The 72,089-nt window shown below is 40.7% G+C and overlaps 1 protein-coding gene across 2 annotated transcripts; it reads right to left on the bottom strand.

Annotated features, from left to right (window-relative positions):
• Positions 1 to 25,215: 25,215 nt before the first annotated feature.
• On the bottom strand, positions 25,216 to 51,732 carry LOC308305285 (serine/threonine-protein phosphatase 2A 56 kDa regulatory subunit gamma isoform). Of its 2 annotated transcripts, none has more exons than XM_080750050.1 (14): positions 51,556 to 51,732; positions 43,792 to 43,991; positions 41,149 to 41,259; positions 40,683 to 40,775; positions 40,093 to 40,223; positions 39,920 to 39,979; positions 39,520 to 39,628; positions 38,162 to 38,215; positions 37,567 to 37,737; positions 35,138 to 35,265; positions 32,235 to 32,336; positions 31,268 to 31,340; positions 29,739 to 29,855; positions 25,216 to 28,774 (listed from the first exon to the last, which is right to left on the bottom strand). In XM_080750050.1, the coding sequence occupies exons 1-14, from the start codon at positions 51,647 to 51,649 to the stop codon at positions 28,640 to 28,642; spliced, it is 1,578 nt and encodes a 525-aa protein (XP_080606176.1). In that variant the 5' UTR covers positions 51,650 to 51,732; the 3' UTR covers positions 25,216 to 28,639. The 2 variants fall into 2 exon arrangements, with proteins under 2 accessions (XP_080606176.1, XP_080606175.1); XM_080750049.1 differs by having other exon boundaries at positions 28,635 to 28,774; positions 29,739 to 29,820.
• Positions 51,733 to 72,089: the final 20,357 nt, after the last annotated feature.

Genomic DNA, 72,089 nt, shown 5'->3' with positions numbered 1-72,089 from the left:
TGCCAGAAGACAGTAAGGTTCGATTGAAAAGGGACATGCTTTTGCGGTTTGTTCTTGCTCAACTCGGGTATTAGCCATGGTTCAACTTACATTTTACAAGAAATGATGCATTTCCAGTAGAGTCTTGGGACTGTTCAAGATTTTACTGGAAAAAGTCAAACAATGAGCGACAGCAGGGTGACTCACACCCAAGTTGAGCTGAAGACTGAGGTTGGTGTAACATAGAGACGACAGATGCCTAAATGTGCATTTGTGTAAAAGGTGAGGCGTGTGAAGACATTTATTGCATTTCTACCTTTCGATCAGTGTGTTAACTCTGATTCCACAGGTTCAGTTCTGGACTGTTAACATTTCTGTGCTCACAGGTTTTATTCCTCATTGGTGAAAGTTCTATTCATGCTCTGATGTCACTGTGATGTCAGGGGAACCACTCTAACAGAATGGGTTTCCCGCTCTGACATCACACTCTGGCTTCACTGTGATGTCACACTAACAGAATCCCTTTTATGCCAATATACGGAGTTCCCTGATGTCATCAATATTAAGCCCATATCTAACAGGACTTCATATGGGAATGCCCATATATGGAGGCCACATCGGCCACATACCACACTAACAGAATCCATATATGGCCAAGACAGCCCATATCTTTGTGGCTGGTTCTACAGACAGGGATCTCCTTGTATGGGCATAACAGGGTAGGATGTCAGATGTCATAGACATCATAGGACTTTCACATAATGAATAACTGAGTAAGCATGTTTGGGCTCTCACATACCTCCATATACCATGGATCTCCATATATGGTTCCAGGGGTCTCCATATGGTCCGATATACATCACTGCCAGATGGATGTCACCCTGAGGCGTCTTACTAGTTCTATTTTTGTTAAAAATCTCATTTATGTTCCTTTTAGGAGAGTAAGTCTCCTAGTCAATTGTCTTCATAAACGTTATATTTGAGCGGTGCTAACCGCTCCTACATCTGGCTTTGTGTATACAGTTGGTCCCTATGTCTGTATGAGTGTCCGTATGAGCACGGGACTAACGTCATAGAAAGTACGGAGAGACCGACATCACCACAGCTGATGTCACGGACAGAACGGCTTACAGGTATACAAGGAGAAATGCACGTGTGTCGTGTTTGATACCATGTGAAGTGAGCACCGCTCACCTCGCACATGTGCTATTATTTTCTTAATGTTAGTCACCATATTCCTCCACACTGCACAAATGCATCTCACTACTACTTTTTACACTCTGGGACTGGGTTAAATCAACACTGGTGCTTTTACAGTGTAAGCAGTAAAACCCTAAACGGTTTGGGGGCTGGTTTGCGGTGCAATTACAAAGAACTTCACTTTTCACGCTGTTTTGTTGGTGTTGTTTTTTCTTCTTAAAATGCAACAAAAAAAGACCAGAGGAGAAAAACACAAATATAGAAATTCTAATGATTGCAATGATTTATTTTTCATCTCTATGCAAACAGTTTGCATAATGGACAAAAATATTGCTGCTTTTATTAGAAAAGAAATGTACATTTACATTGCCAGACACTCAAACTTTTTTTAAACTTTTAAACTTGCACATACCCCTTTCGCAGATATGTTTCTTTTCATATATTCAAAATGCAGTCACAGGATCGACGCCTGAAGTGACAATTTAATCATCTAAGTTTAGTACCTTAGTGCAGCATGCAACAGTATTTGATTCCGTTCTTTACTACTAAATACTTGCCAGCATGGGAAAAGCATGCCCGCCCGCGCGCGCACGGACACGCACACACGCACGCATACACACACACGCAGGTGACTGTCACATTGATCTCTACTCCTCATCACTGAAATTGATTTTCTTAGAAACCAGGAAAACATTTTAGTGGAGCAAGGATGAGCTATGGTTGTCTACACATGAAAGGTTTGTGAAGATGAAAAACAAGACAAAGGCCCATCTTCGGGTTAAATTACACTGAGCCCGATTGAGGATATGCCCCTTCTAGCATGCCAGGCTTGAGGTTGGGTGACTGGAGAGTACATGTGGTGAGAGACAAGCTACGCTAAATGACAACTTGATGAGGACGTGTTTACATTATGCACTGACAATAAAGCAGAGCGAGCTCGAAAGCGAGGGAAAAACAGACAGAAAGACAGACAGACAGACAGACAGACAGACAGACAGACAGACAGACATAGACAAAGAATAAGGGGCAAAGAGACACAGAAGGAGATATGTACTGTGACTGAGACAAGGCTGAAAATAAGTCAAGGTTGTTCACAAAGGCTGTTTTGTTCCGTTCTTCATCTGACTCAACTCAATTTAATAATTGCTAGTCATGCTGATTTAAACATCCGAACCATGACATTACATGAGTCAACCACCATCCAAAAATAAATAGATAAATAAATCACTTTCGTCACAGAAGATCCGTAATGACTCCACCTCCTCCTCCTCATACCCATTCAACCCCAGCCGTGGGTGTAGCCTCAGGATCTAGCCATCACATCTGATTTTCTATGCAATGTGTAAAATCTATAGCCAACCGAGTTAACAAGTGTGCGAGGTATGCAAAATTCTGCTGCAAATATTACAGTCCATGTGCACGCTGCGGACCAGGTTCCTAGTAAGGTCTTAATTCTCTGACACAACAGGATTTGTATCAGTACCAGGGTTAAGAGCCTTTAAGTAGTGTAGTGTTTAAATCCTTCCTAAGCTCAGCCGCCCCAATGTTAAGGCCCCCCGTCGCCATTCTGGACTCACATCACCTTAAGAGTGGGCTAGACACAGTCAGAAAGGCACAGGGGGCGGTTCGCGCCATATGCATGTGCACACACACATACACACTGTGTGTGTGTGTGTGTGTGCGTGCGTGCGTGCGTGCGTGCGTGCGTGTGTGCGCGTGTACTCAATTACAGTACATGACAAAATGCTTACAGTCTGAGTTTGCTCCAGTGCCTTCCTTCTACATGACAAAAACCTCTGTCCATCAGTGTCCTCATCAAAATCAAGTACATTTTATGACTGGATGTTTTATTTTAATTTTTGGAGCTGTGTGGAACACAAGCTCCCTATACGTGGCCGTGTGTGTGTCCGTCCGTCCGTCCGTCCGTCCGTCCGTCCGTCCGTGTCTGTCTGTCTGTATGTAGCCTCAAAGTTTGGCACGCTACTCCTCCCACATTTGCACCACACACTCGCGCCATATGTCAAATCGACCGGCTTACTCGGGAATCGTGTGCTAGTAACTTGCTAAGAGAAAGGTTCTATAGTTTAATTGATATTAATTTATTAGTGAATTAATTTTCCCCATTGACTTATAATGGGAATTGCAAAAACTCACATTCAAGTATTTTTCTCTCGTAAACCATAGGAGCTACAGTTTCAAACCTCGGAGAGGAGATTCATAATGATTTTAAGAATGAATCCAAAAATAATTACATCACTCGGCCTCATGGTGGCGCTATACCGGCCCACTTTGCGTTTTGCCCCGTAACTCTTGAACCGTAGATCGGAAAATTAAAATTCTTTTTTCCCTGGATTCCACGCCCATTTGCACCAGGATAGATTTTCCGCCATCTTGAATTTTCTCCAAAACACACTTTTTGCACCTTTTCCTACATATTTTCTTCAAATGTCACAAAAAACGGTACACATGATCCTGGGTGACCAGAGAGGTGCTACACACACACACACACACACACACACACACACACACACACACACACACACACACACACACACACACACACACACACACACACACACACACAGCTCCACTTCGAACAGAGGTTCGATTTTTTTATTTTACCATTGGCAATGGCGATGTGGCAGAGTTGCAAAGTGACTTGCTCATCTCTTGTGTTATCCTTTTATATTGTTATCCTAATCAGTGTTACCTTACTACATATTCTGTAGTGTCATATGGCAACTCCGGATCTGTCTTTCCAAAGCTTGCCATAGTTTCTAACACACAGGTATAAATACATGTGTTTTAAATGAGTTACTTCAAGTAATCATGAACTGCTGACATTATTTTGTCGCACCAATATGCAACTTTGTAGGCACATTTCATGGGACAATGACTTCAGTCAGCTACGGTCATTGTGCATGATGAGGGTTGTGACCTTGGTAGTCAACTGAATCTACAGTTATAAGAGAACAAGGGGTCACCAAGCATTAGTGGAAATCCTTAGAGGGGGCATATGAATGTTCCTCTTATACACATTACAACAAGAAGATGGTATGGATGAAATCAAAGTGAGTTGCGGATAAAACTTTCGGTCACTAGACTATTAATGCATATTGACACATTAGAACCTATAGCGGATCAGATACCGGTAGATTAATTTTTCAGACCAGCACTACTTTATCACACACACAAACACATTGTTGCATGCATTTTTACTTTACTTTTGTGAATACATCTATACTATAATTTTGCGAATGTCTGAGTGAGTGTCTGTCTGAAACAGCGTTTCTCCTCAGTGGCTGGAGCAATTGATCTGAAATCGCATCACCATTAGCATATGAACACACCTGACATAACTGTGAAGCCCGTTTGTCACTTTCACAAATCGTATGCTGTATATTAGCATTTTTATGGTGTATCTACTATCTATTCTGCATCTAGCATGAGGCACATCTATTCTGCATCTAGCATGAGGCAAAATGTTTAACCAGCTCTGTGTGTGTGTGTGTGTGTGTGTGTGTGTGTGTGTGTGTGTGTGTGTGTGTGTGTGTGTGTGTGTGTGTGTGTGTGTGTGTGCAGGCAGGCGGGTGTGTGTGCAGGCGGGCGGGCGGGCTTGGGGGGGGGCGGGACAGTATCTCTGTAGCCATTAAACGAAACGGGTTTCTTACATTGATGCTCCTACATCATGCAAGCACCAGTTAAAGTTACTTTCCATCCCTCATATACTGTGTGCACAGTGCACATCCCATAACCCACACACTGCACATCATTTTGGAGCTCATATCTGTGAACGGGTAAGGGCTAGTTACAGTAATGCATGGATTGAGATGGTCAGAAAACATGCACGTATAGAGACGCGCGTGCGCGCACACACACACACACACACACACACACACACACACACACACACACACACACACACACACACACACACACACACACACACACACACACACACACACACACACTTTTCAACCTCTCATAACACTGCCTCGCACCGCGAGACGTTGTGTGCTTGTAGATTGGCTGTTTTCACTAGTTTAGTTCATTTTTTAAATGATAAATAATACAAAACAAACGGTTTTGGACTACAAGGTTCCCACACGACAACGACAATATATAATCACAGCACCTTTAAATGTGGGACTTTAGTCTTTACGGAGTCCTCTTCTAAATGGTATCCCCTGCGGTGGTGATTGTTTATCCGGCTCCCATTTACCTCGGATGAACCAAAGTATTTGGCTGCGGGTAGACGTGGGCGAGAGACGGAGAGAGAGAGAGAGAGAGAGAGAGAGAGAGAGAGAGAGAGAGAGAGAGAGAGAGAGAGAGAGAGAGAGAGAATGGCAAACAGAGGAAGAGAGAGGTGTGTGTGTGTGTGTGTGTGTGTGTGTGTGTGTGTGTGTGTGTGTGTGTGTGCGCGCGCACATCTGTGCACGTGTCTGTGTGTGCATGTGTGAGTGTGAGAGAGAGAAAGAGGGAGAAACAGAGAGACAGACAGACAGACAGACAGAGAGAGAGAGAGAGAAAGAGGGAGAGAGAGAGAGAGAGAGAGAGAGAGAGAGAGAGAGAGCGAGCGAGCGCAATGTGAGGTTGATTTCTAATTAGAGTGAATGTCTGTTCAATACCCCTGCTGTTCTAGTGATAGCTCCATTGCATAGAGGTTACTTTGAAATCAAAATGAACTTTCAGCCAATGCAACATCTAACGTTTTGGATGATTGAGACACGAATAAAGATTTTGACTTTTACGTAATGAACAATTCACTGATCCTGACAGATAGGCTACTGCTTTTGTTTCTTAAAACAGCAGTAACACATGATTTGAATTGAAAAATGTGGGACTCCACATGTCCCTATAAAATCGATGAATGAACTGTAATACAAACGCATACGGTACATCAGGAAATGATTAAAGAACTACACAAGCAGCAGCATGAACTTGCAGCATCTACAAACCAGTTACCCTAAATGACCTTTTGCTTCTGAATACATTGTGCCACATTACACCCCAACAACCATTAATAACAAAGAGGCAAGGTGGTTATATGCCCCTTGCTATGACTCAGCATTATTCTCTGAGTATTTGTATCATGGGTTTATTGTGGTTTTAGTCCAACAATTGTGTGAGCGGTAACTGCCAAGGTCTGTACTGAGAGCTGCGGTTACTGTATACAGCCGTGCTTTTCTAAATCGGTCTAGTGCTGTACAAAGCTGTCAGAAGGTCCTCAAGTAACAGCTTCTTCAAATAATTTTGATAACATTCAATGAATGATTAAAATGGCAGTACGTAAAAAATACAAATTTGACTTGATAAAGAAGCAAAGATATAAATTAAGCAAAATCATCCTTGAGCATCTTTAAGCAGACAACATTTTACCAACTGACAGTGACACATGAGGACACGACCTCACATTACCCCAACCCATGGGGCGTGAGAGCATGAAATAGAGTTTTTGGCGCCTGACATTCCGAATGTTCAAAGTAAAAACCAGAGAGAACATGTGGTTTATGCAAGAATAGGCGAGTATACGTTCACTTTGATATCTGCCTTTATTCCAGAAATACTGCAAAATAAGCAAAAAAACGATTAAAGATTTTTGACCAAAAACTGAAGATTCACTTACTATTCTCTTAAGCCTAAAATGTACTCATACTTGTGTGACAATTGCTGGAAACCTCAAGCTGGTAACTGCCCTGCCCATCTGATATCCAAAATAGAAAATAGCCACCCAAAGTCAATTGTTTCACTCCGTTAGAAATCTAAATCCCCAGTAATTTAGTCAAGAGAGTCTTCTCTAAACTGACCTGATTTGAACTTTATTATTCAGGAGCATATGACTCACTTCACCTCACCTAACCCATGGTGGAATCATTGTCATGCCGCCACCACCAATAAAAGCAAAGTGAGTGATTCTCACTGTGTTATTTCTCTGCAACTATCAGCACCTAGGATTCAACATTTGTAGCTTGGCAGACGCTCCAAGTTTACAATTGAGAAAAAGCCTGTCTGTCTTTGCTTCACCATTGATCCCCGGAAGGCATTCCTGCATTTACCGTATTTTCCGGACTATAAGGCGCACTTAAAAGCCTTTAATTTTCTCAAAAAACTACAGTGCGCCTTATAGTCCAGTGCGCCTTATATATGGATCATTCATTGACATTGACATTCCGTTTAGCACAGCTCCATCTGTTGGATGCATAACGCAACGGTAGCGTCTATTATGTGCGCCTTATAGTCAGGTGCGCCTTATGAAAACAGTTTGAAAATAGACCATTCATTGACAGTGCGCCTTATAGTCAGGTGCGCCTTATAGTGCAGAAAATACTGTAAATCAAAATGTGTCTTTTCTAATTGCCTTGTGATTCTCAAGTGTGCTATTATGAAGTTAGCAGCTTGTTATAATTCGATGTTACCACCTATCTGTAATTGTAGCGTGTGACTATCAGACAGACTATAAAAACAACTGATCACAAGAGAAGATGTTGTAGTTTTTTCTGAACATATTCCAAAAAAGCAGCCAGGCATAGTTTGTCATTGGCCATAGAGTCCAATCTTTTACTGATCATAGTCAAATGTTAATTTGTTAGCAACAACTTAGTCACTACTTTAAGGGCTTTAATTGACATTTTATGATCATCATTATTCATGTAATCAAATAATGGAATCCTTGTAGTCTTTTCTTTTCGGGGGTCATTTTCATGCTTTATTCAGACAGTCATGCAGTGAAGATAGACAAAGCGTATAAGCACTGACATTTCAGTGCAGGATTACAAAATGCACATTAAATGTATAGAGCAAGGGTCTTCAACAGGGGGTCCAGGACCCCTAGGGGGTCCTCGGAGTTACTACAGGGGGTCCTCCAAATCTTTGTGTGATATAAACTTTTTTTCTCCTTTTTTTTTATATGAACGGCTTGAACCCTAGTGTCAATATTTGGAGAACTTAAGCCAAAAATAGCCGATTAAACCTAAGCCAAAAATAGCCGATCGGCTATTTTTGGTGTAGAGGGGAAAAGAGCAGACTAAGTAGAGGGTGAAAGGTAAAGTTTATTAAGTATTCATGACGGTTCAAGTGGTTAAATGTCTGAAAACACAAATTGACATGAATCCAAATTACACTGATGATTGTGCTGTCAAACAATGAAATGATATGGAATCTATGAGAAGGTTATGGGGGTCCCTGCTTGGCTGCTTCATCTCTCTCTCAACTAAGGGGTTCTTGTCCTGAAAACGTTGAAGACCCCTAGTATAGAGTGAAAATGCCCATTCATAGCAACGCTGTGCTTCCGTGTCAAACCTGGAAAAGAAAGTAATCAATACGCAAGGACGGCACAAGGTTACGCATTTGATGTGTTACCTTGTGCTGCCCTTGCGTATTGTAAATCGCTCTGGATTAAGAGCGTCTGCTAAGTGCCTAAATTGTAAATTGTATTCATTGCACAGGGTCACCGTGAAGAGTTTGTTCAATATGAAGATGTGTTGGTTATTGTCTCCATAGAACTTGGCCGTGAACAAGGAAGTAGGCCCCAGGTTATGACCAACTACTATTTTATATCTAGAGCTCTAATGCCTCATTCACACTACAGATATATAGTTGAACGTTTTGCTTGGTAATTCAATGTAATCTCAATGGAAACCAGCTTTAAAGGCTGGGCATGTCGGCCTTTAAAGCTGGTTTCCATTGAGATTACATTGAATTACCAAGCAAAACGTTCAACTATATATCTGTAGTGTGAATGAGGCATAAATCATTTTTGGAACGTTCAACTGCATTCTGGTCTGCGAATGATAGGTAGGACTGGAAAGAAAAGGCAGCGGTGATGATTGAGAGCTTATATGTGACTCTCTTGCCTTTCAGTAAATCAACTTCAACTGTAATTGTTCCCAGAGGGCAACTGGTTTTACAGCAAGATATGGATACAAGACAATAAAATGCAGAAAGCCTTGGGTACATCAAACAGTGGGTGGGGGGAATTTGACATGACAAATGAGAATTCAGCGTGTCGATTGTCTGCCACATGCATAAGCAATGCCATCAATGAGATGTTTGCTATCACAGACTATTAGCTGCACTCTTAGAAGGTCGAAGTGGGTAACAAGTCTCAGATGATTCACCATGTCTTATCTGATCAGAGACTTTCACCTCGGGAGAAGTTAAAACACTCAACTGATCTGTGAGGTCTCAAAGCTGTGGCTTTTTTCAGCAAATGTCACAGATGGTCTTTTATCTCATACCGTTAAATGATGAAGGGTGGTAAGTGTGACTGATCACATACAAATGCACAGATCACGTGCAGCAGCTCCAACATATAAGCCACATGGAGCGATGAGCCGGAGATATGAGTAAGAAAAGGTGGACATGCCAGAAGCTTGTGTGAGGGAGGTGTGCACCAGAAAACCATATATCATATTGAACACTTCCCCCAACTCTACTGAATATATGTGCAAAAGAGGGGGCCGATGCGCTTATTATTTCTATTTGACAACTAATTTTCATAAACACCCATCGCAGAGAGGTTTAAGTACGCTTATCTAGTTACTCAATCAATGTAATACATGCTGCAGTTGCAATGGAAGGCACTACACATGCATCATAAAACCTCTATTCCATTACGCAGTTCAGAAAACAGAATTTGCATCAAGGATAAGCCCAGGGATGGTTGGCGTCATTGGCACTAAGTGATGCTCAAATAAACATTTTCTAAGCAGAACAATTGGAATACACTCACTGTGGTCATGATTGCACTACAGATGATTTAATGCTGCATGTGCGCCAGCTGTTTGTTATGTTCACCCCCCACCCCCACAAACATTTTGTTTCTTTTGATGACGTCACACATACACGTGCTATTTGGTGTTATTCACAAAAAATAAAAAATAAGAAAATAAATGTACACGTATCGTATACATAGGCCTCGTAGATTTTAAGTGATTGACCACTACTCTGTTCAATCCAGGAAACAATAATTGTTGTCAGCAAACGCCTGTAAAAACATTTGGGTCTTTAACAGTTTCTATGATTTAAAAAATCTACTCCCTACATATCATGGCAATCATTTGTAACAGAGGGAACATTCAGTTATCACATATTATGTGTTTAGCATGACTATTTCATGGCTAGTCCCAGTATTTAGGGGCTTCTGTTCATCTATTGTATGTCCCTGAGTTTTAGTAACATTACCCCTGAAAACATTTGAATGTTGGTAAGAACATGTTACATTATACGAATTCCACCAAACTCTCATGTTGGACTGAGCTGTATGCTTACTGGTCGGCAGAATAGGAGATAGTGATGAAGGGTAATGGCATTTTGAAAGCATAGTGTCTCTAATTAGACAGACACACTACACCGATTGTTCAGTTTTCATACTGTCAAACTGTTAAAAAATGAACACAACTTAAACATATACAAGATTAAATTAAACTCAGTGCAACCATTCATTATGGTAGCAAGCAACTAATGACAATTTAAACATGTCCAATTGGGAAATGGTAATAGGTTAACGGAAAACAGGTTAGGTGATGTTTTGCTTGTCACCAAAAGCTGAATAACAAACTGAGTTACCTCTGTTAGGCAAATATGGCATATGACTACAATCAAACTACATTAAACCCTCAAGTGAAGGTAACAGAAATAGGTAGCTATAACCTTCAGGCCCAATATTAAGCCGTGGTTATATATGGGCTATACTTATAAGGGCATTTATTCATCAGCAGGTAGCTGAAGGTTAGTAGCCTATATTTGACATATTTTTGACATAATTATGTATGATGTAATAGTAGTGTAATAGTAAAGTAACTTACCCTTGATACTAATGGAGGCTGTGCCAAATTCAGGTCAGAATCAATGGTGCTGCAGCTGCTATTATGTGCATGTTGGCTCACTGGAAAGGCTGGTACAATAAATGGAATGGAACCTTAATTAGTATAATTGGTAACATGGTAACATGGTACACCTGTGTTTACCCCATAGGACCACTGTGGAAAGGGCATGCTTATTAGTTATTACACCTTGGTAACAGCTGTGTGAGATGAGTGTGGAAACAGTGCAGCCTGAAATACAATTGTCTGTAAGGCTGTTCAATATCAGAATGGAAAAAGAAATGCAGAGAGATCCACATTTCGTTCTTCTAGGAGGCAGTCAATCACTATAGTAAGCTATGGTTTTTAAACATGGGCATTGTCACACAGACAGGCACATAAGCTACTTTGTAGCCATCCATCCCGGAATAAACACACACCAAACTGTGTTTATCCCACAATGAAAAGCAGGCGGTGTGTTTGTCAGTGTTTTTTCAAGCCATATACATACCTGATTGTGATTGAAGATAATGAGGTGGGGCACACTTAAAATTGGGAACAGCGTTTTCTCCATTTTCTGAGAAGTGAGTAAAACACACAGTGCTTGTCATGATACGTAAGAGTAACAGAGTTTCTTTGAAAACAGCTGATTAGATTACCCTACTGGGGCTGTGGTGAGCCATGGTGGTGAGGCTGAGGCTGCCACCCTGATGCTCACCTCAGCTGCCCTCTCCTCTCCGCCATCTCTCTCCTTCCCTCCGTCTCTCACTTGCTGCCTGGTCCCAGCAGAGCAACAGCACCCCCTGTAGCGTAAAGTTGGAACTGCAACCAAAACAGAGGTGGAAAAAGTACTCAATTAAAGTATATAAAGGAGTAGTTCACCCTCAAAATGACTTTTGTTTCTTCTATTGATTACTCACGCCATGGAGACGTGAGTTCAATAATATACTTTAGTTTTTTTGTCACATTCCTAAGACAATAATTTGATTACAATAAATGTAACCATATTGATTCCAGATGTGTACCCAAATGCATTTGTCCCCATCCGGAATCAATGGGTGTAAATTTACTATTACAGTAAAAGTCCAGAATTCGAAATTTACTTGAGTAAAGTGCAAAAGTATTGGCATCAAAATATACTTAAAGTACTAAAAGTAATGGTAGCCTACTATATGGGCTAAAGGTGTTTTGAATATAGCAGATCTACAAGCTCACAATGCATGCTGTTGTGAGCTTGTAGATATAGGCCATTTTCAAATGGGCAAAATGTAGTCTATTTAGGGCTGAAGTGGTAAATGTATGTTTTATAATAACAATCACCATCTTCAAAGTATCGTAACTGTATAATGTTTTCAAATAAATGTAGTAGCCCATTGAGTAAAAGTACAGTTTGGATCCGAGATGTAGTAGAGTAGGCCTATTGGAAATTGGAAATACTCAGTAAAAGTTCAGAATTGTACTCAAGTACAGTACTTAAGTAAATGTACTTAATTACATTGCACCACTGAACCAAAACATTTCCAGTGGTGGACAAAATAAGAACAACTACAAACCAACCAAGAACTCAAGAACTAATGCCCTAGCTTTTCCTCTAAGCCGTGGGCTGGCAGTTGGTGGCTCTACCCTTGTGTTTGTTGTCCATCTGCCAAAGCCAAACTACCTCCCCATACCAGGTGAGACCTACCAAACATTGATTAGTAATTGGTAGGGCTATCAATTAACTCAAAACAAGGCTAACCATGGCTCATTAGTTATTATTACATGTTTCCCGAACAAATTCAAAATTTCCAATTTTAATTCACAAAACAGTTAGAATACTTTCATAAAGTAGCCTCAGCTGACAACAACACTGGCTGCTGAACAGACACCTCCAAACCAGCTTGATGTCATTACTAACTGAAAGCACCTGTGTGCATGCATGCAATGTCCCTTTTAGTGTCTAAATGGCTGAGATGGGTAGAGCAGAGCACACAGGTCTTAATAGGTGGGCCTGGCCCCTTGAGCATTCTCAGAGTTTAAAGAATTATATATTCAAAAAGTATTTAACTGAAAATACACATTAACATGAAACCTTTTCACTTAATTTCAACATATTAACAAAGAAAACAAACCGTTTAACCCATTTATGTGGCTGATTTAAAACAAAGTTCTAAATGTTGACCTAAGATTTCTGAAAAACTTAAAATATTTATTACAAAATTACAAAAACATTATGCCTATACTGTACAGTACATAGCAACAAGAACACAAACACTGATTAAAAGTGTTAAAGTGTTAACCTATTATTTCATGCCAAAATGGCTGCTGTGGAAAAAGGTCTACAGGACACAGTAAACAGACTCTGTCAACCTCTCATAATTTGGTGACATTGTGTTTTGCTGAATAAAGGATAGCGTACTACAGTATTGTTTTTCCACATCCCCTCATCATTCTATACCTCCCTCTCATTGATGCCAGTAGTTCAACAGCATCCACAGTGGAGTGAACAGTAGGCAATGTGTTCTGTGTGCGGTGACATGGCTGACCCCTGGGTGTACTCTGTAACCAACTGGACAGAGTGTGTGCAGGGCTCATTAGTTTCCCTGCCAATAGATGGACATGCATGAACTGGTCTGCCAGTGTGATGCACATGACTGCTTCAATGAGTCATTGTGTCTGACATTTTACACTTTTTTAAATAATTCAACCAAGACCTGCAAGGTCACCACACCACACCCAAGTTTCTGAGATAATTTCAGAATGCCCATTTGAGCTGAAGAACGGGCTGGAGGCTGACAGCATGTCTGGTCGTCCTCCTGGCTGTCGTGAATGTATAGCTGGCTAGATAGGATGTGATACTGGCTGGTGGTCATGGTCAAATGAGCAACAGGGGTGCAGAAAGAGACACTGAGGCTGCGGCACAATTTGATTGTTGGGCAGCAGCCGTGGGAGTGTGCTGTAATAAAACTGAATAGGCATACTACATGGGTAATGTCAAATAAACAGCCAATAGGAAATAATGTATAAGATATTAAACAAGGTTACAGGAAAAAGGAACTAATAACTCCACTGACAGATTAATTGCCATTTGGGGACTAGACATACAGTAACAATGGTCTTGCAGTCCAGACAGTTAGCACTCAGCACAACTACACACGCACAGGCCAGTGATGGGCAGAACGCCAAAGCAGCAAACCGAACATTTGGCCCCAGCTACGCTGTGTGGCCTACATGGAACAAGGATTATGGCCTTTAACTTTACCAGCAACAAACTGTCACCACACCTGAAATGTTTTCCAAATGGGGTGGCTTTCCGTATGTACTGTATAGTGTAGAGAGGTGACAAGCAACAGCCCCTATATGAGGTCTGAGTTACATGCATGTTCAGAAGTGATGAGAGCAGGAGGTAGATCCGAAGGGCATAGCGGCAGGATCGTATGGCAGAGCAGTTCTAGAGGATGACCGTGACTGACAGTCATAGATAAGTGGAGCTACCTGTACATACTGAATACAGTACAGATCTGTCCCTGGTATGGGATAGGTAAGCATGTTTAACCCTATTTCGCTGTATGTATCATATATGATACACCGTTTAAATTATGCAATGTGGTGTCAGTGTAACCAATAATTGGTACAAAACCCTGTTGTATCATATCTGATACATCCCTGAATGCACCTGGACCATACCATTTGCACTGCAAGCACTTACAGAGGCTCAGATTGTATGACCCAAAATGCCTGCCACCATCTAATTAGCAACAGCTGACTGCACAGGCCAAACATTTTGCTTTGGAGGATTTTCTGGTAGGTTTTCCTTGTATATCTGTCCTAATATTTCGAAATAAGGGTTGTATAACTTGAATGAACTAAGGAGTTTTCAAAATTTAGCGTTTTAGTTTGTTGTTTACCGAAACGTATAACGTATGTATCATATTTGATACAACAGGCACATGACTCTGCATTTTGGCATTTTGGGTCACATCTGCCATTAAACAAATGGCATTTTGGGTCATACCATCTGAGCCTCTGTAAGTGCTTGCAGTGCAAATGGTCTGGTCCAGGTGCATTCTGGGAAGGCATTCTGGGTGAGTTAGAGGGAATATCATTGTTACAAATAGTTTTAATTTGTTGGTTTTGTTTTAATTGTAGTGAATGGTATGTATCCTATTTGATACAACAGGCACTTGTTTTTCCGACTTGTATAACCCTATAGTATCAAATGTGATACAATAAAAAAATCATATAAAGGCAGGTTTTTTGAAAAAAACTTTTGGGGCCTAATAAAGTGTTCAAATTCAAAGAATTGGAATTTTCTGACTAGTCCTTCATGGGTCAGGTTCTATAGGGTTAAGAGATATGTTCGTTTTTGTTGTTTATATATTGTATGTTTAAAAATTTGAATAAACATATTCTTCTAAAAAAGAGATATGTTCCTTGGTCTGCCACGGGGGTCTCTACTCTCTTCCCAGTGGGACATGCAGTGAAGAACACCAAGCCGGCTCCATTCCAAGTGAAGGAGAAGTGGGTTTACTCCGGAGTCTCTCTCAGGTGACTGAACTTTTCACCATATCTCTATGGGAGATGCCAGCCACCTGTTCTGACTTTTTTCATGTGTATCTTCCTGCATCCAAAATGTGTGATAAATAATCTGCTGATTGAATTTGCTGATTGAATTTCCAAAGTTGCCTTTCAAAAAGTTAATTTTAGTTTGGGTCTGGAGGTGTTTTTGGTAGTCATCATGGAAGCTGCCAAGCTGGTGTTGACTTGATACCATCAAAGGAAATGGATGAGTAAACGCAAGTGTAAAAATGAAATGGTCACGAGGGAAAGATCACATATTAATGTCCACGACACCAGAATCTTTTCATTGAAGGACAGGACACGACTGGAAGATAATAATCATTTGTGTTCAAAACCACTTCCTAAGTCCATGGTTGGTGACCAGTGTAGTGGGATTGTGGTTCACATGGAGGAAATTGCATACTGTGTGGTAGAAATTGTGTCTGAGATGTTTTATTTGAAAAGAAAACAGCATTTTGCAAAGTGTTTCTGCACAGGAATAAAATAACAACTTCTCAAACATATTCAACAATCATCAATACATAAATAAACAAATAGACATCCAGCTACAAAAATAAAAGAATAAATACATTCCCTGAACTTCCGCGACATCTAATTAGAATATATATAAATTAAATATATACAGTACTATATCCAGCATATTATAAGTGTCATCTTGATTGTTATAAAGTGAAAACATGGAAACAGGGTCTTCATCACAGGTGCATGGACTGAACTTCTCATTTCCCCCTTCCTGTCATGCTCTGCATGGAAAAACAGTGATCAAATCAGTAACAACAACCACTGTCTGGTACGCACGGGAACAACACTGAACACAAAAAATAGATGAAAACTAAAAGCTACATAATTTAAAAATGTTTCATAATTGTCAATTTGCCAAAAATATACAAAGTACTACATAAACGTTGTCTTGTATGTGAAAGTGTTGAAAAGGGGAGCAGAATATGTACCCCATGGGCTACTTACGCATGGTTTGTTATTCAATGTCTTAAGGAACTTGATGTAATGGTTTATGATGGGACTTAAATTTCGTTTGGTAACGGTATTTAATTTGCAGTTGTCCCCCTTTGAAAAAAATAAAAACAGAGAGGAAGACAGTGTACTTTAGAGTTGAGTTTACTGGTTACAGTTTGCACATCCGTTGTGGCAGATTGACAGACAGGCAGGTGGTGTGAGATTCACTAGATTTAGGTTAGGTTAGGTGCATCAGAACATCAGTCAAACATCAAAATAAGAAAATATCACTAACCAGGTGATGATTTCTAGAAAGGTGTTTAGCGTTGTTAGTCAGCATCGTGTGAAGGTCACTCTTGGGCAGTGCTTTGACAAAATGTTCCAGGACCTTGGCAAAGGTACCACTGCAGTGGCACTATGGGACAAATGACTGGTCAGGGTACTGCAGTTTTGTCAAGTAGAACTAATAGAAATGTGGCTTGGTTGAACAGAACAAGAAGAACATAATGCATGATACATTTTGAGTAGGCTACTCCATAATCAACTCATGGATTACTTACTGCTTTGTGGTTCATTTCGCTAGTTGGCACTTTAAAGTTCATTGCCTGTAGAAAAGACATATTGTTTTTATTATTATTATTAATCCTCTGGATGGTCATAATGATCATGTGTGTGCAGATTATTATTTTTATTTTATTTTTTTTACTCTACACTATTGTTGTTGACTAACTTTTTATGGGTATCACTGGGTGTATTTCTTGATGGGGGAGTACAGTAGGTAAATCATGCCACAACAAGTGTTAATCCAGTCAGGACGTTTTACTTGGCGAAACGCAGATTTACAACACACTCAACAGGCCATAACAACAGCAGGCTCAATAACTCACTGTTACTGTAATAAAGTCTTTGGTTGTTTGTCCGTGTTCGCAGGCAGAGACGGAGGAGGACTCACCCGGACGTCTATTGAAAACCGGAACACAACTGACTAAGCAGGCGGAGCTGGCGGACTGAACCAGAACTCGCTGTGCCTGAGAGCCAATACAAACGCACTACCTGAGTAAACACAAACACAATAGGCTGATAGCAATGGCGGGAAAATAGGCTGAGTGACAATTTGTTCCCGCGTTACACTATCAATGACTCTCTCCAGTCAGCGTGTTCTAATTTTAAATTACATTCTGTTTTAGGGACACCATATAGAATGTTTTGGTTTAAAATGTTAACCAAATACAATTTTCAACAATTCACAACTTTACACAAAAAATACATATTTAGTGTTGCACTTTCAATGTATTGAATTATAATTGTTATAATTATAAATCAAACTTATTTGATGGGGCCCCAGTTTGAAAACCATGCACTGTGCAAGAGCATTGCATGGGTGATCATAAAAATAATTCCACAATTCTACTTACGACTACTACGTTTAATTTCTCTTTTTTTAGTGTCTCCAGGTGATGGATGATCTCGATCCTGGTTGTCCGAGCCTCTGTATCATCATCCTCCTCGTCACCCACTGCCTTGGCATGCAGCAGGACAACTACAATCAACATGTACTTCATATTCCTCTCTCTCTCTCTTTCTGTTTGCTTTTGAAGTCTTGATTGTGCAAAGCGACTGCAGTCTGAACAGCCTTTTGAAGACTAAAGAAGAGGAAGCTGTGGTGTCGTCTTCGGTCAACATTCCAGTAGGGTTCCACCACAATAACAGATAACATCGGAGTGAGTCAAGGACCACCTACAACATCCTGCTTCCTGTTTGTGATGTTTGTGAGCTTGGTCTTTGTGGGCTAACAGAGACATCAATCCTTCCATCAGAAAGCCCCCGACTTTCTCTGCTGCCAAAACCATTATCCATGCCTTCATCTCATCCCGGATAGACTACTGCAACAGCATACTTCAAGGGCATCACCTCCAAAATCCTCAATAAACTCCAATATGTCCCAAACTCAGCCACCCGCCTGCTCACCAGCGGTTACACCCCGCCACTCCGACATGTCTCCATTCCGACACTAACCCTATCTATAACCCAAACCCTAAACTTAACCCCTATGGAAGTGTTGCCACTCCGACAATAAGAAGTCAATTCTCGGAGTGGCGACATGTCGGAATGGAGAGCGACACCCCTCACCAGCACCCGCTCAAGGGACCACGTCACACTGTCAAACTACAAATTCACATCAAAATACTCCTCACCATCTGAGGCACTGCACAACCCACCTCCTCGAGCCACATGTCACGTCTTGTTTCCTCAGGAAATTATTACTATTATTATGCCATGCCTGCCTGTCACTTTTGGAGCAACAGAGAGCTCCTGTTGTATAAGTCAAGGGATTTTGTGTTGTGTGTATTTTAATGTATTATACCTTTTTAAAGTTTTTATTAATGGGTTTTCGATTATTGCTTGGACCCAAGGTTATACAAGTGTGTCAATAAAGTAAACTAAACTAGGCAGTCTGTTGGACTGTAGTTATATATGGCCAGTGATGATTCAAAGCTAAGAGTGTTGGAGGTGGATCGCTTCAGCATAGGCTTGGTCAGATACCGTGCAACCTCTCATAATTTGTGAAGTACAGTATATTGTTTTTCCACTTCCCCTCACCATTCTACCTCCCTCTCATCGACGCCAACCGTTCTACAACTTCCACAGTGGAGTGAACAGTGGACAACGTGTGCTGAATGCTACATGGCATTGGCTGACCCCAACGTGCACTCTAACCAACCGGAGAAAGTGGGCTCATTAAATTCACTGCCAATAGATGGACAGAAATTAAGTGGTCTGCCAGTTTAAAGCACAGACTGCTTCAATGTGTCATTGTGTCAGCCAGACAGTGAAGAGGAGCTCCCATAAACATTTTTAAGACATCATTCAGACATCATTTTGGAATACCTTTATATATAAAAATCATTAGTGGACTGGTCTCAGGACACAATGCTGGGTTTCCCCAAACACAACAGAAACCTAAACAATGGGCTCCATCTTTGATGCTTTCATACACCAGAAACGTATATTCTCCTATAAGATAGCCAACAAGCTTGTGGGATTAAAAGATTACTTCTAGCAAATGCCAAATTCTCAATCATTTAATAAGTGCTCATTATAGAAACTAACTGCCTGTCATCAAACATAATGTCTCAAACAGCAAAGCTCTAAAACAAACACTGAATATTGAATTGTAAATGTTGACGATGAATTTTGATTGATTTGATAGGGTGAACTATTAATTTATGTTTACAAATTTGGCCAAAGTGAAATCACATAATTCTTTCTCATAAAACTAAAGCAGAAGGGGGTGGTCTATACAGTAGGACAGCCAAATCTAGAGGTATAATATGGGAAATGAGCCAAGAATGAGCCAGACAAGAATGCCAACAGTGTCCAATTATGTACCCAGACCATACAGTTATGCCCTCATTTCATGAATGGCTTCTCTGGATACATTTAATTACCACAATGTATGATATGCATCATTTCCAAGGCTATGACATAACAATGAATGGACCATGAAAAAAGAACTGATTGGCAATAAATCAGCATTGTCTAATTAGTTTCAATACAGTGTTCATCAAAAACACAAAATGTCTTTGTGTGCGAGTGTGTGAGCGTGTAAGTGTACTGTATATGCATACAGGATTTATCTAATGTGACTCCCTCTTGTAACATCAAGGGATAATCAGCCTCTTTTGCTTGCCAAAATGTTAATGTGCTTGCCATTAAATAGCGGCACATCACTAAGTATTGCTAAAGATTTCCTCACAAATTCCCCAGGAAAATCCAGTTCTCTTCCTTTCCTGATGAGAATTATATATTTCATCAGTTAGTTTTCTCTCTTTGAAAAGTAATTAAACAAATAGGCATTCCTCATGTGCTAGACCAGTTCTTGGAACCTTGAGGGGGTTCCAGGGGGTCCCTACTCCCCTGCAAAATGAGTAAACATAATCAGTTTAACCATTTTAACCCATTTATACTTGGCTGTTTGAATTAGATAATCTAAAAGCTCACAATGCAATGGGCTGTGAGCTTATAGATGTGCCATTAAAACATTAAAATACACAAATCTCCCCTTAGTGGGGGTCCCTGGCACAACATATTTTCAGATGGGGGTCCACAGACAAATATATATCAACTATTAGGGGGTCCTTGAAAGAGTTTGAGAACCACTGTCCTAGACATGAGCTATTGTTAGTGAAAATGTTCAAGCTGTTATTTCTTTCAATATTTCATTGTAATAACGAATTGTTATAACTAAACAGATACTGGACAATGTGTGTCAATAGGCTCTGTGATTAACTGTAGTGCCATATTTACAGAAGGTTGCATACCAGTTTCCTGTTCTGGTTAATTGTCCCATATCTTCGTTTGTTCATGGCTCGGCAGCAGATTTGAATGGGAAACACAAATGATGCCTCCATGTGTGTTTCCTGTTCAAATGTGCTGCCAAGCCAATCAAACAAAGCCATGGGGAAATGAACCGGAACAGGAAGCAGGTATGCCACCTTCTTTAAACCCAAGTCAAGGATGCCCAATTATGAAACCCATTCCACGCTTTGCCAGTTGCCACTAGGTCAAGGGTCTTCAACAGGGGGTCCAGGACCCCTAGGGGGTCTCAGAGTTACTACTGGGGGTCCTCCAGATCTTTGAGTGATATATTAACCACTTGAACCCTAGTGTCCATATTCTGAGAAATGTAGCCAAAAATAGAAGATCTACAAGCTCACAACGCCTCGGAGATCTTCTATTTTTGGCAAGAGCTTTGGTGTATTGGGGGAAAAAAGCAGACTAGGTTCAGACGGTTCAAGTGGTTAAATATCTGAAAACACAAATTGACAATCCAACATAAACTGATAATTGTGCTGTCAAACAATTAAACTATATGGAATCTATGAACAGGTTGTGGGGGTCCCTGCTTAATCTATTTCTCAACTAAGGGGTCCTTGGCCTGAAAAAGTTGAAGACCCCTGCACTAGGTGCAAAATGATAGGCACACAAATGATCTAAGCGGGTGATGACATCAGATCTAAAAAATGTCCTGTGATTAATTTAGCTAGAGTGCATAGGTGGGACAGAAAAAGGTTCGATAACGTTGATTTTCTCCTTATTTGTCTGTCTGATACATGCTATTTTAGTTTCAGAATGTTCGGAAGATGTGTGGCTTGTGAAGAATGCAGATAAAGTATGGGCCAGAAGCTGTGCTCAAGTTCACTTCTTCCAATGGAATAATAGACTCACAACCTACTTCTGGTCTCCTAAAGAGGCGGCCACCTATACGTCACACAGCTGTTTCTATGTATAAAAGACGGTATTAACATATTTCCCTTAAGTAAGTTATGCAATAATTTAGTATGGGAGGAGAGGAGTTGATCAGAGGTGATAGCTTTATGGACAAGAAGACCATGATAAATTTGTTTTCTGTTATAATCGAATGCCCTGAGGGGCTTTGCCTGTTGTACACAGCCCTACATCACTGCCAAAGCAACATGTCAGTCACTAGCCCCTGGCAAGCACACAGCTTTTTTTCTTTTTTCTAAATTTTTATCCAACGATTTTGTAACCCATTTTTCACCCAGTGCCAATTGCCTAAGCTGTAATCCTGGTCGCGGCAAGCACACAGTTAAGCAAATAAAAATGTCTTATGTTGTATGAATAATCCCATATCATTTCAAAATATAACTGCTTTTGGATCATGGCCAGACCATCTTCAAGTGCTGGGCACAAAGTAAAATCCTCAGTGATACATAAACTCTAAAAGTTTACAAAATTCACCCATATCGGTCACCCATATACACTCTTGGTTAACACTGCGGATTTTACTGTGCATCCTCAAAACAGCTAAGGGATGTTGAGTTGGCAGAGGTTGTTATTGGCAGTCTGTGCTGTTCTAGGGGGTGTCAGGTTTCCCCTCCAACAGTCTGTCAGTCTTGGCTCCAGGCCACCCATGATTCAGGTAGGGCAGGTGAGGACAGCTTGGCTACGAAACACTATAAAACACCCAGGAGATGCTACAGAATTCAAGGCAGGAAGCTGGTCCATGACTTGAATCAGAAAGCATCAAAGATATTGCCAAATACATAACATGTACAACAAAAACGCAAACATTTTCCAGCTTTCCAGTTTGTGGTAAAGTTATTTCTCTTATTCTCTTATAATTATTGTATTGCTCAGTCATCTGGCTTCTTGAATATACTCCCTGCTGTTCTATCTGGCACAATTACATTTGAGTAATTTAGGGACATACAATTTGCTCTGAATAAGAGCATCTGCTAATGCCATAAAATGTAAATTACAATTTAAAGTTCATCTCTCAAATGTATAATGTGTCTAAATTACCTTTAAACTATAGTGCAGGTATCTTGCAGTGGATGGGTCCAGTGCACATACTGTACCACAACCACATTTAGTGGTGGAAGAAGTCCAATAGTTGTGTACATACAGTACAGTGCATAAACATTTCAATAATAGCCTAGTTGATGTAGCCGCTTCACCAACTGCCTCTTTCCTAACTGTATTTTGTAAGATGGCCAGAGAGAAATACTTCAAACTCTAGCATGATGTTTGGGTAATTCAGTTATATTTCTATGATATAAACATATAGGATTCACCAACCTCCATAAATAATTCTGCCTTCAGAGCTTACCTCAAGGATGGCTACCACAGAAATAAGTAATTACTATATTACTATAGACAATTGTTTATTTAATGTGATCCTGTTGAGCTGGAGACAGAGTTATATTTTCGTCCATGCCTTACCCCTTATCCCTAAACTTCTTTGCCTTTTTTTTACTATAATATTTTAAAATACTTCAAATAGCAGATCTACATCGACACGTTGTGAGCTTGTAGACCAGCTATTTGAAATATTTAAACATGTTTTTAAAAATAGTAAGGCTCAATGAGATCTGAACAACAACATTGGGACCATACCAAGGCAGCTCGCCAATCTCCTGTGATGGTCGACTTCACCATGCCCTTGTTTATCTTAAAGAATATCCTCTTCACCCTGCAATGGAAAGACAAAGCAAATACAATATTAAAACTGGTTTACCCTTTTTCTCAACTTCTCATGAAGTTGTTTCCTATATTATTTTTCCTAATGCCATCTGCCCAAATACAGTAGGATAAGTAAATGCTTCTGTTAGATATTTGTATACAAGAAACCAGAGCCTTCATCAAGTCATCCAGACCAAATCAAATTCCATTCATGATTAAATGGAACACCACTTTTCCTAATTAGTGATACAGTATGCATGCTTTCCGGTTTTACGTCATTTCATTTGTTACACATTAAATAGATTAAAAGAATTGCCAATACATGGAATTGTACACCAGGTTTGAATACATTTCTCTTTTGTATGGGTGTGTGTTCTCAAAAGATCTTTCTTTATGTTTTGTCTATATGTTTTCCTACTCTCATATAGTTTACATTGTTGTTGCATAGGTTTGCCCACTCTGGAATTTGGTTTGTCAAGTTTCAAAATGTATGCATGACAAAGACCTTCATAACATCAGATAGAAGTTAGTCTTAGATTCACTTCATAACCATTCTCTAGTCACTAGAGAATGGTATTGGCTTTTAGGTAATTCTGGTGTGCCAGAAGTACATACCTAAAGGTCAATAAATTTTTCTAGTATTCTCAAGGTTGGTGCTCCCGCAAAATATTCTGTTGTGATAGTAAATACAGTATAGTTGTTTTTCCTAGTTGTTTTTCCTTTTACCCCCTTTTCTCCCATTACATTTCACTACGCCAATGAACACCTCCACTGCTGTTGTAACCGATTGGCTCTGCTGCCTGTGAGGAGACCCCTTTTTTCCTTACAATATCATTAGGCCAACGAATACCTCCACTGCTGTTGTACCCTACTGGTTCACCTGCCAGTGAGGACTGAGGAGGCCCCAAGGACTCATCCAGTTCAACATCTCTGTTGACAGGAACCGTCAGTCCCAGCCTTGTAGTATGTTACAAAGATCACGCTCCACTCCCCTGCTTCTGCCCACTGAACACAGCCATGTTTCTCTCTCCAGGAAGCCAAACTAAAACCTGTACAAGGTAGGCACGCACGCACACACACACACACACACACACACACACACACACACACACACACACACACACACACACACACACACACACACACACACACACACACACACACACACACACACACACACACACACACACACACACACACACACACACACACACACACACACAGAGGGGGATCAACAATATTTCATGCAGACCATTTTAAGTGGTAGAGGAATCAGAGATGGGTTTACATACTGTATATTTATGATGAAGTAGGGCCCCCTTGTGTTCAAAACTGGCCAGTGCCATAAAATAAACCTTGATGGCATTTAATTTCCTCCTGTATGAAAAAAATGATAATGCAGACTGCCTATAAATGTACATCTTTGAGGACAATTAGGACATGTGCTTCCATTGAGAAGTACACATATATTATTTATACAACAATATTGCATGCAGACCATTTTAAGTGGTAGAGGAATCAGAGATGGATTTACATACTGTATATTTATGAAGTAGGGCCCCCTTGTGTTCAAAACTGGCCAGTGCCATAAAATCAACCTTGATGGCATTTAATTTCCTCCTGTATGAAAAAATGACAATGCAGACTGCCTATAAATGTACATCTTTGAGGACAATTAGGACATGTGCCTCCATTGAGAAGTAAAGCCAAAACGGATTTATGATTGAAAATATAAATTCAAATAATCTCTTTATTCATTCTATATAGTTATACACCACTAAAGACAGTGATAGGAGCACACAATGGGTATGGACATTTGTCAATTATTTAGAGGGAGGAGGAATCTTTGCAAGTTTAAACAGAAAAATATATATACCAGAACATTTCCTAATGTTTTGCAGAAAGTACAGCCAGGAAGGGAAAGTAAGAATGTACTGTATGTGCCAGATTGACTTCTTTCACTTGCTATTGATGTTTTATTCTGTACAGAGGGACAATTTGTACAAAATTAATGTAGATATATATTTATATATAACACTACATGAAACAAAGTAAAATCATATATACAATATTAAATGAAGCCATATAGTACAGGTCACATACAAAAGGACACTTAGTTAAGTTATGTTTTGGAAATTATGTTAAAACTAAAACGATCTGCAAAGGTGCCGCAGAAAGAAAAGAAAAAAAAAATCCCCAAATGATATTCTAAAATCTCCTGTATTTATGCATCCTTTATTTTTCAACATTACACCTCAGGTTTTGACTCATAAAATCCATAAAACATAATCTCCCAGCAAACAGGGCTGTTCTATAAAAGCATTGACCTCGACAGGTGAAATAAATCATTTTGTTGAATCTCATTCCTCCAGGAGAAACGGTACATGTTTAACATGGTAGTTTTAATTTACTTTTTTTTTTCTCTTTTCCTTTTTCTTGCATTCAAGCAAATACAGTATTAATACAGTTAACAAGCCAAGCCTCGACGCCAGTTTAGTTTCAGCATCTGGCATTCTTATTGGCCACTTGATACCAGTCTATTTCAGTATTGGGCATTCCTATTAACCAAGACAATACCAAACAACTGGCATCTAGGCTACTACCCTCCAGGGACAAGACAATGAAGAAACTATGGAGAAAAACAAACAAAAAGAGAAACCTACCAAATGTCCTCAGTTCAAACAATGGTACTGACTGACGTTAATAGGTGCCAACTAACTCCTAACCAGGATGCACCAATTATAATATATATTTTGTAGCAATTAATCATCTCAAACAATTGAATACCATTATGACAACCCTCATTTCCACATGAACATAGCCTGCTGTGAGTTTTCCTGTGTGTGTGTGTGTGTGTGTGTGTGTGTGTGTGTGTGTGTGTGTGTGTGTGTGTGTGTGTGTGTGTCTGTCTTGCAGGTGATGGTGGGTTAATCAGCGCAACTGGGAGCACCTGACCAGACTCCCATGGGTCCCATCTTGCAATCATCACCAAACCACGTATCCATCTGCCGACATTAGGCTATCTAATCTTAGTACGGCGAGGGCAGATGACAACGGCAACCGGAAATGATCAGCGCTCGATAGATCAACCTGCCGCCGCAGCAGCCGTCTGTACTACGCCAGTAGGTCCCTTTCCACGTTGCGCCTACTACGCCTGCTGCGTTGACGCGTCGCCATGGGAACCAAAGCGTTCAGTGAAAGGGATGTGACCCCGTCGCCGACAGCTCTTTGCTTAACAATTTGGGCCACAACGGCGATTGCGTCATAGCAGCCGTAGTCCCGCCTTACGTTGCCGTAGTAAAAACGGGTCCCTAAAATTCCCCACTATGATAGCTTGGATTGCTACACTTCGGATGAACGCAATAACTAATTACTGTACTCAAGATGTATACAATAAATGTGCGTATTTTAAAGAATTCTGGAAACAAAGCCACTGGGATGCTTTGAGGAGGGTAACGGTCACTACTGAGGAGAGAGGGAGGACCTAATAACTCTTCACAGAACCTAGTGTCCTAAAAACCAACAAAGCTGAATGGAGGGTTTAATGTAGATGAGATGAGAGATGCATTTAGTTAACTGACCTTCGCCTCAGAGCGCAAACAAAATTGCATGTCAGTACAAAGACCAGCTCTGTGTCGTTTTTCCTTTCACCGAAAGAGACAACCCGATACTTCCCAATTACTCATTTAGTGAATGAAACATCCCTATTCAATATATAAGCTTGTGCTCACCTCTTGCTCTCTCATTGCATCCCAGCAGTGCTGGCTCTCTTCACTTTGGCTTAGCTTCTATTCAGCATTGTGCTTGCCCGTGACAAGGGGCTGACATGTCATTGCTGGGTCTAAAATAATCTAAGTTCTAATCAAGCTACCTACCCATTTGATTTTCCTACATTCTACCATGTACCTTCCTAGTCAGTTTCTGGAAAAGGGAACTTAAAACGACGAAACATAATTGACATAAGTGGATTTTATCACTTCTTCCAATTATTGTATAGGTACCATTGTTTGAACTGTCATGTCTTGTTATGTTCCGTTTCACAATAGACAGTGAAATAAATGTCTTAGTCAGTAGGAAAAAAAGCATACGAGATCAAAGAGCTGCATATGGCACAACACAAGAAAATGTAAAGTGTTACGTGTCCATGGGACAACTTCACCACACTCTCCGTTATCTTGCCGGACATTGCAAGGCTACTGATGGGCCTTGTGTTGGTCTAGGGAGCACTAAACTAGAAAAAGCTTAATTGAAACATCAGCGACCAAAAACAAAGGCCGTCAGCAGACACTGCTGCCTAACCTCAGTGTCCATAATGATGTCACACAGAGACATACCCATCAAACAAACCAGCAAAAACATAGACAACATAACAGCCTTGGCACTGACAAGATGTCCCTGGGATTGAGTGAAAGAAAAGAACAAATAATACAACAGAAGAAAGAGAAGAGTCTCGTCTTTTCATTCAACCCACAGTCTCTTCCAAGTTTGTTGTTCCCTTTGACAGAAAAGAAAACAAGTCGACCCGCGGAGGATCCTCCAACGGTGGAGTTCACTTAGTTTCTACGGTCCTAGATCCACTCCGCCAGACACACTTACAAGAAGGAATGAAGGAGTGAATGTCAACATGGCATCTGAACTCCCAGTTTTCCACAGTTCAGTGAGGGGCAAGATGTGAGGGATTAAGGGTGGTAAACAGAGGAGACTAATTACAATGTAGTCTTTCGGGTGGGGAGGGGCTGATGGCGGAAACAAAAACAAAAAAAAGACAACCACCACATGAATGCTGCAAGTAGACCTCAAAAACCCTCTTCTTCACCCAACTCCTGAGAAAAGTCGAAATCTGAGGGAAATGGTGATAGGATACAGACTGATGTACTGCACTGGCCATGGGTCTAGTTGTGCTGAATGTGCTGCGTTGGTACGCAAGGGCCAGGAGGAGATAACTGGAATGGCAGCAAGAAACTAAGGATTTTGTAAAGAGCGAGGGGAGGGAGAGAGATTGGGAGCACGTCATAGGCAGACAATATGACTTGGGCAGCTTGCAGCAGGCATGAACGAGATGGGAATGCACAGAGTTCAGAGCCTATTATTCAGGCCCCTCTGGTTGTGGAAAGGGAGGGGGGCCAGTTAAACCAAGAGCCAACAGGTCACAGGATCTAGAGTCCATCGTGGGTGGTCAACATGTCGTCGGCTCGGTGGTGGGACTCCAAGGCTTTTGCGGTGTAGATATCCTGAGGCAACTCAGATTTGCGTCGCACCAGAGGCCGCTCTTTCCACTGGTCGCGCTGTAACTAGAAGATGGAACAACACAGGAGGGAGGGAAGGGTGTCAGGAAGAGAAGATAGTAGTTAGGGTTCATTCATTTTACATTTCATGTTTCATGACATCACTTTCATAACTGTCCTACGCATCCTCATCCTCTCACTATCATTTCCAGTGTTTCAAAAATAATAGCTTAAATTTTGAAAAAATAAATATAAAATCGGCATAGTATACCAAGCCTGTGAAACGCATGTGAAAACTATATTTATTAGTGTGAAATAACTAGCTATTAAATGATATACTGAACAAAGGTCCAGCAACAATCAGAAGACATGCAAGGGAAATAGACAGCAAAGAAAGCTCTTGATAGAGTTCAGTCCACGGCCAGACTAAAGCACCATGTCTTGTTAAAATACACTAGGCAAGGCAAGTGTGTGTATGTATACATACTGTACACACAAACAAGAAAACATTGTGTGTGTGTCATACACACAGCAAATAAAATATAGTGTGTGTATGTACAGTATGACACACACACACACACACACACACACACACACACACACACACACACACACACACACACACACACACACACACACACACACACACACACACACACACACACACACACACACACACACACACACACACACACACACACACACACACACACACACACACACACACACACACACACAGAAAAAAATAGTATACACCTAACATAATAATCCTGAAAGTTGGTTTTGGTTGGAAGCATAGACAGGTTTCTTGTTTACAAACATTGAGACTAAATGCACAGCTGAATGTATCATGTAATCAATTCCCACCAATCCCCAAACCTGTTGTTTTGGGGAGCGCTGCATGGTTTCTATTTATTGGCTAATTTTGGTACCGACCCATCAGTGTGACGTGAACCAGAAACCCGTCTATTTGCAAGCATTATAAACTAGAGAAGGCAGGTAGAGGGGGACAGAGAGAAGTCAGTTTTACCTGAGTGGCTCCTTCCTCAACTGTCTTTTTTAAGCTCTGAACATCTTCTATCAAAGACACGTCCGTCTCCATTGCAACAGGACTATTGAGGTCAGAGGAATCAACATACATAAGGAACTATGTTGAAAAGAAAGAAAGGAACAACAAAAAAAACAAAAGAAAAAACAGAGCACAAAGGAATGGAAAAAAGACTTTCAGTTGCATGCAAAGAATGGATGGGGAAATTTTAACACCAAATAAAAACAAGCAAGTTGGATTATCGTATCCATAAGAAACAATCAAACCAATAAGGCATAGTTGAGGTGTTGAGATTGATACAGTACTCCCAAGGTCTTTGGAAGTTTAAATTAGGAGTCAATTATAATTTACCTTATTTCAAATATTTGGGATACAAACCGAATTAGCCAGAGACCATCTACGATCTCAGATCTCACCACAACTAAGCACTTGTATGTTGTAAGAGGACAGGACAACTCATTCAGCCATTCTATCTTTAGCAGCAGCGTATTTGACTTTGCTACTGGAAAATAGGAAATAACTAGTCACTGTCTGGTCTAAAGGTGCAAAAACATTCCAGCAATTGAGCAGATGGAAAGACAACAGCATTTCAGGTATAATAATGGCTTTTTGATGGGAGAGCACTTCACCTATGTGCTTATACACACACACAAAATTTGGAATGATGCCCCAAACCCACCAGATGCATATCCATCCGCACATGCGCATTATTGCTTGCGACTATTCTCACCAGTAGCTTTTGCAGATGTGTTGCTTGCAGAAAGCAGTCCAATGAAATATGTATTAAAATATTTAAAATTATATAATTATTCACATAACCGACTTATTTTTTCCATTTTCTCAAATTATCAAAAGATTTTGGTGATCGGTTCATCCTCCACTCGTCATTGCCCATGTATTTAATAACATTAGTAAGATAAGGGCTGAAGTAGGTCAACAGCTAAACTGTTTGTTTGTGCAATTAGGTTTGAATTTGGTTAAGGATGAAAGTGGCATATGCACAGCAGTTGACATGGTAGACTTACACATCAGCGTGGATTGAGCATGAGTTTTGGGTTACAGTAGGCCGCAGAGAATGTAAATTTACACGGTCCCGATTCTAAACTATTTCATGGCCATCTAGTCTGTGATCGTTCCAGACGGCCGACTCAAATGTGTATTTATTGGTATGGTTTACTGCCTTTGATATCAATATAGACTTGTTTGCCAATGATATAAATCAGAAGCATCATCATTAATCTAACATACTGTATATAGGCTAACAAAGAAAATGTGCAAGAAGACAGACCAATTTTTATGCCCAATTTTTACGCCTAGAGCAAAAAAAAAACAAATAAAAATCTGCTTCACGTGACGTGTGCGAGTGGAGCATCCGTGTGTGACCAATGAGAACTGCTGCAGCCATTAACATGGGAATGAAAGTGAGGGGATGTCTGTGCGTTTGGGCAACTGGCAGGTTTGGGTCCTGAGGAGGCAAGATAAGGCCTTGAAAGATTTCACTCATTGCTCACCTGTGGATTTGATTTGGCAAGGTTCTCGATCCTGATCCAAGCCTCTTCTCGTTCTTTTGACTTGGCCTTCTCTCTGTTGAACACAGAAAATAAGAAAAAAAGCTTGCACCAACTGAATTGCAATACGATAAGATTGTTAACAATAATTGATTACTATAAACATATTTTGGAAATAAAACTGTTGCATATCAAAAAGATCAACCTGGAGGTGTGGATAGTTGAGCCGTGAAATGCCAAACTTTGACTTAAAGGGATATTACACTTTCAAAGTCATTTTATCGTCTAATCAGGCTTTTATGAACACCCTGAACAGTTTTTAATTTGCTTGATTCAATATTTAGATATTTGATGTAAATGTTACCAGGCCCGACACGCCCAGGCCCTCTCCACATACACACCCATTGTAACTTCAAACTCCATTTTAACCATGATAGATTCATTAAAAACACCCGTTGTTTTTTCTGTTGACTCATACTACCCTCCTAATACGTGAGCAGGCCGTGTTTTTTCGATAACTTTTTTCATTTATTTTTAATAATCCATTTTTGTATTAAATATTTTTCATTTTCCCAAATTATTATTAAAAATTATTAAATATTGAATCAAGCAAATTAAAAACTGTTCAGGGTGTTCATAAAAGCCTGATTAGACGATAAAATGACTTTGAAAGTGTAATATCCCTTTAATTACGTACACTAGGATACATAATGAAGTGAAATTGACAGACAAGCTTTCCAATGCAATCAGTCTCAGAAGTTTTGTACGAGAAATAACTGACCGTACCACCAAATTACACCATATGCCAGATAACTAATAATGAGAAGTTTCACGGCCTTGTATTGTGATTTGATTAAGAAAGTTCAGTCAGAGTGACTTTCTGTGCTAAGTATGCTACCTAATACAATATGTCAGTAGTAAGCCACTTCGCTAGACTCTGCAACCAGACTCGGTGAGTAGTAGTACATACTTATTTTTCTCTGCCCTGAACTGCTGTGTGCAGTCGTCAAATAGCTTCTGATTCATCTCCATGAAGAGTTTCAGAGCATTGTAGATCAGGCCATGAATGGTCCTGTGAATGAACACAAGCAAACATACACATGAGGCAGCCTGGAATCAGAGCCCAACACGCACATTAAGCATTACTCGCAAAGGCAAATGTTGTCCCCCAGCACAAAAACTAATTTAGATTCCTGGAATGACTTTCCATTAGCACTAAAGCAATTATTCCGCTTTTGACACTTCAAACCTGTCTCAAGGACAAAATTATTCCGATCACATACAGCACAACATTTTGTTGGTCAGCATTTTAAAGCAGAATTACACTTTGATAGAGGTTTGGGTAGTGTGGTTACCTTGCCATGATGACCCTCCCAAATACAGGTAAATCTTCTTCAATAGTTCTAAAACGGTCTCAATGACTTGCATTGCACAGTCAAACAGGTCTCAACATCACTCTTTTAGTAAACAAATGCAAACAGCGGATTCTGCCAATATGTAACATAACACAAAATTATTATGTATAGACACACATGTCAAATTCCTGTTGATTTTACCATTTGAAGTTCTATTTGCCAATGCAAACAGTAAAATCAGAAGAAAGTTGACATTTTTATTTAAAACGAATGCATGTTGGACATCTAATGTTACATACTGTACAGTATTGGAAGAATCTGCTTCTCAGCTACTGTATCATCTTTTGCATTCGATTATGTGCTAAAAGAGTGACTTTGAGACACGTTTCAATGTGCAAAGTCAATGAGGAGACTTCTTTTTTTAATATTAATTATTTTCTAGACAAACAGTAACAATTGAAGATGTCTCTCCAATATTTGGAGTTACATCATGGCAACAAATAGTTTTTTGTTGAATTTTACATCAAAACATGTCATTGTTAAATGTCATCGGCCATCCATAACAGCATAAGAAAACATCAGGAATTGGTTGGCAAGGCTGCTGGCTGCACAGATAATGTATACAGTATAAAGATATGTTAACCAGGTTATTTGTACCTTGTATCTAAATACAATAGCATGTAACTTATACATGATCATTTAAAGTTTTACTGAACAATGTTAATTATTATATGAGTGTAACACAATGTCTTGATTTGAGATACACTGTACACATCGTCTGTCTGTCCGTCCGTCCGTCTATCTGTTTGTCATTCGTTTTTATGGTGCTGTCCAAATGGAGGGGTGGTATTTATCCTTCTTTCCTTGTCCCTCCAGTCTCACTGATTTTGTCTCTTTTCCTTGTCAGTCTTCTCAGAATTCATGACTGCATCTCCATCACTTGACACGCATTCTGATTCTGGATATATTTAACATTTTCATCGTATTTCTGTAGATCTTGAATCAGACGTCTTTCATACACCTGTCCTTCATCTGTCTGCCAAGTCTCCTTCCTTCCCCAATATTGGCCATACTGTTACAATCTGACACAAACGTATCTACAGTTTTACTGGTACTAGGCTAGCTTATAGTTAATTATCTCTATTCAAGCCAACTATTCAAGCAAACTAAAAACTGCAAAAAAGCTGGTTCCAACTGTTCTGACTACTTAACTGGGACAACCCTAGCATATGTTCAAGCAAGTCTCATCTATTGTCAACTGTCAATCTTTTCTTAACTATCTGTCTCATCTGTGTGCGAGATACAGTCAGCACTTGTGAAGGCAGCAACACAAGAGGGAACTTTCTGCTCCACTAACTATCATTAGTGTGTATTATCATGTCTGTAACCCGCCACAATCCATGTACACAATCTGTCCTACTAAAACTAATGACCCCAGAGCGCCCAAAAGATACAGTTCAAGAGTAAACAATACTAGCGGACTAACTACCTATGTTCATTTCGTCGACTATAACAATGACAAACTACCTTTTTTCACTGACTAAAGAAAAACTAAATAAAAACTAAGCTATGATGACTAAAACTAAGACTAAATAAATTAAATAATATTGACAATTTCATCAATAAAATAAAAACTAAACTAAAACGATGAGGAGGGACTAGTGGAGAAAACATCCAGTAGGACTACAAGACTTGGGTGTTGAGCTCTGAAAATAGCATCTAGATTGTCTATTTTCAGCACGCAACCAAGTGTACTCTAAAATAAACCATTATGATGCCGTCGAGGCCTGACAAAATACATTTTTGTTGACAAAATTAACTCATGATATTTAGTCGACTAAAACTAAATTACATTTTATTCAAATGACTATGACTAAACTAAATTAAATCAAAATTTGCTGTCAAATTAACACTGCCAACCACTATACTGTATACTGCCTGTTTAGCCTTCATGTCAATACCATAGCCGCTGGAAGTGGTTTGACCCCTCCAGTATGTTTGACTTGATTGAAACAAATTAGACACATCACGGCAGTGATAGATTGTCTAATACTATGGCCTAATCTATCCATTACCCTTTCTTTATTATTGAAAGGCAAACAATGTATGCATTTCAGACTTTAAGATTTGTCACTGATTTAAGATTTTTAACATGCTTGTGTGTAAGCTGTATTTCACACTGCTGATGCAGTAAACGTGGTATTACGCACCAAAGGCATTAAAATGAATAGCCACATGGCTACAGGCAGAACATTTTTCAAATACGTTAGTAGTGATCAGAGGCCATTTCAGGTTATGATAAAAAGAAAAAAGTTAAAACTTCTCTGGAATTGCTTTACTAATGTTAAAGGAATACACATTAATAAAAGAACATTAAACATTTTGTCGGATGACCTTGTGAGCCATAATAAGTGGCCGTATTGTGCAATAGGACATTGTGTTGGCACCTGGTAATGACAGTTCTGTGAGAGAATACAGAAAATAATTTCCACCATTGTGTGAAATGTAGCAAACGTACTTGTTCCAGTGGGTCTTGGAGTTGCGGTAGAGGGCAGGGAACATGATTGGCAGAATCTTTGCTGCGTTGTCACTGATCAGACTCATGATGTACTCGTTATTCCAGTAGTAGAGAGCCCTCTCTGCCACCTGAGAAACACATACACACTTTAAGTACAGCAGCTTCAACTACTGACTCTTTACAGCAAGCTAAGCACTTTAAATCCTGCCATGCTGAAATATCTACTACATTACCGACATTTTGGGCAAATATATGTAGGTTTTAGAATTGTGATTATTTCTCATCAGTGATGAACATCAGGCTGCAAAGTGCACTTAAACATGTGTTAACTCTGAGGGCCCCATCTTCCACTGTGCTAAGCCAGCACTAAGCCACTGCCACATTTCCCATTTCAGTGTCTTCCCCCTGATGCACATGCCTTGCGCCCGTGTTGTCTAGATACAGAATGGTCTGGTGCAATGCTATTTTACCTACAGACTTTGCGCTTCAAGTTAAGACCAGCTTGGAAATGGTCTTATTGCAATGCAGTGAGGCACAGGTGTTTCATTGCTAGTAGGTTCCGTCACTGCTGTGGGTTCACAATGCGCAACACATCGATTTCAATCAAAATGCTTTAGATCTAGAACACAAGACTCAGGTTCAAAAATTGAGGTGGCATTTCAAGATCTTGATTCTTCATTATTACTATCAAATAAAAGCAAACGTTGCTGGTGCTATACAAAACATATGCCTCATTTACAGTAGTTGCATGCCATACACACAGAACATCTCATCTAAAAGCTCAAGTGTCGCAGCGTTGTGAGCTTGTAGAGCAGATATTTTCAGTGCAGCAGGCAGCAGAATGTCTCTCACTCCTGCAAATATTGGAGAACTCATGTGAGGAAAGAGAGGGAGATACATCTTCATGCAGCTGATAAATATTCTGAAATAGCCTACCCCTTATAATGCAAGAGAGCTGTGAATCCATAGAGTCATTCTTTGCTCTCGCTGTAGTTATCCACATAGAAAAGCTTTCTATGTGACTTCTGATCGCCGCCACAGATAGGACTGCGCCTGCACAACCTGGTTCTTAAAGGTCACGGCACCAGACACTCCGATTGGTTTTATTAAAGTAACGCCCAAAACAAACCCATGACTAATTCAGAGCCCTTAGTGCCGGAGCACTGACACATTAGCGCCCACATGGGACCATTTCACTGGACATACTGCAACTGTACCCCCTCTGCACAAGTTAAGACCAACGTTCTGCTGTTAAAATAGGGCCTTGAGACTGAGAGTGTACAAAGTACAGAATGTGTTCACTCAGTAGTTAAATCATGAACATTGAGGATTTCACAGTGTGCGTTGCTATAGATATAGGCTACAAGAATTTATTTTACAGTGTTTACCAAATGTAATCACTCTCAAGAGTTACTGTAAATCAGTGGTTCTCAACCTGTGGGTCTGGACCCCCAGGGGTCCTCAAATTCTTTTTTGGGGTCCCCAGATGACAAACCTAATGTGCAACATTGTTTTCTCACTCAACAGTAAACAAACCAGCATACGGTATAAGTGTATATATAGAGTATAGGGGTGTAACGATACATTTCAATAGTGATTCGATACATATCACGATACATGGTTGACAATACGATACATGGACGATATTGGTTCATTCACGGCAATACGATTCGATTCGATTCAATGATTTAACATCGATATAGTAACTATTTAGCAAAGAAAATAAATCTGTGTGAAAGGTGTTATGTGGATAGTGCAGGTTTTAAAGGGAAACATGTAGTATTATGGATATAAATAAGTAAACACTGTAATTATCTGCCAAATACATGGACATTGTATATTGACAAACCTGCGCCTTGAGATGAACCCAGAGATTACACACATTTATCGATAGACCAGTGTAGCTATATGGAAAGGAAAAGTAATTAAACCCCTCCTTTTCATTTGTTCTTCTTAAAAATGCTAAATACAATGCACAAGTAGGTAGTATCGATACAATCGATTCTTTGTACTGCCGATTCGATACGATACAAAATCAAACGATACGATTCGATTTTAGCTGTTTTCATTTCGATATACTTAGATTTTTTAAGTTAAAAACGATATTTTGATGCAGTTACTATATCGTTACACCCCTAATAGAGTATATAAAATGACAAATTAAACATTGGCCAAATTGTCAACTATTAAGAGGCAGAAATGGTAAAAATAGCAGATCAGCAATTCAGCATGTAGATCTGCTATTTTCACAACAGACCCCTGTTATACAAAATGTAATGCCTCAATTCTTTGTGCTCGTAGGGTGGAGGTGTCCCCAGTTCAAATATGTTTATTTTGGGGGCCACGGCCTAAAAAGGTTTGAGAACCACTGCTGTAAATGAACACTCAGAATTGGACAATGTGGGGGCCAGTCAGTTGTCACTAGTTACCTGGAAGTGTGGGCTGGATACACACTTGGCCAGTTGTCTGAAAAGAGGCTCCTGGACCTTGACGAACTCAGAGGGCTCAATGACATCCAGGATCTCCTCTAGCTCGTTGAGGAACATCACCTCCTTGGGACTGTGAGTCTTGGGCCAGTACTTCAGTAGGGCCATCACCACCTGTGCAGTTGGTCAAATTAAAGAAGATGATGGAGTTGAATTGCTAATCACAGTTCACAAAAAAAGGGGTATTTGGGGATAAATAGAGGCAAGCAGTTGATTAGTTAAGAACTATAAACTGATTTTGCATTGCAAAGCACCGATACATCATCTGTCATATGTATATTATATGTTCAATATTCCCAGTGAATGTCTGCATATCTGCAAATAAGCAGACATTCACTGATTGCAGTGGCCGATTTGTATCTGCACTGGCTGGTGTGGGTTACCATTTTTTCTTTTTTTTTATTATGAAGATGTGTATCCCTGGCAAAAAGGGATTAATGAATAACAAAATAAGCTAATATTGGTATTGGCCTAGAATTTCCATCGGTGCATCTTTTTGCAGTATAATCACAGTGAATTTGTAATTAATCAGACATACCGGTTCGGTGAGAGTGCTGTCCTTCTCCAAAAACTGCACCACACAGTAGGCCAGCTATAAAAAGCGATCACACGTTAAACACTAAAATCAGGAAGCATTTAACCACATGAACCCTAGCATCTCTATTCTTGGCATGTCATAGTAGGGGAACTGTGGAACGTTTGGTGAAAATAGCTGATGTTAATGTTGTAAGATTAAGTGGTTAAAGCGGGGGGTTCCAAGCATATAATGTGTCAATATAGCATCAACATTAGTTTAACCTATTTAACCCTATATACAGCAGCTATTTTCTAAATCTTGAAAAGAAGATTTGTCTTCTTCAAAACATTAAAACATTCTAAAAACACAAATCATACATGGGGGTCTCAGGCACAAATTATTTTCAGATGCGTACCCTCAACCAAATACATTTAGTGGTCCCGGATTGCCGGTCATGAGAAAGTTTGAGAACCACTACTGGGTTAAATGATCAGGTGTTTGAGTGAACGCACAAGCAAACTCAGTGTAACACAGGATGAGATAAGCCAGCTGACACATCATTTCCACCGGGCTACAGAGAGACAGACTGGCGTAACTGGTGTAACCATAGTTACTAACTCAGCCGTCAGAATGCCAGGTGTCTAATATCACCGCCTTCTCGGTCCGCTGCTCTCCAAAATAAGGAATGCATTGGGGCTGCAAGCCTGCAACTGTCGATTACTTTTTCTATCAATCGACTGGCAGGGGTTTTGTATTTAGATATTTTTATAATGTTTAACATATCAACAAATTGAGTAACCACATAAGTGTTATTTTATACTTGTTTTGATGATGTGTTGCATCGCAGCGTGTTGTGAGCTTGTAGATCAGCTATTTTTTTTTTACATTTTTGGAAACTTTCAGGGATACTAGGGTTCAACTCATTCTGTGCCAAATGCCAAAATGGCTCCAAGGTAGCTGTGCCACGGTTTTGTATGTTTTTCTATATTGCGCAATAAAAAAAAAATTTGTCAATCAGACAAATGGTTCCAGAGATAGAGCTGTTTGAATGAAAAAAAGTGTCCATCCACTAGAATGAACACACATTTTCTCAATCAGCTAAACGAGGGAGCCAACACACAAACAGAGAAAAGCATCTCTCTGATCCCAGGTCATTTTGACATCTTTAAAAAAAAAAAAATGAAAAATGAAAAAAATCTTTTTTTTCTTTTTTTTTATACAAAAAAACTCAAAATACGTCAAAGACGTCATTGGCACTGAACGCCTTTGCAAAAAAAACGTCAAAGACGTCATGTGGCACAGAATGAGATGCTTGAACAATTCTACTTCACAATTCAAATACACAAATCCAGCTGCCAAAGTAACACAGACAGCTTTACCTGTGGATGGTAGACACTGAGTGATTTGACTTTGTGCAGAGGCAGAAGAACCTTCAACAGGAAGATCTTGTGCTCTTCTTTTAGTGGTAAGGCAAACCCGTTGATTATACTGCGGGAGAAACAAAAAATGATGCTTTGATGGAGAAGCAAAAGATTATGCTCCGAACATCATTCTAAGGCTTTGTTCATCATATTGAAATATCAATTGCAGATTATGTCAATCAGGAAGCTATCACACCACAGGGAAACAGACACAGCTTCATTGCTCATTCTGGAATTTATTCCACATGTAACACATTGGTATAATGATTTGCAAGACCCAGTACACATCATTCGTGCAGACATTTAGTCTATGTTGTTCAATTATTAATTATTAGTATGGTTAAATTGCTCCCCATACCTTCCAAGAATTTCCAGGAGTTCAGCTATACCATTATGGTGCTCCGTCTCATAGATAAACCTACGGGAAAACATAAGGACTTCCTCAATTGCAACACAAGGATTATTTCTTATTCATCAGAGAAGCAAATTAATCAGACAGTCAAGTTATGTTGTCTATGAGGCTGAACTCACCTATAGAAAATATTATTGATCTGTTTTCTGATGTATGCCCTCAAGCCCAGGAACTTTCCATAGATTCTGTGGAGGGTGGTTTTCAGGAAGTCTCTCTCTCTGGGATCTTCACTATCAAATAGTTCTAGAAGCTACAACAAAACAAAGACATATACAGCTTGTAAGGGGAACTCTATGATGGTTCTCTAAACATTTATGTCAGCTTACAGTACAGTCATGTTCACTACAGTACCAACACGTTTTGTGGCGTACCTCATAAAGGTTTTGATTTACTCATAAAATGTTTTATTTACTCATAAAAGTTATATTTAAATAATATTTTAAAAAATATATATTATATATATATTGATATCCATGAAATCAATAATGAATTTGCGGTCTAAATGACTATTAATAAAGTACAACGTTTATTACGTGTATTGATTTGAAGTGGTGATGACACTGCAGCCATATGGTTCTCTTAATATAATGCAGCGCACACGCTCCATCGAATCAGGAAGAATACTGTGGCCATGGTACATTATTTTGTTTGGTTCTGGCTGAAAAAGATAAACTGGCAAACATTTGTGTCAATGACCTTTGGCGCTTACCTGCATTACAAATTTCTGGTCGATGTATTTCTTTGCTATGTTGGGCTGAAAGTCAGGGGATTCTAAAAATCTAAGGAAAAACTCATAGACGAGCTGGAGGAGAAAGAAGAAAATACCCAAATAAAACATTTGTCAGGAGACACCATTAAGAACTGATTCAAATTGAATAAAGCATGCCCAATGTAAAGCAGTTACTCTTCGATGCAGCAAAATAAAAACAGCTTTTCTATTTGTTCCGCTTGTCTCTGCAATAGGATTGGAATTAACTTCCACTGATGCAGATCAATTTAGGCGCTCATTTGTGTTTATAGTATAGTATACTTCCATTATACCACTTGAGCCCTATAGACTTTATCACATGACAAATAGCGAGAATAGCTCACGCGTTGTGAGTTTGTTGAACGGATATCTTTGACATTTTTTAAAAGTTGCTCAAAATAATGATGCCAGGATTAATGTGGTTAACCTGTAGGTGGGGCCATGCAGCCTCAAGCGTGGGCTCATCCTCTTCTGGGTCAAACTCTGCTCCAGTGGGGTTGGACGATGGAGGCAACGTTCTAAACATATTCACTGCAAACTGGGAAGGAAAGAGACAAAAACAATCATCAGAATTCAGAATTGAGAGGAATTTTGAGTATGCCCTTAGAAAATACTTTTAGGTCTAATGTTTGGACTAAACATACCGAATGTCCACTGAAAATGCAATCTTTCAATATTCACATGTATCCTAAATGTTTCATCAAATTGATTTCTAAATGTCGTCTTTAAAAGGCAAATTTAGAGTATCCTCCAGCAAGCATGTCCCACAACAGTGTTTTACAATCAATATGACTATATAGTAACTTCCTCTCAGGGAAGCTACTTCCTCTCTTCTGTCTTGTGGATGCCAACATGATAGATGACTGAGAAATGAATCAAGCCAACTAAAAAGCTCTTGAATTACGTGAACTATTACTCGTTTTTACCACAATTTACCAGACATCTCCAGGATTCCTTAAATTCTGGTCACTTGTTTGGGCTGAGCTTCACTGCCGTTTGGTCACGGGAACAGGTGTCAATTTAGATAGCATGTTATTTAGACAGATGCAAGGTTCATTGGTTTACCTGGCATCCTATTGTTTCAATGTATTGTATAGAATATTATCTTTTGATATTATATTGTGTGATCCTTTATTATTATGATCCTAGATTGCTGAGGTACTACACTGTCTCTCTGCATTCGATGCATGCGTTTCTGTTTACCTTGCTTACTGTAAGTCGCTCTGGATAAAGAGCGTCTGCTAAATGCCTAAAGTGTAATTGTAAATTGTGTCACATATGCTGGCAAAGGCTACAGCATCCACTCTGTTGAGACACCTCCATCAGTGCTGTGCCACAAGTCCACGACACAGCATTGAAAAGCATAGTATTGCTAGAGATGCAAAGAGTTTGAGTTAAATTAGTTCTTCCTGTGTTCTGGAATGTGGCAGTGGCAGAAATTGTCATAATAATGATTTATGATAAATATTTGTAGTTCCTTGCCCACCCTCTAATATCACTCTCAACTTCTCCCAATGCATGATTGATTGGTGCTGAAATAATTAAGCCAACTTTCACGCTCATGAATGTTGCAAAAATGTTCCATCTTTAGCCATTTCCAAATTAAAATCGCACCTCTGGCTCTGCATCCTTGCAACTGGCCCTTAGGTTTACATGGGCTTGGCCCACAATGATCAAAGTGTGTGTTATGTTCTCGGCCTCTCACAGTGTCAACTGACTCCCCTGTGGGCTGCTATTCCCAGCCACACAGATCATGGGACAGTGCAGGTGGCCTACTAAAAACACTAGGACCCTTGTTTGGAAAGAAGGGCTTCTAGGTAGATTTTAGTGTATGATGTACTACAACTCTGAACAGGCTGTGGATATGATACTTCTCTGTGCATTATGTCAGGAAATGTTACTTGACAAGCTTCCTCTTATAACCATTTTATACTTGGGCAACTTTCTCCTCTACACCGAAATCTCTTTGCCGGTCTATGAGTTCACAACACGTTGCAACATCACATTATTTATAGAACATTATTATTAACTAGATATTGAGATCACTACTGTATGTGTGCATGAGCACTGTCATGATACAGAAACCACAGGTAATTTTTACATTATGACTTCAAGTTCTGGGTTTGATCCCAGGTACCACCAAGTACTAAATATCATGGCTTGGATAACCAAGTTGTGCGGTAAGTACAGGGGGCCGAGCTGATGGTAGATGTTGTTCTCCACCTCAGCAGTCCATCTCCCAGGATGGATTCGATCTTTTTTTTGTGCTTTTAATAGATTAATGGCATATTTAATATGTTGTTGTTTGACGGCGTTGCTCAAAATGAGCAAAATACGAAATGCTGTGAGCCTGGCTAATTTCACTGCTTTTTTCTTTTTGAAAATGGTGCATACAGTATATTTGTTATTCTGCAAACCTTGTGGTATCCTAGATCAAGAAGATTCCCTTCATTCAACAAGGAGAGCCGTTATAAAGGGTTCAGAAATGGCACCGATTTTAATATCCTGCACAGATATTAACATCTCCAGTGATAATTATCCTTATCTGCTTGTACAGTAAATACTGTACCCAGGACATAAATATACCATAAATACAACTTCACCTATGTTTGCAGCACTCGAAAACACAATTGAAACTACTTTCCAATATGTATTTGTATGATCTGTCTACATATAATTGGTCATACTGTGAACATGATATGCAACTTATCACACATATTTTGGCACACATGTGTGCAGCTTGCACACCTGCTGCTTTTCATCATCACTCATTCTGACATTCAAATGTTACATAATTGTGTATTTTCTTTTTAAATTAGAGTCTAACCTTTGCTGAGAAGCTCCATCTATATCTGATAAGTGCTAAAACAAATCCTGGATGTTTAAACATTTTCCCCTGTTAATGAGAATTTCTATCAAGAAAAGGTTCCATTTACAAAAATTGTGCACATAATTAGTTAATCAGCAAACATTATTGCTGACTAAGTGCTAAAGCTAATCCAGATCCTCCCCACCAATACCGTTTTATCTCATCAGCTGAAAACCATCTCCGTACAGTGGCTCTACTGACCATGTGCACCACCTCTGGGTAGATGGGCTCTGTGATAACATTCCTGTTGTGGGTGATGTACTCCACCATCTCGCTGAGCGCCGCCCGCTTCACCTCCTTCCATTTCAGGTCGCTCAGCGGGTCGGACAAGAAGTCAAAGAGGACGCAGCACTGCCGCAGCTTCTGGATAAACAGCTTCTCCTGTTCCGCCGGGGCCACATCTGAGGAGGCAGAGAGGAAAGTTAGAATGGACCAAAAAAGCTGTAAACGCCTGATTTATAATTTGTCGCACAACGGTATTGCACACCGGAAAAGAGCCGATCTTGCAACGTGCTGTATAAATCAGTCTGAAGGGAGTAAGCACGGTTATAATATGATGAATGAAATGAGTCAATGGGTTGTGGGCATGAAAGTGGTGGGAAAGTTCCGTGCTTGAACGGTATTCAAAGCTGCATCCAAGACGGAAGGGAGAATGGAAGAGAACTGCAGGCAGCTATGAGCAGCCGACGGAAGGAACAGAAAGATGTAAATATTAGGAGAACGAAGAAACAAAGGCTAAGATGTTAAGAGCAGAGTGTGAGGATAATGGATAGAGAGGAGAGGATAAGACCGGACAAAAGAAATATGATGATTATGACGATGGGAGGAAGAGGAACTGTGGAAGTTCACCTACTTCCATCAGTCTAGCATTTGGAATAGCCAATGCCACTGAACTTAAAAAAAAAAAAGAATACATTTTTGTAGCGTATATAAAAAGCCACCAAGGCTGCGTTGTTATTTTTATACAGTGGTTTAAACACTTCCTCATTCTCATTTCCAAGTGCTCAGAATACACTGACAATCTATGTCATAGATTCAGTACCACTTCTCACAAGACAACGTACAGACCAACCAACCTGCAGTGGTACAGTGTGACACTAGAACTGTGTAGTAAAATTAGCAAAGGACATCAGTGTAGAAGTTTGTTTTGCAATTCCTCAATCCAACACATGCCACTGCCATGTAGCGCTGTGTTTTGAGTCCACTGCCCGTCTTCACAGGAAAAAGCGTCATTCTTCCCCTGCTAAAAAAGCCCTGCTTTCATTGTTAATAGTCAAAATAAAGTTGTGCCGATAGTGGCCAGCCAATGAACTAGCTCACACCTAGCGATACTATTCTGTTTCCATGAGGAATGCTAAATGTAAACACGCTGAACCTCCACCCCTTTCTGTCCAGTTAAATAAAAAGGTCAACATAGAAACTTTTCTTTTCAGTATATATGGTGATAAAGGAATGTCATGTATTTTCTTCACAAAGCCTTTAACAGGCAGGTGTAGGACTACATCAGGGTGTGGCATAGCTTCGTTCATAAACAGAAGTAGCTGCATGTGGCAGAGACGAGGCCTGTCAAATCAACATGCGCTCCTTGGCTCTGCTGTCTGTTGCCTGGCAACAGCCTTGGCAGGCCCCCCTCCCTTCCAGTGTGGCCAGGTATGGTTGTGTTGAGTGTTGACACATTACAGGCCACCCAGTCCTCAATTGGAACTGGTACCCAGGTCAATGTCTCTTTGAGCTGAGAGAGTGAGGTGGAGTGGGTCATGGGTGTGGATGCAAGTGAGCCAAGGGCAGCAGTGACAACTAAATTAATCCATAATTAACATAATAATATGGTTTCTCAAATTGGTCACCAAGATATATAAGAATTAATCCTTAGTCGCCTAAATATGGTATAAACATGGACTGTACATGCGATTGAATGCAAAACTGTGCGACACACACACACACACACACACACACACACACACACACACACACACACACACACACACACACACACACACACACACACACACACACACACACACACACACACACACACACACACACACACACACACACACACACACACACACACACACACACACACACACACACACACACACACACACACACACACACACACACACACACACACACACACATATGCTGGATTAACAATCTATCCAAACACCTGATCAGCCTCATAACTGATGGTTGTCTTGCAGGGATGACTGCATGACTACCCTGACCAGCATCTCTGGAGAGCTAAATTACATATTGTACACACACAGTATACTATGATGTTAGGTCTAGTACCAACCAAGTTATCCTTGCAGAGGATTTGACATTATCTCTGCAAACTGGACTGACAGCATCATGGAATAGGAATATAATAAAGCTTAAAGTTAGGGCACTGGATATTGGACAATTGAAAGTAGGCGTGTGTGGTGCATCAACTTGAACCTTAGCAGACATAATTCATGCAAATCTGTCTTTCCTCTCAAGAAAGGTCTGTGGTTTCAAAGGTAACAAACCATCAAAACCAGTGGACTAAAACAGAGGACTGTTCGCTGAACCTCATCAGTTGGCCCAGAGGCCGTCTGTAGATCATGGCGCCACTCCTGGGCTAAATTAGATAGAAACAAAATTGCTAAACACATCAAAATGATCAAGCTGTTTCATACAGCTCTTCCAATTATGCTGTGGCCTGACCTATGGTCCTGACTCTTGACATATTCAATTAGTTAATAACCAAGTTAGACTATAACAGAGTTCAACAGTGACAAGGCTGCAAACACAGGAAATCGACAAAGGAAAAAACATTTTGTCTTATTCTAAACGACCACACAGGCCATCCTAGAACACCACAGATAAATAACTTTGCCTCTAAAGAGAACAATTACCACGCATAATAATTACACAAAATTGTCTCCAGTCCTTTCACCAATTTAAGCAGGTCTGCAGTGGAACTTTGACAATAACGATAAACATTCTACAGGAAGAATTGGTTGTACACACCAGGAAATAAAAGCCATAGTGACAACTACACATGCCCCGATTTCATATACAGTAGGCCTACACAAAGAATGACAAATGCTATAAGACAGAATAGAGGACACTTACACCCATACTCCTTGACATTCTTGCAGAGGGGAAGATTCTGGGTAAGTGGAGATATATCCTATTCAGACATAATGGAGACTTGGCTAACACACACACACACGTGTGTACACACTAGTGCAGTGTCAGTTTCAAGTCTGCCAATTTATCTTGATGACAGCGAGAGGTTGGGAATTCCAGAGGTGAGGGGGGCCGAGTGTGTGAGCTGCCATTTTTGGTAATTTTCATAACTATGACAATGAATGGTGTTGTCCCTAGCCGCCACAGCAGAATATACCCACAAGCTCAGGCAAAGTTGCCATCACGTTCCAGGTGATTATCTCACAATGTAAAACAAACGTTGCGTCTTCTTAAGAGTAATTTATGACTGTGCCACTGCCACAGTCATAAATGCATTTTCAGTTTCTTTGAAAGTAACCACTATTATAACTTTTCGAAACCTTTCGGCTATGATATAGCATTTCTAAATATGGAATCGTAATGAATATCAACCGGCATGTGATTTGGAATGTGTATTCACATTCGGAATTGGGATCTTTAGATAACTCCCATCTTCCAGGGAAACTGAATTGCTTCAAGTTCAACTTTCCATTGATGATGGCAAAGGCAAGATTGCAGCCAAATGTGTCCCACTGCCTTTGAGTGAGCACCCAAGTCTGTTACACCATTCTCAAAAAAGGAGAAGGTCTGTTAGAGGTCTGTTATTTTTATTTATTTATTTATCCTAGGACTGAAACTGGACTGGAATGTGTCCCAATGGCTTGCACTCTCTTACACACCTTGACCATGGCAAACCTGTGCTTCCCCCACAACATAAGGTCACCTGTCTGTGTTATATTTATGTACACACCTAAAATATCCAGTAGGTTGTGTAACAAACAGATAAAGGCCCACTGTTGTGATGCCAATGTTGATGTTAATCACAATGTGACTGGCAACCTATTAATACCGCTCACAGAAGCCTGAAAAAAAAGATGCAATATTGTGTGTGTGCAGGCGTGTGTGTGTGCTTTCCTAGAGCAGTGGTTCTCAACCTGTGGGTCGGGGGAAAATTATTTTGGGGGGGGGGGGGGGGGGTCCCCAGATGATTAGTTAAATGTTGCTTTCTCACTCAACAGTAAACAGACCAACAAACATATAAGTGTATACATGGTATCTGCACATTTCCAAGGTGACAATTTAAAGACCTTTTTAGTACCTCTAGTCAAACATTGGCTAAATTGTCAAATATTAGAGGCAGAAATTGTTAAAATAGCTGATCTACATTGTATAGACGATGTAGATCATCTATTTTCACAATGGAATGGATCGGGTCAAACTAAATTTAATGCCAACTCCTACTATTCCAAGTTTATGTGCAGGGTGGTGGGTCCCCAGTTCAAATATGATTATTTGGGAGGTCACGGCCCGAAAAGGTTGAGAACCACTGTCCTAGAGGACAGGAGCATGATTTATCTTCTTGTCCCTGTTATGATAGGTAGATAATTTAGGGGGAGAAAAATAGGAATCACACTGAAATGACCTGTGGCTGATATTGGTTTGGCAGCGCTATATTGTTTTGCTGACAGCATGCAATGGTTAATCTAAGACTAAGAATACTTTGCTTTGAGATCAGGTTATGAAAATCATAAAATATTTTGACTAGATTTATTCAAACGTTGTGTATCAGTGCAAAGATCTGTGTGCATTCAACACGGAGACAGAACATGGGGGGCTGCAGCTTCCCTGGTTTGTCTAGCACAGGTCAGGGCCACCAGACGGTTTGGAATAGGTAAAGCACCACATCAGTACATGGTATACTTGCATACAGTTTCATGGCTGCACTGTGCGGCTTCCATTGTGACTGAAATGAGTTTCAAACAAAGGGGAAAATATACTTTTACCATCTTGTCTTCCGTCTTAAAATTAAAAACTCATATAGAGAAAACATCAGAGCAGGAGAAAGAGGGAGTTTGATTGTTCACTAGATGTCATTCAATGCAGTGGTCCATGCTGGCTTCAATCAAGAGCCTAATCAATAACAGCCCATGGCTCCATTTAACACTGGGCTGCACCACACAGACTACAGTGGTAACATCATGTATAGTGTGGTACGATGTGTAATTCCGTAGGATTTTTGTGCTAAAATTGTTTTTTTTGCAGATCCTGGTTCTATAGAGTCCAAACTATGAGAAAATGATGGGTGTCAACTTTTCCGGACCCCCACCCCCTTTCTGGGGGTCTTCTAGTTTGGGACCTCCCAGAACAGTACGCCAGCCAGTTAATGTCCAATTTTCTTAATATTAGGGTTGTTTTGTAGGTTTTAAAACATTCTGAGTTCATTTATTACACTTTTGGAGCAGCCAGAATAAGCTTTCTGACTTTTGGTTGGGGTCTTTCCTCACCTGGGAAACCCCAGACGGTCCCATGTGCCTATCTCAGTAATCGCTCTACTCCTGCTCCAGAAAATGTTCATATTAGATCATAATTGAATAATTATTTTTTGTAGCTGGGCTCTGTAAACAAAAGTAGCAAATACCAGGGTTCTTCCACAGGGGCTTCGGGACCCCTCGGGGGTCCTCAGAGTTCATACTGTTACTGTACTAAAGATCTAAAGATCTTTTTAGCAGAATTATTTTTCTTCTGTTTTGGCTTTTATAGGGACCAAACTGTCAGAAAATGATGGGTATCAGATTTTCCCGACCCCTGCCCCTATTCTGGGGGGTCATTTAATTTAGGACCTCGGAAAACAGTATGCCAGCCAGTTAATGTCCAATTTTCTTAATATTAGAGTTGTTTTGAAGGTTTTAAAAGTCCATATATTGCACTTTTGAAGCAGCCAGAATAACCTTTCTGACTTTTGGTGGGGGTCTTTCCTCACCTGGGACCCCCGGAATGACCCCTGAGCCTATCTCAGTACTCATTACAGTCCTTGCTGTGCTCCGGCTCCAGAACAGTGTCAAATTAGATCATAATTGAAGCATAAAAGCTTTTTTTGTAGCTGGGCTCTGACGACAAAAATGAGTAGCTAATACCAGGGGTCTTCCACAGGAGGTCTGTGACCCCCAGGTGTCCTCAGAGTTACTAAAGGGGGCCAGCCAAATCTCGTCACCCCAACCTCCCAGTCAGCCAAGACATCTGACTGGAAAATACCCTCCACTCTCTGAATTCCATCCATTTTCTTCAATTGGTGGAAGCTCAGGGCAATTTGTCAGGTATCATTTATACTGCATTGTGACGTAGTTGGCATGGAGGATATGTGGTAGCAGTGCAGCTCCAAGTTCTTTGACTGAAATCCCATCCCATTACCCTGCATTATCACAGATGCAGGGTTGTTGGACCAAAGTGTTCCAATAACTCCAATGTTGATGGAAATAAGTAAGCCTTGCCCAGCCCTGAGGCTCATAGGGCAGGAGTCTATGTCCTGTTTCTGTGAGGCAGCTTGATGTACAAGTACCCCTGGACAGTGGACATGATAATAGTTTGTCCCAGGGACATACCCCAATCCAGCCTTTGATGCTGAGGTCTTACATTCAAGATGTATGACAAGGTCCTTATATGGAGTTCCCTGATGTCTTCAATATATAAGCCCATATCTAACAGGACTTCATATGGGAATGCCCATATATGGAGGCCACATCGGCCCCATACCCCATACCCCATATCTAGAAATGCAGATGTGGGCAACCTCCCTGTCCCCATACCCCATATCTAGAAATGCAGATGTGGGCAACCAGGGTGAACATGTGACAGTGAGGAAGATAGAAATAGAGAGAAAGTAAAATAAAAAATTTATACCACACTAACAGAATCCATATATAGCCAAGTCAGATGGCCAAGACAACCCATATCTGTGTGGCTGGTTCTACAGACAGGAATATCCACGTATGGGCAAACAAACAAATAACAAATAACTGAGTAAGCATGTTTGGGCTCTCACAGCATATCTCCATATACAGTACATGGATCTGTAAGTTTTAATATTAAGAAAATTGGACATTAACTGGCTGGTGTACTGTTCTGGGAGGTCCCAAACTAGATGACCCCCAAAAAGGGGGTGGGGGTCCGGAAAAGTTGACACCCATCATTTTCTCATAGTTTGGACTCTATAGAACCAGGATCTGCAAAAAAATCAATTTTAGCACAAAAATCCTACGGGAGCTGTTTTGTGGACGCATCGTACCACACTAGTAGGCCTTTACAACAAGCTAGCTTCCATTCTACCTGTATCAGAGACAGTGTTCCTGATGTTATAGAACATTAGACAATGCCAAAACATAAAACACACTGTTCTGCACTGTACAGGAGTCCTCGGCCGACAACATTTCACCTATACGTGTGCTCTGAAAGTGATTTGTGCACAGATGTACAGATGAAAATGAAAAGCCCTGAGCCAGGTATGAACAGTGAGACAGGAGACAAATATGAAATGTTGATTTAATAATGTGTTTTACAACAAGCACTACATTAATGACATAATACCAAATAAACAAGACAAGACACACAACCATTAACATGAAAGGTAGGGAGACAACCCTTCCCTAGTCCATGACCTCACTTCCTTTGACATCACTAGGCTGACGGGGGGATGGGCACAGAAGAGGAGAGCTAGCTAGTAAAACCAGCTTTTTATGCAGCTCCCTGTCCTCAGCTACGCATACGAGCCTTGCGAATGAGTATTCCTCAGTTACAGTTCAAGCACAATATAAACCCTTAATCAACTGGTCCTCTAAAAGCAACAAAAGCCATCTAACACCTGATTGCTGACTAACCAGGCAGTAACCAGTGGAGGGGAACAGGAGCAGAGCAGCACACATCTCTCTCTCTCTCTTTCAGCTCTCTCTCTTAATTCCCTGGTACAATAGAGAATACATTGTGCTTACATACCTCTGAAGTGCATAAGGGCCACCGGCTGAAAAGGCCCGTTGGAATTAGGTGCATCCACAACCATCCTGTCCCCCGATTTATTGCATGTCAACATCTAAACCTCGACCAGGAAGGCGATCCACTCAGGGCGAGAGGCCAGCCTCCATTTTAGCACAAAGGCAGATCAGAAAATGAAGCTCTCTGCTGCTGGAGGGAACTGGCTAGTTAGTGATGTCAGCAGGGAGGGAGCCTGTTGGTTGGCTGAGCACAGGCTTCTGTGGAGCAGGAGCAGAACAGGCAAGGGCTGCTGGGAGAGGGGGAGGGTGATTGGCTGAGAGGACACGGACGGGGCGGGACATGCAGAGGAATTTTGGACTTGCCCCCCTCCTCCTCCTCCTCAAAGCTCACTGCTCTCTGATGACGCTCTGCTACAGATCTTAGATCAGCTTTACTGAAGGCTATTTCACATGTTAAACACTGGCAGGGCTTAAAACATGATCTGACCCAGGATAAGAGGCTATAGGAATAACCTAGAGAGAGAGAGAGAGAGAGAGAGAGAGAGAGAGAGAGAGAGAGAGAGAGAGGGAGGCAGAGGCCCTGGCTGAATCTTCAAAGTGTTTGATTGTTTCCTTGTGTCCTCTTTGCTAGGTTCTTTTTCAAAAGGAGTTGGAAGTGAAGGTCAGAAGGGAGGGGCCTTTTGTTTCAGCAGGGAACAGAGGGAGACAAGCAACGTGAGGGAGTGAGGAAAGGACTTGAGACAGCCCCATCAGTTCTCCAAGGACAAGAGTGACAAATCCAGCTGACTTTAAAATCACAGTCTGAGTTATCACTATGTAGAATGGACAGATTCATATATAGTGCTTATCGTAGTGTCGGACACTAAAAGTACAGGGTAAACTGTCTGTTAGAAAAAGGTTATGACAATGGGGGAAATGATGGGGAATACCTTAATATGATATTACCACCGTTCATGTATATAATAAGTATATAATATACGTATATCAAGTATATAAGTATACATCTGCTGCTATGCTCACGCACCTTATATTTCATCTCAGGTAACGTGTGATACGATGGGATCATGGGAACTATGCAAAAAAACAAAATTCACCCACTTCTTTACCACTGTAAACCTGTGATGTGACAATAAAGCTGATTCTGGTTTAGATTCTAATACCAACAATAACTGCATACAAATAAGATGCTTGGATACAATATGTCATATTCAAAGCAAAACTACAAATATCTTAATGCCATTCTCAGGACAATAATACAGTAGTATGACTCGTCCTGTATTGGGTAATTTAGATGTGCTCAGCCTCAGCAACACCAATGATAAACAGGAAATGAATGAGAGCTGAAAATAAATGTGTCAACAATACAGTAGCTCAGGAAATGGTTGCCTCACAGACCAATATTGTGTGCTGTCTGTAGGCCTGTCACAATTATTACATAATCGTCAATCGCGATAATTTAACATAATCGCAATTATTTTGTCATAATCGTCATAATCGTTTACATGTTGAAAAATGTTCATATATATTTTCAAACATCATCAATAGTGGAAAAAAGCCGATCTACAAGCTCACAATGCATCGCGTCACAACGTGTTGTGAGCTTGTAGATCAGCTTTTTCCACTATCAATGTTTCTTTTTTAAGTATAATGTTGTCAAATATGTCAGTCATTTCTTTGTATATTTAGGTTATGTCATATCTTCCATGTGCAACTTCAAAGCCTATAAGCCAAACAGAAATGTAATTGTCAACGACACAAAAACACAATTAAATCTTTAATCGCAATTATTTGAGTGACAATTAATCGTCATGTAAAATGTCATAATCGTGACAGCCTGAAATGTTCAGTTGCACCTTAAAGGTTATAGATATGAATGCATAATCGTTGTTAAAATAAGAGTTAAATAGCTCTTCATTACTAATAGCAGTCATCTAACATATAATTTTCCGAATGTCTGTCCGTCCGTCTGTAACAGTGTTTCTCCTCAGTGGCTGGAGCAATTGATCTGAAATCGCATCACCATTAGCATATGAACACACCTGACATAACTGTGAAGCCCGTTTGTCACTTTCACAAATCGTATGCTGTATGTTAGCATTTTTATGGTGTATCTATATCTATTTAGCCTACAGTACCTTTTGTGACCACACATGTTAAGGGAGGGGCGCTGTTGTTCAGGCCATGCACAATCACACACAAACCCACACATACAAACACACACACACACACACACACGGGGGGGGGGGGGGGGGGGGGAAGACGTGTGTGTGTGTGTGCAGGCGGGCGGGCGCCATGCACAATCACACACAAACCCACACATACAAACACACACACACACACACACACACACACGGGGGGGGGGGGGGGGGGGAGTGTGTGTGTGTGTGTGTGTGCAGGCGGGCGGGCGGGCGGGCGGGCTGGGGGGGGGGGGGACAGTATCTCTGTAGCCATTAAACGAAACGGGTTTCTTACATTGATGCTCCTACAGTACATCATGCAAGCACCAGTTAAAGTTACTTTCCATCCCTCATATACTGTGTGCACAGTGCACATCCCATAACCCACACACTGCACATCATTTTGGAGCTCATATCTTTGAACGGGTAAGGGCTAGTTGCTATAAACCAGAGTGTTTGTTCCGTAACAGTGGTCTCCGTGCCTCTGCTGCTCTTTAGTAAACAAGGTTAGAGGTACCAATTTGACCCGATCAGGAGAGAGAACTCATACAGGATATGAGGATAAACAATTGAAATTGAAAGTGATGACACTAGGGATGGGACGATACGCGATATTATTGTTTGTTGTGATAAAAAACACTCACGATAATCGTATTGTGGAGATTTGATTTATCGTGATATTGTCCTCCGTCATGCACTGGGATCAATTCACCTTTTATTTGCTGAGCTGCATATCCAGTACCACTTAAACACTCTATAATTGGTAAAAGGACTTATAATATACGTACTTGATACTTGTCTTTTTTTCACTCTCTATCAAATGTCTTTGCCAAAAAATAGCCGATCTACAAGCTCACAACGCGTTGCGTTGCGACGCGTTGTGAGCTTGTAGATCTAGAGCTATTTTTTGGCCAAATATTCCGCCCCAGGATAAAAGATTTTGATTATCGCGATAATATCGTAAATCGCGATTTCTTTTGTCACAATAATCGTGATATGAAATTTTCATATCGTTACATCTCTAGATGACACAGAGAAGTGAGCAAACAAAATTGGAACTGAGAGGAGAGCAAAAGGAGAGCCAAGTTTATCACCGAGCAATTTTCTTGCTGAGGCCAAGCCCTCTCAAAGAGGTGCCATTACATTCCATAGCCATAACAACAACCACACACACACACACACACACACACACACACACACACACACACACACACACACACACACACACACACACACACACACACACACACGAGAAGGCTGTTAAGATTTCTGAAGGTAAGATTTCTGAAGGTTGTCAACATCTAATGTTGGTGTGTGTGTGTGTGTGTGTGTGTGTGTGTGTGTGTGTGTGTGTGTGTGTGTGTGTGTGTGTGTGCGCGCGCGCGCGTGCATGTGTGCTTGCATGCCACGTGCGTGCTTGCGTGTGTGCATATAAGTGTGTTGGGGAGGCTTTGCTTTAGCACCACCACTACCAAAGATTTCCGTCGTAAAAATCTAATTCTTCTGACTAGATCTAATTTAAATATTCAGTGAGTGACAATGTTTTAGTAATATCACTTTTCCACTTGGGGTGTCCACTTTCAGCATTACCACGTTTAGCCAGAAGATGGCAGCACAGATTCCAGTATGAGCACAAAAACACAGCACACAAGATGAAACAGTGGTGTGTCACTACAAACAAGACTATAAAACCTAGTATTTGACTGGATTGTGGCGATATTAAGGGTCTCTATTACTAGGGCAAAATAGAGTAGCCTATAGGAGTAAGCAAACTAGAAAGATGCAATTGGAAATTGCAAGTGTGGTTGCCTTGAGGCGAGTCACACTTGCAAATATCTCTGAGTCTGCCGTCCTTGTCCCTATTATGCCCATATATGGGGATCCATGATGTCATCAATATTAACTCATACAGTGCCGCCGGCCACAAGGGGCGCTAGAGTGCCAGAAATTTATCCATAGACCTTCTTTATAGCTTTCGTCGACCCTCTCCCAACTGGCTTGTGTTTTCACTCCAGTCAATGCTATGGGTGACGAGAGGAGGAAGCTAGCTGACACGTAGCCAAAATGCTAACCCATTTAGAAGCCCGATCTAAAGCTATTTCAGCCGCAAAAAACTTTCTCTTTGGGTCTGGGAACACAATCCGGAGAAAATCCTGTCTAAAGATGTGATTTATTATTGGAGTGGGCGGCGCGATGCGGTGCGATGCGGCCGTTAGCGTGAATACGGCCCGTGGATGGCCGAGTCTAAGTCCCGGCCATGGATGGACGTCTAGACCGGGGCTTCGTTGAGGCCTCCGATTAAATAATTCATTTTATTAAATATCCCGGACATGTTCGGGATAGGCACCCTGGAATACGTCCCGGTACCGGTACCGGTACCGAGGTTTTTTTTGGGGGGCTCTAAACTTTATTTTAAACCATTTTCAATGGAATAAATCGTCGGAGCATCTAGCGTCTCTCGTTGGTGAGCGCTGGGCGAGCCGGGACCACCCACGTTGCTCCAAGCAGCTCGGGGTAAGTAAAATAGCAAATAAACTAGACCAGGTCAACCTGGTTGTGCCAGACCCCCTGTCTGTCATCATCATTTATGACATCATGCCTTTTGTAGGCATGTCATCATCATGTCATCATCATATATACCCTTTATATAGAAAACCCGGACAGACAGACCGACATTTGCTTATGTAGGCCTACCCATTTCATGGGTCTGGCAAAAATTGTTTTGGATTGAAATATCCCGAACATGTTCGGGATAGGCACTTAAAGAGTTAAGCCCATATCTTGGAATGTCCATATAAGGACATACTGTGTCAGTCTCATGTGGTCTATGATGTCAAACATATATGATGTCAGTCATCTCCATAGTATTTGGGAAAAGTTTAATCGACCGGCTTCATCAGGAATCGATTCCTTGCAAAATGCAATGAATCGATCCCTGATGAAGCCGGTCAATTTGTCATATGGCCCAAGTGCGTGGAGTGGTGTCTGGTGTGGCAAAATAAAGTTTATTTAGGGAAGGGAAAGAAAGATGGAAAGATGGATGGAATAAAGTCGGACAAGTACTATAGTCTGATTGCCCTGCAGGGGCAACCACACTAATATTCAAGTTTCTTTGAACTGTGTGAGTGATGTGAAACGCATAATATTAATGTTACGTGCTAAGTGTTAAGTGCAAGTAGGCTACTGGAGTTTTCCAGTAGACAAAGAAGTTCTAACACACCACATCAATGTGGCAAAGTGAGAAGCAGCTCTCAATAACCCTAACATAATGAATGCATATACATGTCTTTTGATTAGGCCTTTTTCTGGTGTAATAAAGACACTTTTCCCATAGAAAGGAGGTGGCATTTTCTCCTTTGTAAATAGAGTTATAGTTTTATATTTGTTGATGATATGGATTTGAGTTATTTTTATGCTATGTTGATGGATGTAATACATAGGACCACAATGGCAACAAGTCCCCGGGACTTTTGTGTGTTGTCCTGTTAGCCTAAATGTCTGACTGTAGTCTAGTGATGTTTACATTTCTTTCTTCAGAAGCAAAATTACAAACTCTGTGGTGGCTAAATAGTACGATTGCCTATACTTAGTTTCATACAGACAGGGATGATACTGTAACTATATATTAGTCCGCCAGGAGTCTATCCATGGTCTGTCCCCTTTCCCCTCTACAACAAATATATTTGCCGAACTGATCTACAAACTCAACAACACTCAAAAGCTCTCCATTTCGGCGTCCACCTCATTTCCATCACTCGTCCCATAGATTAAAGGAGAACACTACCGTCTGCAGCCGGTGTGTGTCCCCCTTAACACTATAAGGCTTTTTCCTTTTTTTTCCTAAAACAAAAGTGAAAGCTGGTTTTGTTTTCCGATTACATCATCAACATGTCAGGTGACCTTCTGTTTATGGGAAATAATTGGTGACCCATAAGCTAGCGAACAGCACCATCCAGAGTCCATTTAAATATAAAGGGTGGCAGCGCGAACCATTGGGAATAACTCGTGCAACTCGGATGACGGCATTAAATGAGTTGGAGCTACGGTAGGAGGAGCCAGGGATCAAACCAGGAACACCAGTGGCCGCTCTACCTCCGGAGACACTGCTGCCTCCACATGCTACACCTGATCCATTTCTCACACTGATATTTAATGCAACACCAGTGAGTGGTATTTCACATACCGTACAGGCCAGCTTGTTCACTGATATATTGGTGGTTGGGCATAAGAGGACTTGCCGATATCCTTCATCAGTTCTCATCTAAAACGTTGTGCAGGGAGAGACTTGAATCAATGAACTAAGATTTCAGAGAAATCATCCACCTTGTTGACAAACAACACAGGTTGCAATACTTATTACCTGGCACTTCTGTTTATTTTTATTTTTATTGTACATTACCCAGCTGTTGCCATAAGTAAGCCTTGCCGAGCCATGAGTCCCACTCCTGTTTCTGTAGCATGAGGCTGCTTGATGTACAAGTGGACATGACGCTAGTAGTGTTACTGTATGTTAATCCAGCCCTTGATGCTGAGTGCCAAGCAGGGAAGCATTGGGTCCCATTTTTCAGAGTCTTTGGTATGAACCGACTGGGAATCGAACCCAAACCTCCCAGTCTCAGACTCTCAGGGTGGACACTAACTGAAGGCCACTGAGCTGGTTGCCATAGTACAGCAAAACTTTGGTACACGGAGGAACTTTTTGTTTTTGGGAAATCCACCAAACCAGGTAGGAATGTTTATGAAAAAAATCACATTCAGGGGGGGTCTGAACACCTCCTTTAAGCCAGAGTGTCTAAAACCACACAACAACTGATGAAAGGCCAGGACATGAAAACAGATACGTACTGTATATTAGGAGGGGTGATTGCTCTGCAATTGGCTACTCTGCTCCTGCACACACCGCACAGAGACTACAGCTAACACTCCATTACACTCTAATTCTTCTGACACACACTTGCCTGGGAGGAAATAAATCTACTGTACTTCATACAACATTATACTTTACGTTCCAACACTCCAAACAGTTACAGAGAATGCAGGCATGATCTCAATCATGATGTTGATGATCTTTTACCAGAAGAGAGTACGTCACACACACACACACACACACACACACACACACACACACACACACACACACACACACACACACACACACACACACACACACACACACACACACACACACACACACACACACACACACATTAGAGGGGGTTTTGATAAGTGCAACAGAGCTTTTGATAAGTGCAACAGTTGTTAGAGGTACAGTACCAGGGAAACGATACCCTGCCCTAATGCAGGTCTCCCAGTATTGCCAAGAAAAGTACCAAGAAAAGAGCTTGGAGCTTGTCAATTAGTACATCAAATGACAACACATGCACTAATACACTATTGGCTCTGTGGCCCTGGGTTTGGCACAGAGGACAAACTAGAAGCAGTGCTCTTCCGAGCACAGGTCTCCACCAGGCCACACAAATCGGCCTGTTATAGCGCCACCATGAGGCTGATTTAAAAAATGTGGGGCAGAGGTTCTGAATTAGCATCCAGGGAGTGTCTGTGCTCAGTTTGGCAGCGATCGGGCCAACGGCGCCGGAGATTAGCTGGTAACAACCAGGCCACACAAATCGGCCTGTTATAGCGCCACCATGAGGCTGATTTGAAAAATGTGGGGCAGAGGTTCTAGATTGGCATCCAGGGAGTGTGTGTGCTCAGTTTGGCAGCGATCGGGCCAACGGTGACTGAGATTAGCTGCTCACAAACTGCGAGGACGCACGCACGGACGGACGGACGGACGCACGGACGGACGGACGGACGGACGCACGGACGGACGGACGGACGGACGGACGGACGGACGGAGGGGAAAACATACTCTCCCTCAGCCTTCGGCTGGTGGAGACAATGACAAGTTAACTCAGTCATTCGATCGTAGTAACCAACCCACCATTTGTAAGTTATCACACAGAGACTAATTTGTGGGTGTCATGCATGTTTACTCAGACAGCTACTACTGTCGACCTCCTTTAATAGTTTTCAATCACAAAATGTATTCTGTGAGCCTTTAAGTCCCCTCCCTCAAGAGACAAATATAAACAAATGAAGTACGTAATCTACACTCAAGCACAGAACAGATGACAAGCATGAATTATTCCTTCAGTTCCTCAATTATCTTAAGTTGTCTCCTACCTCATTATCACCATCCAACACCCAAAACCTCTCATCTGTTCAATACTTTTGGCTTTTTGTGGCGTCATCCAACACATCCAGGTATAACAGCACGTCATGCCACAGTGTAGCTTACAGGAAACCACTTACACCAGATCCTGCCTGTAACGCAGCATGTAAACAAAGAAGCTATGAAAGATTGATGTAAAACGTGCAAACCTCAATGATGTCTCGTCCTTGCATCACCAGCACTGTGGTACAATAACAACAGCCATTTATATCATTAGCATCTAGTGAAAAACTACTGGTGACAGGTATGGGGAGCATACTAAATGAAGTCTATGGTAATACTATAAATCAATACTTGCTGGATTAAAACAATAATTAATGCTTTATTATACTATACACTGTAAATACAGTTGAAATTATGGTTTGTCATTTGGTTAGTTTTCTGATCAGCTTTTGCATTAATACAAAAAGGAAGTATTGTAATAATGTGGCCAACAGTAGCGTAACTGCTATTCAGGACAGATGACTGGTACAAATGTATGAAATACATTGAAACAAATCTTAAGCTGTTAAGGTGTACACATAATGTCCTTATCTCTTATCGTTCATGTCAATTTGATGATTTACTTGAGCTATATTTGAAGAACTAGAAAGGGGTGCTCCACAGAACACCGTCAGGTTGGCTTGCCTAACCAGGGCTAAGTCATGGGTTGCAGCTGTCCTGACCTGAGGAAGTAGCCGGGTTTATGTTTTGACGGCATACAGTAAAAATGTTCACATTTGTGGTTCCCAGACTGCCTACTATATGTGCAGCAGTGAAAGTGCTTTAGGAGGTGTGATCCACAGAGAGCAGTGAACTTGTGATTCCATTTTGGGGTTGACAGGATGCTGTGTTATGGTGGTATTTACTTTAGCCTAGTAAATCTGGAAGCCACTTACATGCAAAGAGTATGGTATCATGCACCTGTTTAACATTGTCACACGACTCCCCAGATCATGTGCACCTAATTTGGTAGATTTTCCCCCATGCAACAAACGAGTGACATTTATAGCATTTGTGGTGAGCTCTGTGAATGGCTCTGTGTTGTTTAGAGGCACCTCAATATTAAAGTGATTCTAATTTGGGGTTGATTGAAAAAAAAACAAAAAAAAAACATGATTTGTAGCAAAATAGGTTCCTCCCACAAACTTTGGAAAGCAATTATAGCCAATTGGAATAGAACATAATACACAACTAAAGAGATAATGTGTAGCGAATCTAGCGATCGTGAATTTGGGATAACATCTTTGGGTGGAGTAGCAAAAGAAGAATAAAAGAAAATCTCTCTCTCTCTCTCTCTCTCTCTCTCTCTATATATATATATATATATATATATATATATATATTTATATTTATGGCCTAATATAGCCACCTGCACAAAAAGGTTTGATGGCAATCGGTCCAGCAGTTTGTGAGATTAGCTCCAGACAATCTCACTCGCTTGCACGCTTGCACACACGCACACACGCATGAAAACATCATCTACACCTCCGACCTTCCGGCCTGGCAGAAATAACTATGCTACCATACATAATTTAAGCTACAGCATTTTCAGGACAGCACAGGATGTGTGATTTCGCACACCAACAATATTCGATCTTCAAGCTCTCCGTGAGCTTGTAGATCAAAAACCTTTGCCGCATGACACCATTGTACAAAGAAGTTATAATTTAAACATAAAGAGTGACACAATATGGGTTAGGAGGATTTGCTTTGATGACCCCAAATGCTGCCATTGTCTTCCTCTGTCTCTTGCACACATCAAAATCCGGATAGTATTAATGTAACTGTAATAGTGTATAAATGAACCCGTCCTTTCACTCCCTTGGGTAACTTTTCACACTCTCATTGTTAAATGATCACTCAAGATTTTTCTGTGTACCCGAGTCAGATTTACAGCCAAGATCTCAACTGGACTTCACTGCACACAGAGACTTTCTTTTGCACAAAAAGAATAGCTCATGAAATCTTAAAATGCTTTAAAACACATGCTTCTCTATGACCTCTTGCACACCTACTCCCAAATCGCAGCGGTGCATCATTTATTTTCTAAGCAAAGCAAGTTTGAATCCTGCATATTTTGGATGCGTTAAAAACTGATTGACCAATAACAAAACACATTGGACGCTGTGTGCAAGGGCCTTAGGACTGGAGATACGGCTGAACGCACAAGATTAGCATTCCAGATAAACTTGCTGGGCAGTCCATGGAGCTTTATAAATTATATAGTGTACCAAGACCTCAAGGTTAAAAAGGCGGTTATGAGGATCTACCGAGGCAATTAATTATTAATGTGACCCTATTCACCCATACAGGCCAAAAACATGCAGTAGTATGCAAAGGGCCTAATATATTCTCTCTTTTTTTTCCCTCCTAGGAGTGTGACAGTAAACACATGTGCTATCAATTTATTACATGATTTGGTTCGTTCTGTGTACTACTACCTTAACAAGGATGTTACAGGAGGCTGAGTATAGTAGTATACACTTAACATATGTATAGCATGCATAGAGGGGTAATAGCAGCAGAGCAGAAGGCAACACTGTATGTGTTTACTAGATGGGACAGAGGCATGTGTGGAATGTGGATTGTTTCTGAAAGCACAAGAAGAGAAGAGAAGAGAAGAGAAGAGAAGAGAAGAGAAGAGAAGAGAAGAGAAGAGAAGAGAAGAGAAGACTCACAGTAGAGGTGCAACTAAAGAGTGTACTGTATGTGGGAGGTGTACCAGCTAGTGCAGGTAGTTTGTGCAGCTCTCGGTTTGTACTGAGGGGGAAGCTGGCGGTGCTGTATCTCTTCTCTTTCTTCACAGCTGAATGTGAACCCGGCTGCTTTACCCTCATGATCTGAGCTGTGGGCGACACCTTCTTATTGGAGTTCTGCAGAAACAAGAGTCGCAGAGGAAGGGTTCCCGTTACTGGAGCTGAGGGCAAGGCTGTTCCTGCCCCAAGGAAACCGCACAGGACTCACAATTACGCACAGGACTCACAATTACTCAAATTTACTCAGGCGCTCCTCCCGACCCTCAAGGCCTCGCTGTCTGTGTGCCTGCCTTGTTATCAAGTGATAAGAAAACTCACAGCAATGGGGCATGGTTTGAAAAATGTTCTGGTGCAAAAGTCACACACTCAGTCGCTCACTAAAGGTGGGGAGCTTCTACGTAAATTAGCCACTTGTTGAAAGCTGAAACCACTTTGTTTTGACCAGCTGTGGTGGGCAGGGCACAAGGCCTGTGAAATGTGCATATTTAAATATTAATAGATCAAAAACGTCTCTATGAGGGAGGAATAGTAGATGTGCTTCCAGCCTCTCTTCCGATTGATTGATTTATATTTATGAGGGAAAATCAAGTTAGACCACGTATGGGCGGCCATAGATAATTGTGTAGCGAGGCTGTCTGTGAATCAGACGGTCCCTGGTTCATCCCCATGCCTGCCCAGTCTATGTGTCGAAGTGTCCCTGAGCAAGACACTAACTGCTCCCTGGGTGCTGTATTAACAGCGCCTACTGCTACTAATAGTTAGGATGTGTAAAAGAATTATTCACAAATGACAAAAAATACCCCAAAGGACAGGAGAATAAATTATTATTATGACAGAATATTATCACTTAAAACATGATCTGAGCCAGGACTTTAAAGAGGGAGGCAAGGAAGGGGTGGGAGGGGGGATTGGAGAGCGAACAAACTGAAAGGAGAGTACAGGAGAGATGTCATTGCTGTGTGGCTAAGGGTCACGTTGCTTTCCGAATCAGATCAGGTGATTCCTGGGAAGGGAATCCGATCCCAGTCCGACTGTGTACCCTACTGTCTCTGTTGACAGCACATTTGATGGGATTCCACGGAAAGAATGATTGCAAACAGATCAGAGTGATAACGCTGTCTTGGAGGCCTGGCAGGCAGGTCCAGCAGCGAACAGAATCCATCTCAGTTGAATGTCATGTACTGTCCACGCATTGTACAGCAGGGACGTGCAGAGAATGTTAGAGAGGCAGGGTCTGAAATTTCTAAAAGGGCCTCTTGGTGAAAATAATGAAGTCAATACTGGAGATGTGACGTAACGGCGTGGTTTTCTACACAGAGAAGGCAATTCTCTTGAATGCTGCCTTCAGGTATGGCATGGAAAGAGGGCATTTGCATTTCTTTCATCATAGTAAAAACTGCATTCATGGTCTGGAGAGGGCACTTTTTACAGACAGATAAAAGGACAGGGACTCAAGCCCCTTTTGATGTCTATGTGTGCACGACTGCACGTGCCTCTTGTACAGTACAATACGTGGAAAAAATTTAAAACCTGTCAATGATGCAGCATACGGTATGCCACGAGTATAAAGTACCAGAGTAGCACACACATTGCAGAGGTAGATAGTAGCTAGGAGTAAAGGTGGTTGCACACTGCACTGCGTTCTTTCGTTGCGTTTTGGAAATCCGAATTCCTCGAAAGCATTTTTCAGGCCAAGAAGAGAGAGAGAGAGGAGAGAGAGAGCAAAGGACTCAGTGGCGACAGCTGCGAAAATCTGAAAAAATCAACCCTGGTCCGAAAATAAATACGAAAGGGGCGGCAGTGTGCAAACGTAATTGACATAACTTGAGGTTGATTTTTTTATTCACGCGCTCCGAAATTCACCCCGATATTCGGCCCGAAAAACGCAGCAGTGTGCAAAGACCTTTACTGCTGCTCAGGGGAGTCACATTCAGTAGCACAATGTTTCCCAAACAGTGGGTCGGACCCATTTGTGGGTCACAGACCAATTGTTATGGGTCACAAGAGTACAAATTCGATTTTCTTTTCCTACACAAATAAATCGAATGGAATTTTATAGTAGTTTATTGTAGATCTGCTATTTTCACTTTTGGGTCTTGAGCTAAAAGCCCCTGCAGTAGAATGTGCTGCACATATTTTTCAGAGATAAAAGGCATGAGATCGCCCTGTGTCACAGAGATAACAAAGCCTAGATTTTTACACATCTAAATATGCTCTGCTCCGAGTGGAGAGGGCACTCCACAGCTGACAGTTACCAAAAATATGGATTATGTTTGCTGTAAGCAACTGAGTAGTGGTCCATGTGAGGATTCTTTTAGTAGGGAAAATAAAAAGGCCTTGTTAAACCCCTACTCAATACATCTCCAGGGAATATGCCCTGGCATACAAAACCATAAGAATTGGTCTCCAGGGTATGTGTGTGTGTCTGTGTGTGTCTGTGTGTGTGTGTGTGTGTGTGTGTGTGTGTGTGTGTGTGTGTGTGTGTGTGTGTGTGTGTGTGTGTGTGTGTGTGTGTGTGTGTGCGTGCGTGCTTGTTTGTGAGGATGAATAATCCCCACATGGATAGTAAGAACTGTGAAAATGTACCTTGTACTACATTGTACAACAAGGTCAAAAAGATTTTTAGATCTACAGTTACAATAAAAGATTCAGGTTGGGGTCAGGTTTAGATTAGGCATTTAAGGAGTTTTACAATTAGGCACTGACTGAAAAGTGTGTGTGTGCACGTGCATGTGTGTGTGTGTGTGTGTGTGTGTGTGTGTGTGTGTGTGTGTGTGTGTGTGTGTGTGCGCGCGTGCGTGCGTGTGCTAAGATGGATAGAGTTCCACTACTTTATATTTTAATGTATTGTAGGCTCCAAACCCTTACCCTGCCACACAAGGTTAAAACACATCTCACAGTGCGGACTGCGGACAGGTTACGCTTATAGGATCAAGTTTAGGGTGACGTTAGAATAGGGTTTGATCTCAACTAGGTCTACTGCATGTTATGGCCCGGATTATAAGTGATTTTCATAGTGGTGTGTGTGTGTGTGCGTGTGTGTGTGTGCGAGTGCGAGTGTGAGTGTGTGTGTGTGTGTGTGTGTGTGTGTGTGTGTGTGTGTGTGTGTGCGTGCGTGCGTGCGTGCGTGCGTGTGTGTGTGTATGCATGCACAGGCTACAGGTCGCCAAGTAAAACAAACAAAAAACAAAAACAAAAAAAGCAATCTAGGGATACAGCAGAATATAACATAATGTATCTAAATGCATTGCATTTGATTGTAAATGCAAAAAAAAAAAAAAAAAAACAATATTAAAATACAGTCAGCCAAATAATGCAAGACCCAACATCTCCTGACATTGTTGAAAATAAAATGAGGGACATTGGCTTCACAATGCAATACACATTTTCAATAGGCTAACAAATGTGTGTTTTGTTACCAACCACATAGGCCTACCAACCTTTTTACTTTTTTTCCCCTTCTTTTTTTCCAGTTTGTCTTAATTCCAACTAGACCTATTGTATTACTCTGTTGGCAAGTGAGCCTGTCTTTGTGGTAAACCTAGACAATAAAATAAAGCCTATTTTAAAAACTCACCTCTTGGTCGATTCCATTTTTATTTCTGTTCGATTTCCCAGACTTGGAGGAATCCTGTACACAAAATACAAAATAACAAGGGGGTAAAGAAACTAAGTACATACTTAGGTACTGTACTTAAGTACAGTTTTGAGGTATTTGTACTTTACTTGAATATTTCCAATTTCCAATACTTTTACTTCTACTCCACTACATCTTGGGTCCAAATATTGTAGTTTTACTCACTATACACACTACAATTATTTGAAAACTTACTAGTTACTGCGGATTTTGATTATTAGGCTATACAAAACATACATTAACCACTTCAGTCCTATAATAATAATAACCTACAGTATAGCTCACCATTGTGAGCTTGTAGATTTGCTATTTTCAAATTATTTTTAAACATTTGAAAACGTGAAACGTAAATTGGACATCCTATATAATGACTACTTTTACTTTTGGTACTTTATAAAGTACATTTTGCAGCCGATACTTTAGTAGCCTACATGTTTAATTCTGGACTTGTAACAGAGTATTTCTATATTGCAGTATTGATACTTTTACTTACTTAAACAAATAAGTACCTTCACTGCACAAAATAAAACATTTTAACGTCAAAGAAACACACACAAAAGCATTGCTCTATTATCCAGTAAACAAAGTAAGCCCCCTACCCCACCCCACTTTACCTTATCTTTCTTGCTCTTATGAGGCATTATTCTGAGATGGGAGTGGGACCCCCACGCATGCAGGTAGGCCTATTGGTGAAATACTTCAGTTCAGCACACAAGCCGCTCCCGGTTTCCTCTGTCCCTATAGTCCCTTTGACAGAGGAAGCCTCGTCTGTCACTGATGTGATGTGTGGTTGGTTCACCACTTACTTACCCACATCATGTGACAACTCCTTCCATTCAGCCTGAAGACGATCTCACCCGAATCCTAGCGCCTTTGTAATGGGTGCGGGTGCGTATCATAATCCACGTTTTTGTGTATAAGTCCCACCTGGCAGTTGCCTACAAATAAGGTTCGCTGTAAGCAACTTAACTGGTGCCATAACACCACACTTTCTCGGGGTTTAGGAGTTGGCGTTGGTTGCAAGTGCAACGTGGATAAACTACCACAAGATGGCAGTGTTGCGTGCGTGTCGGACTACTCGATTGCGTTGACTTTTTTGTTTGTTTGTGGCTGTGATGAACACTGATGTCCACAGGGTGGCACTGCTGTATGCATTTTAACTTGCAGAGAAGGGATAGGTTTGGGTGGCAGAACATACAATAGTTTGACAAAGTTTGAGCTGTTTCACAAAATGTTGCCTGCTTGTGCATAATCTATATTTCCTGTTGCACATTTTTTCAGTTCTTGGTCTTATTCGTTATTTCATAAGTCACATTTCTTGAACTAAACATCCTGAACACTCCTGAATCCGGCAGGAGTCTCTGGAATTTTTACCCCATCTCCTGCAGTGCTCCTGAATTGAGAGACTGAATTGTCATTTATCCTGAATTTCTCATGGATTTGGTATCAAACTCCAAAAATTCACCAGGGCACTGGAAATTACATCTGCTATGTTAAAACATTTATGGAAAATACAAATACAAGGGAGGACTCACAGAATAAAAATGTGATTGATTGATTGATTGATTGATTGATTGATTGATTGATTGATTGATTGATTGATTGATTGATTGATTGAATACTAGAAGTTTGCATATAGGAAAAAGTACAGGACAGTTCACTGATACATAAAGACCACAAGAAAGCTATTATGCTTGTTTAAAATGGTGTCCCTTTGAACCCAATTCATACAACATTAAATTATTCAGCTACCATGAGCCATCCCACACTTTCAAAATTAGGTGAGGTCAAGTCAGAGATGGAAGGTTAAGTAGTAGCCTAATCAGTTGGTTTTGGGCTGTTTGGAGCCTTGTTTGTAAGGCCTTTGGGGCGCTGCGATACCATATAGACAGGTGGGATTTCAGAAAAATTTGATTGTTAAAGCCTAGAGGCATTTGGGGGTAAAAGTGGGGTACCAGGCCATTTTACATAATTCAAGGGTGCCGAATCTGAAAACCTGGTACCCAAGCAACATTTTGAGTTTTTGACCTTCTAATTTGCATAACAAAGTGGCTGCCGAATGGGTACATTTTGTACTATTTATTCAAGGGATATTTATATTAAAAGAAATATGTAATTTTATCGTATAATCAGGCTTTTGGGAACACCCAAAATTCCTTGGGCTAAAAACAGCCCCCATACAATTATGGTTTAGTGATGAGTCATCACTTTTCACAGTTTTGTGGGAGCCGCCTGCCGCCTTTACCCCAAGGAATGTTTTCTGTGCAAAACAAATGATTGCAATGGATTCAGAATCATTAAAAAACCCTAGTTTGACCCCTCACAAGCTACTTAAAGCATATTTATTTTGGTGTGTTTAGTTAATTTAATGGGACTCCAACTTTCATCAGCTGTAATGGATTCTCCTAGGGAAACTGAATTTCAGTCTTTGTGAGATGTGTTACTAGACACCTTTACAAACACATTGGCGAAGAAATGTTTTGGTAAGGAATTTATTCCAGGACTTTTTAAGATATCACCTGACTAATAGGGCCTAGATCTCTTGCCTTTTAATTGCTATTTTAATTACTGTTTTTGATACAATAAAGTATGTTTTTATTATTGACTTGTTAAATAAAGATTGTAATCTTGGGGGAAATTCTTGTCAGCCCATCTTTTATTGGTCACATGTATACCACGAATCTGAGTTGAATAATGTGAACGGTCCTTTTAAATGTAATACTACAAACTAAACCCGGGCCACGGCCCGGCCACTTAAGCTTACCACTAATTACATTAAAAATACTTTACACACATTGTCTAACCCTCAGAACATAGATATGTACATTTTATTTGTCAGTTTTGCTTGCTTTGTTATAGTTATTGAATAAATAGTGCAAAATCTGCAGCCATTTTGATAAACAGATTAGAAGGTTAAAAACTCAGAATTTTGCTTGGGTACCATATTTTTCAGATTCAGCACCCTTGAATTATGTAAAATGGCCTGGTACCCCACTTTTCCCCCAAACGCTTCTAACCTCCTTACAGAAGGCCTTTTTTCTGAAATCCCACCCGACTCCACAGTCAAAGAAGTGTTGAATTGAGAGCTCTTGCTTGAGTTTTTACTGACCAGTGGGAGGATCCTCTGTAAGAAAAGAGTTCTTTGGTTGATTTTTTTGATTACCTTAGTAGTCATTATGTCACTGGAAAGATTTGCCTCTAGGATATGCAACCCAAGTAGGTTATTTCTTCTTTTCTTGTGATAACATTGTCACCCACTTTGACTGTGTCTTGCTGAGGTTAAAATTGGACCCAAGGAGGATGGATTCAATTTTACCCATAGGTGTAGTGATAGTTTGTTGTCAGTGAGCCAGGTGCAGATATTATCGAGTTCAGAGCTAAGGGCCTTTTCAACCTGTATTTTGTCCCTGTCCGAGACTATGAGAGCTGAGTTATCCACAAACAGGAAAAGAATGCAGTCACAAGCAGATGACATGAGTGGTCCTTTAAAGGGATCCCTGACTAATACGACAAATATGCCTTAATACATTATAATTGTACTCTATAACTACAATGTAAAATTAAAAACACCTTCAATATTTTATTTCTTCAAGAAATAGCTAATCTTTCACTCAACAGGAGAAATGCCTGTCCTAAGTTGATGATGTCATAAATGTCATGTGTGATCTAACCCTATGGAATTTATGGCATGCATGTGCAAAAAACACATTTGAAATATTGAATTGATGCTCATATTAACCATATGAAGTATTAAGTTTGTTTTTATTTGCACATGCATGCCATAAATTCCATAGGGATAGATCACACATGACATTTATGACATCATCAACTTGCGACGGGCATTTCCCCTGTTGAGTGAAAGATTAGCTATTTCTAGAAGAAATAAAATGATTAAGGTGTTTTTAATTTTACATTGTAGTTATAGAGGAAATTTATAATGTATTAAGGCATATTTGTCGTATTAGTCAGGGATCACTTTAAGTAGAATATCTGAGTACTTATTCCACCACTGCTTTTAAAAGGATATCAAAGTTAGCAAACAACACACACTCACTACTTAAATTACAAATGCATCTGAAGTCCATGACGTGTCTTGAATCGTCCGGCGTCTGCAACGGTTCAAATGAGGCAAATTATTGGATTCTCATTTGCGTTTACAGTGCATAATCCCAGGGGATTATGCCAATGGGGAACTCTTTTCTGCCCCCTCCTGTGTCTGCTTTTGCTTTCCAATAGGCTACAGTGAAAAGGAGAGAGAATTGTAAGTGAGGATTGAGGGATGAAAGTAGAGTTGAAGTTATGTTGCTGTAATGTCCACCAACGCAATCCATTTCACAAGTTGAAAGGGAATATTATTATCTCTCTATCACAAATGAAAGGAGAGGGGAAAACCTAGTGCTGTGAGCAGTGAATGAAAGCTTATAGATTAAAGTACATACTCTGGGTGTTAGAGTTACACTGTTTGGATGTAGTCAACAGTAGTGCATTGGTGCCTATTGATTGGATTGTGAGTGTTGTCTGTGACAGTGTGTTTCCATCTCCCAGTATCCATGATCAGAGCGAGATTCATCACCAGTGTGTGGCGTTATTACTGGCTGATAGGGCCTCCTTCATTTCCTGTCTCAGCAACCGGGGCGAATGCAACAATATTGAGTGTGTGTGTGTGCGTCTCTCTCTTTCTCTTTCTCTTTCTCTCTCTCTCTCTCTCTCTCTCTGTGGGTGTGGGTGGGTGTGTGTGGTGGGTGGGATGGCTGTGTGAGGCAGCACAATATGTCCTATCTTCTTTGGGAAAGAAATGCAATAAAGGACCTAGTAAGCCACTGCCAGCTGGTATGATGAAAAATAACAGTGTGAGGGAGGAATTTGCATTCTCATCACTGCCCAAAAACATGAAGACGAGATGTCAACTTTTGAACAGTGCTTTCTTATCCATCATTTAAAGAAGACTAAGAAAAAACTCTTCCTTAAATCATTGATGTTGTCCTCAACTTTCACAGTATAACGACTGAGGGTTGTCGGCTGTAACTGCGCGAATGTCATGTATCCCAATCTGGGAGATGTGCAAGTAGTGTTTTCATATGAGCAAGCTGTCAGGAAAACGAGGTATTGAACGTTTACACGAAGACTTGTTTATTTTTCCAAGAGAGATGAAGTGAACGCGGGATTGGAGGTGACAGAGGAAAACAAGCAGGAAATCTAGACCGCATTGTGAGGATTGTGAGATTGCTTGTGGTCACACAAAACTGTATTGATTTTGATAAAATGTAACCTTGATCTTGCCCGGCCCCTCACACACAAGCTGTTCAGTTACTCTTCCACTCAGTTATTCCCTAACACATACACACGTACACACGCGCAGGGGCGTCACAAGGGGAGTTACTAGGGCCCAAGGTGGAGAGGTCTTAATTATTTTATACTTTAGCTATTGAAAAATACAATTTACAAGCTTGCCACGCTCTGAGCTTGTATATCTGTTATTTTTGAAAAGTCGTGAAAATGTGTGCAAATCTTTGAATATATGTATTTTTTAAGCGAACATTTGTAACTCAAATTTTGCTTCTGTGGGGTCCCTGAAACTAAATATTTTGAGATGGAGGTCCGTGGCCAAATACATATAATTTTGGGGGTCCTTCACATGAAAAGGTTTGAGCACCACTGACATAGAAACATAGATTTTTCAAAAAACCTTCAAAGACTTGCACAAATTTTCAAGATTTTTCAAAAATAGCAGATCTACAAGCTCGCTGCACG

Source organism: Nannobrachium achirus (assembly GCF_963921795.1).
Source record: "Nannobrachium achirus genome assembly, chromosome: 20".
NCBI lineage: Eukaryota > Metazoa > Chordata > Actinopteri > Myctophiformes > Myctophidae > Nannobrachium > Nannobrachium achirus.
This window is presented reverse-complemented; position numbering and strand designations above follow the sequence as displayed.

Bases quoted from the DNA above. Each gene is read 5' to 3' on its own strand.
- LOC308305285 (XM_080750050.1), bottom strand. From the start codon at position 51,649: ATGTTGACATGCAATAAATCGGGGGACAGGATGGTTGTGGATGCACCT. The intron at 40,224-40,682 runs GTAAGCGCCAAA...GTTTTGTTGTAG, and splicing joins ACCAGAAATTTGTAATGCAG to CTTCTAGAACTATTTGATAG. The intron at 32,337-35,137 runs GTACGTTTGCTA...GTTCATTCACAG, and splicing joins TCCAAGACCCACTGGAACAA to GACCATTCATGGCCTGATCT.